The 72,089-nt window shown below is 37.1% G+C and overlaps 1 long non-coding RNA gene across 1 annotated transcript; it reads right to left on the bottom strand.

Annotated features, from left to right (window-relative positions):
- Positions 1–20,239: 20,239 nt before the first annotated feature.
- Positions 20,240–69,771, bottom strand: LOC146545099 (uncharacterized). The gene is made up of 3 exons (XR_014881776.1): positions 69,641–69,771; positions 22,040–22,103; positions 20,240–20,364 (listed from the first exon to the last, which is right to left on the bottom strand). It is a non-coding gene; the product is annotated as an uncharacterized LOC146545099 (long non-coding RNA).
- Positions 69,772–72,089: the final 2,318 nt, after the last annotated feature.

The following is a 72,089-nucleotide window of genomic DNA, read 5'->3' as shown; positions in this document are numbered from 1 at the left end:
TAGTATAAGTTAAACATTGGCAGGTGGGATTCTGGATACTGAAATGTGTCCTATAATTTTAGAGTTTAAGTGCAATGAAAGATTTTGTCTGGGCAAATTAGTAGTCTCCTGAAAAGTTTGGGATTTAGAATATGCCCAAAGACTATATCCAGTGAGTATTTTGAATGTGACAACAGAATTTTAAAAGGAAAGAGATTGTAATCCTATGGATGCAAACCATTCTGTGTCATTTGGTCTCAGGAACAGAGAATGGTACGAGGAACATCCATTTCACTTGTCTAGATGTATCTTTAGCCCCTTTGAAGGCTGAACACTTGCATTGTTCTAGCAGATTCTGAAATTCATAGACCTACTCAAGTGAACAACTATTCCTTAGCAATTGCTAAATGTATGCAATTGCCAATGTTATGTCAGGAATGCATTTAAACATCTGAGACCGCCTGTGCTTTGGTCCCAGTAACGCAGCCTAAGTATACATTAGAGTATCCTTTTAACAAAAATGCCTCTCAGATTACATTTCTGACTTTTACAGTGTCAACTATGCACTTAGAGAAATTGACTGCTGAATTCTGTAAACTTTATTTCTGAAAAAACTAGATGGGAGTGATGAACAAGCTGCTCCAGGAAGAATTCTGTGCCTTTTTGAATAATCTATTGAACCTTCAAGTGCTCTTAAGTAGCAGTAGCTGACAGTTCCAACTGCACTTTCTAGACCTGAACCAGATGACTTATTAAAGTGGTATTTTGTTACAAAAATACGTCCCAGTGAATTAGGAAAACATTTAGTTTGTGTATGTGAAGATTTCAAAGCTAAACACTGCAGCTGGTCTTTAATTTCATGCATTCATATGCTAGCATAATTTGAGGGCAATTTAAAATGCAATACTTTGGGAAAGGAAAATAACATTTTTATTTATATTGAATTGAGATAGGCTGGCTTAGGGAAGACAGGTTGTTTCCTTAGTTACTTTATGCAATAACATGGGTTGATCTAATGAGGAATGAGGACGCCATAGACAGACAAAGCAACTTCTCAGGTTTCCGTGCTCAAAGGGAAGGGAGAATGAACTTAAGAAAATGAACAAGATCTTTTCCAGAGTGGGTGATAACGTTCTGTGTTACCAGTAATACCTTTCAAAGGGTCTGCCTTTGTCTATAGTAAGGCAGTGTGAATTTCATAAAACCTCTCGTGCAGTGTCTGTTGAAGCTGTGACTGATAAAGGACCACCTTCACTAACTGCAGGAAAAGCTTTATTAGGTGCTCTCACATTGTTACATTCCTGAGGAAAGAAATCTCAACTGCAGAATGATAATTTTGATGTATAATAAGGTACAGACACCAAACTGAACTTGTCTTAGAGTTAAAGCTTTCACCATCGTATCAATTCCTTTCCCTTGGGAAGAAATTAACATGAAATCTATCCAGCTACATATTTTCATCATTTGTACAGGAAGTTCATATTTTTTAGCTATCTTCGCAGGTAATAGATTTGATTCAAATCCACACAAAAGTTTAAATGCTTGGGGTGATAATGGTCACGTGGCCTAAGGTATTATCTGGCTCTTATTTACATATGTAAACAGATTCCAAACTCTTGATCTGAAAGGGAGGGAACCTGTTCAACTGACTGACTTTCTCTAACTAATTTAAGAGAAAAATACTCTGTTATATATCTCAAAACTAAAGCAGTAACACAACAAAAAGGAATATATCTGGTGTTTGTTTATATTTCAGCACTGCACCATACATTCTTAAATTCTACATAAATTCTTGACTTTTCAGAACAACTCCATGTCTGGACTTTGCTATTGGTTCCTTTTGCCAAGGACAGATAAACCCAAACTCCAGGCTCAAATGTTTGGGATTTCAGTGCAAGTTTCTATGTGCATCTACTTCTTCTCTAAAAATTTTACAGCTATGGGACTTCTTTTATGATTATATTAAAAACAGACGGCTCTGTTACGAAGTATACGTCATTTCATACAAGGCTTCTGCAAGCTAGGTTTTGTCATTGAGATTATTGTGAATGAAGTTACGGCATTTCAATTTGCTCTGGAATTGAGAGAAGGTTCTCTTGTTTTCCATATTTTCTGTTTTCTTCCTACAAAAGCACAAGACAACGTAGTCAAGTGAACCCTAAAAACGGTAACGAGTATTGCTTTCTTCTAGAAACAATGAAATCTTCAATCTTTAACTAAATCAAGTAGTTTCAATGCAACCTTTCTTTATGTTTCATACCAGAATCCTGCTCCAGTTCACCGGACTGTGGCTGCTGACAGCAGCAGGAAGATTTAAACAAATCTTTCTTAATTTTCAAAGCAATTAATAGAAGTATGAATGCTGTGGTGAGTAGGTTTGACAAATTAGTGCTCACTAAACTAATTATACTGTCCTATTACAGAATCACAGAATCACAGAATGGCCAGGGTTGGAACGGACCTCAAGGATCATCTCCAATCCCCCTGCCACATGCAGGGCCACCAATCTCCCCATTTAATACCAGACCAGGCTGCCCAGGACCTCCAGGGACGGGGCATCCACAACCTCTCTGGGCAGCCTGTTCCAGCACCTCACCACTCTCTCTGTAAAGAACTTAGAGCTTGGTAATCGTTCAGTCATTAAAATAATAATTGATTAGATAATCAGAATTTTTAAAATCCAGATACTATGATACAAACATCAGAAGGAATGCAGAACAGGTAATATTGGAGAGGAAGAAGCATAAGAAATATTTGGATAAAACCTTATGACCACTGAAGATATGCAAAGAACAGAATAAACTATGTCCCTTTCCTTCCAGCTGACCAAGAGAATCTTCTTGTAGATGTCTCATTTCTTCTGTGTACTCCAGCCTTCCCTTTGCTTATTGTGCTTCACCTGATCGTGTATTCCAGTGAAGCTAAATACAGGAAGATGTTTCTACTTAGGTATTATAATCCTATCCTTCTTTATTGCAATGGCATTATAAATAAATAAAAATACTTTGGAATCAGATGACTATTTTCACTATAAAACAGGAAAATAAAATCAAAATCTGGAGCTTTATCAAAATAATTGTCATGAGACTGCTCTAGAAGGTAACTTTTTAATCACACTGATCAGTGCACTGAGCACATGCTGCACTTCTCATATGCTCGTTATGCTCACGAGCATAACGCAGTTCCATGGAACCACCAGAAGTCTGACGTGATTTGGTTCCCCTGTGTATATTCCATCCAAATCTTGACAGACAACTGAGCAACCACCAACACTCCTGGTGATTCTCATTAGTGTGCACAATTCATTTCACAGCAGTTAGGCTACAGAATTGTCAGGAAGATATGTTTTGTAAGGTAAGGCTTTGTTTTGCAATCTTATCCAGATGTTTTCTGTAGATTGCAGCCTGTGAGCTTAGGGCTGAATCAACAGGATGTCCAGCTCCCTCAACTTATTCTCTCATTCTGTAAGAATAGGTGTTCATCCGACTAAAGAGATAAATATGGACTAAGTGGTATGAGAAAAACAAAAGGTAGAAGAGACATTTCCTCTCTCATTAAAAAAAATAATAAATCGCATAACACTCAGAAAATGCTTGGGAGGATTTGAACCATGTGTGGCAGCAGGAAAGACAGGAATGAAATTAAATATTGCAACAGTCTCATTTTCTCCTGTTTGAATCTCTACATGAGTACTTTAAGGTCATCATTCTCACACTGGTTAAATTAGGCACCTATAAGGTGTCGTTAATGGAAATATTACCTTTAATTTAGCTTGGAAGAAAGTGATTTATTATAGCATGCTAAAAGATAGCACTTTATTAATTGCCAACATGGTTTATAGTACAAAGGAATGAGACTCTTGAGCTTTAAATGAGAGTCTAGTTTCTTTTCCAGGAGGCATTAAATCCCTTTTAGCAATGATCATATTTAACAGTCTGCCATTTATCTGCTAAGTGGAGTCGTACGTATCATTCCTGGTTATCTCTGATGTGCCAGCTAGACACATTTAGGCACAATCTGAGTCAGTGTTTACAAACTTAGAAACAGAGAAACAGGCTTATTTTTGAATATATGACTTCATTAGTGGTTTCCTAAGATAAATACTGCTTCACCATTCTGAAAGGCTTGGCTTGGATGAAGTCAGATAAAGCGCAGACACAAAAAAGGAGGATTCTACTGTACACAGACCCGATATTTAATTGTTGTGATGCTTTTCTTTCTCTTAAGAAATTTGTGTTATTCTTCGCATGTTTTCCACCAAAACAAATGTTTCAGAGCTTCCTTTTTCTTCAAAACAAAAATAAACACTGTCAGCTCCCAGCCCAGCATGTGAGCTGCCCAACAACAAACAGCCGATGGGTGCATGGGATGGAGCAAAACCGCCGATAAGAAAAATATTTTCAGGAACTGCTCTGAAATTAACAGCCCAATCCCGTTCCCATTGAAAGCAGTATTAACACACCCATTAGGAAAAAAGAAAAAAGGAAAAAAAAAAAAAAAAGCAGGCTAAGTGGTGATTTGATAACAATGGAGAGACAAAACCGCTCAGCTTAGAGGGCTCTTTGTTTCTAAGGGAGAAGCCACAATGGCCTTCCTGGAAGTGAACAGCTGGAAGCTGGATCCTGGCAAATTCAAAGGAAGGGCGCTTTCCTCGCAGTGAGGGCGGTTAGAAATGGGAACAGACTTGCAGGGGAAGAATTGCATTCTTTAACTTCTGACGACTTTAAATTGAGCTCAGATAGTCTTCTCAGTGCTGTGCTTTAGCCACGAATGTATGGTTGAAAGGATCTTAAACTTGTTACATGATCTTGAGGATTTTTGGTGTTTAGGAGAGGCAGGAAATAGAAGGCTCTTCTGATTCCTGCATCAATGAAAAGAAGTGAATGGTCCATCCTGCCTTCTGTTTCTCAGTGCTAGAGTCTATTTTATGCACGAGAATGGGAAAGGTAAATGTCCTTTTTGGCATTCATGCCTATTTTTCAGTCAAGAGCAGATAAGGACCGCCTATATTAATTACTACAGTAATACTAAAATAATTCTCTTTTAACTATGTTATCTATTTCCATCACACTTGTAACACTACTGAGTACATGGTACAACGTTGTCTTCATTGGTCCAACAAGTGCATGGCACAGCTAAGGAAGGATGTTGATGTTTAGCCATTCAATGACTTGTTATGTAGCTGTTAAATGAGGCATCTGGAAATCAGCAAGGTTCACCCAGAGGGCAACACATCCCATATAGGTTGCATACCTCTTTTTAAGATGCACAGCACCAATCTGAAAGTGAATATTCTTCACTTTTGATTGTAAGAGAAGATATAAATATGAATAGCTGCCTAAATATCAGATTGCTAGTGGGAAGTATCACAGAATCACAGAATCACAGAATTGTAGGGGTTAGAAGGGGCCTCTAGAGATCATCGAGACCAACCCCCCTGCCAAAGCAGGTTCCCTAGACCAGGTCGCACAGGTAGGCGTCCAGGCGAGACTTGAATATCTCCAGAGAAGGAGACTCCACAACCTCCCTGGGCAGCCTGTTCCAGTGCTCCGTCACCATCACCGTGAAGAAGTTCTTGTGCACATTCGTGCAAAACTTCCTATGCTGCAGCTTATGTCCGTTTCCCCTCGTCCTGTCTCCATGTACCACTGAAAAGAGACTGGCCTCACCACTATGGCCGCTACACCTCAGATATTTATAAACCTGGATCAGGTCCCCTCTCAGTCGTCTTTTCTCAAGGCTAAACAGACCCAGTTCACTTAGCCTTTCTTCATAGGGGAGATGCTCCAGGCCCTTCACCATCTTTGTGGCCCTCCGCTGGACTCTTTCCAAGAGATCCCTGTCTTTTTTGTACTGGGGAGCCCAGAACTGGACACAGTACTCCAGATGAGGCCTTACCAGGGCAGAGTAGAGGGGGAGGATCACCTCCCTCGACCTGCTGGACACGCTCTTCTTAATTCACCCCAGAATGCCATTGGCCTTTTTGGCCACGAGGGCACACTGCTGGCTCATGGCCAACCTGTCATCCACCAGGACGCCCAGGTCCCTCTCTGCAGAGCTCCTCTCCAGCAGCTCATCCCCCAGCCTGTATTGGTGCATGCAATTATTCCTCCCTAGGTGTAAGACTCTACACTTGCTTTTGTTAGACCTCATCCGGTTTCTTACTGCCCTGCTCTCCAGCCTGTCCAGGTCTCGCTGAATGGCAGCACAGCCTTCAGGCGTGTCAGCCAATCCTCCCAACTTCGTATCATCAGCAAACTTGCTGAGGGTGGCCACTATCCCCTCATCAAGGTCATTGATGAAGATGTTGAACAAGACCGGACCCAGCACAGACCCCTGGGGGACACCACTGGTCACAGGTCTCCAGCCAGACTCTGCACCACCAACGACGACCCTCTGCGCTCTGCCAGTCAGCCAGTCCTCAACCCACCTCACTGTCCACTCGTCTATCCCACACTTCCTCAGCTTTGTTATAAGGATGTCGTGGGAGACAGTATCAAACGCCTTTCTAAAATCAAGGTAGACTACATCTACCGCTCTTCCCCCATCCACCCAGCATGTGACAGCATCATAGAAGGCCACCAAGTTGGTTGAGCACGACCTCCCCTTGGTGAACCCATGCTGACTACTCGTGACATCCTCCTTTTCTCCCAGCTGTCTGGAGATGGTATCCAGCACAAGCTGTTCCATCACCTTTCCAGGGACAGAGGTGAGGCTGACAGGCCTATAATTACCCGGATCTTCCTTCTTGCCTTTTTTGAAAACCGGAGTGACATTGGCTATCCTCCAGTCTTCAGGGACCTCCCCTGAAGACTCTGGCAAATCTCTCCTGGCAAATCTTGCAGTGGATATAAGTTCTCAGTGCAGATAACCCAATGCTGGCAGTTCCATCAAAGTCTTAAGAAGAACCTAAGTCCCCAGTAAATAGTTTGAGATCTAGGATTCTAGGCTGTGTTTGAACAAATTGTATGGAAGCAAGCAACATCTTTTCCCTTACATTAGTAGCAGCTCACTTCAAATCTCTCAGAAGAATAAAAGAAATATACCTAAGTAATTATATGATACATATCACTAGTAAAATGTTCCTTCTTCAGTCTGTTAATAATCAGTATAAGCCACAAGCACAATATTCCTTTATCTTCATTATTATCTCAAAGTGCATATTAAAATACAAATAATAGTATGGATAATAAAATTATCAAGATTTTTCTTTAAAAAAGTAGTACTATTTGCTTTTATGATATCCTGGTGCAAACAACACACTATTTGGCTAAGTGATCCATTATAAAGTATTGCTTCTAATTTTTTTAACGCTCTTCAGTCTTTCAAGATTCTAAAATTGAGAAGTCTATCTGCTATACAGAGCCTTTCTCATCACACAAATCTCTTTTATACGGTCTCAGTAATGTAATTCCTACCATTGTCACCTATTTCTTGAATACCACCATGCATCTGGTTCCTTCTTGGCCTTTTATTAATCTTTATAATCCATTACTTTTCTAGCAAGGAAAGTATTTGAAACCATTTCAGAAATCCCACTTATTCTTTCTGCATTATAGCACTCTGTATTTTGAAACAGATGTTTATTGATGTTTCTGAATCTTCTGATGTACTTCTGAGATACTTATTTCTGAATTCATATCCTAATTCAAGTGTCATGAATCCTTTGAAAGCTTGTCAGAGTAAAAAAAAATCATGTTTTAATTGTTGCAGTTATTCCAGACTGCAATAGATAAGTCTTTAACAATGGCACACTAATTAATGCTTGGTTGTTACATTAATTATTTCTGTCTGTAAGTTACACTATACAATTTTCTATTTATTTAAATATTATGTGCTAGCAAGCAGCTAAACTTCTTAGTTTCCTAACCAACAGAAATATCCCACATCTGCAAAAAGAGTTTTAGCCCAAATTAAATTCACCAGAAATGTGATCTCGGTGAACCTGAAACTTCTTGTGAAATTTGTCTGAATTTAACCAGTTCATTTTTGTTGATCTTCCCCTCCACTATGGGAACCAGCCAGAATAAGAGCAGAGATTCAACTTTGACTTTTCAGAAAATGATTTGGTCCCTTATCTTCCATCTTACTGACAACTGGTGGTTAGAAGGGTATGTTTCTTTCATTCATTCTTAGAATTCTTGTTTACGTAGCATAGCCAAATATTTTTTGGATAAGATAAACATTGATTCTTGGCAGAAATTTGAACAACAGGTGCCAATCTATCTTGTAGGAAGCCAACGAGGCTATGGAGTCATTATTGCCTCTTTGATGCCTGGTGCAGTGAAATTTTACTGTTCCATGCAAAAAGTAGCTTCTCCAACAAAGAGCTGGAGCTGTAAGGCTTGCAGTTAACACTCTTCACTGGAAAACTGAAGGAAGAAGGATGTGGCATACCACAGTGAATTCTCTATCTGCTTATCAATGAGGTAAGAGGGACCAACAGACTCTTTCATTAATCTCATTCATTTTCTTGATTTTTCTCCACAAGCATTTCACCAAGCATGAATAAAGCATTCTAAATGACATGATGTGGTTCTAAATGAAATGTGGTTTTAGCGTTCCCCTTTTATAATAAGAAATTTTAAATTCTCTTTGTTTTAATCCAAATCATTTGCTTTTATTGATTAACTGAGAATGTATGTGAATTGTTTGTTTGTTTCACACAATCAGATAGAATGATAGAATGTCTTAGTTTGGAAGGGTCCTTAAAAATCATAATTGGTTTCCAACTTCAGTGCTGTGGGCAGGATTACCACCACCAGATCAGACTGCCTAGGGCTCCATCCACAGTTCTTAGAATATACCTCTGAGGTACTTGACCATCTAGCCGCCTAATTTCTCTTTCACAGGCTGACAGTTGGATTAAACTCAGTTGGATCATACTCTGAATTTTTAAGTTATTTTGTCTTTGCTCTTGAAAACAACCACTATTTATTTTCTTCAAGTTCAATTTTATTACAACTTTCTTGTCGAAAGTTTTTTACTCTGCAGTCACTCATGCCAACACACTCTCTTGGAGAATCTTTTCAGGGGAGCAGGAAGACATCCTTAAATATGCAAGTGTAGTATGTCTTTGAATTATATAAGACCACCAGCTAACTAACAGGATTAACTGTGATAAAGGCTTATCTGTTCACAGTGTTTCAGATCAAGATAATAAAATAAAAATGCGGATGGGATCCAAATGGCTGAGCACAGCTTCAGCCTAAACTGTGATCAAGAAATAAATATAGTAATTTTTTAAACCTTTGGAGAGAGAGGCTCCATCCACACAAATGGAGCAGAGTAGTGTCCAACCTGCTTGTATGTCCATCCTGATGGTGAGGATAATGATATGAAACCAATAATAGAGCTCTTTATTTGATCTCACAGTTTTTTTCTTGCTGCAGAAGAGAATTAAGAAATACCCTTAAGGTAGTTTGGTGAGGCAAAGTATTATTTCTTTGGGTTTAGCTGTCTTTAGTTACAGAGGTCTAGAAGTGCTTGATTAATAAGCAAAAGGAAAGGTTTTTCGATCTGCTCAATACAGAACGGATCAAATAAATTATCCGCTTGATTTTCTTAGCTGTTTTGGAAAATACTAATTTTCAAAACCTCAGCTGGAAATCTCGTGAGAAGGTAATTTCAGCCTAAAGGATCTGTTCTAAATTGCACTTATACCTTGAGTTTTAGCATCTTGCTGACTTACTCTGTTAGTAACAAGCAGAGGTTTTGGACAGGAGCTTTCAAAAATCAGTACACAAGGAAAATGAAAGCATATTTATAACATTTTCATGAGTGCTGAACATATGCAAATATTATAACTATTTACAATGCTTATATTTAGATGATGAATGATTAGGTATTGAACAAAATGGCAAAACTCCCTTCAATTTTAGTTGAGTCTAGTGAGCAAGATGCAAAGGAAAAGTAGGCTAAGAGGAGGGAAGAAATGTTGCACTGGTTAGTTATTATTATTTTAATTTGAAAACACAGTATCTCTTTCCCACCCATCTTGTTTTCCATTCTTTCTAACCATAGCAGCTGTGTATGCATACTAAATACTTTTGGAACTGTGAATAATGCATGCAGTATGTCACAAGTCCATAGAAGTCACCAAAAGTATTATGTTGACCTCCAAGATCATTGAATTAGACCCAAAATCCTTAAGAGAAAGTATTGTTATAACAATGAAGTAGAATCAGTCTGTCTGGAATAAGAGGAAAGGAGAGGAAAGGAGAGGAAAGGAAAGGAAAAGAAGGGAAAAGAAAAGAAGGGAAAATAAGGGAAAGAGAAGGGAAGGAAAAAGTAGAAAAAGTGTTTGTTGTCTAAAACTGTTGATACTGTTTTTCTTTTACAAATAGTGCCAAACAATAGAAATACTTCATTCAGCACTAAGGGACATCAGCATCTGGTGGCAAACAAAGTAGAACAGAGGAAGCTTTCCACATGTATTATTTGTGCTGACCATTCAAAGCTTCAGCCTACAGGAAGATATAAATGCTTCAGCAAATGAGAGGGTAAGACTAAAGAGAATCAACAAATCTAAGAGACACCATATGTGCAAAGACACTCTTTTGTGTAAGGTTGTGTCATGGAGAGATATTTTAATGTGAGGGGAGGTGTTGAATGCGGTGCTTTAGGCAATAATGTGATACAGAAACTGTTTCTATTTATATGGAACTATTTCAGTGCCTCCAGGACTAGAATAGTCATCCTGGGTTACTAAGGGCTGCCGACCCGGAAACTTATGAAAGACATTTCTGTTTGGAGAGCCCTTTGGAGAGGTTGCTCAAATTAGTCGACATCTTTCTGAAACAAGCAGCAGTTGTGTGTGTAAGTTGGGAGAAAATACTGTGTTTCAATCAGTGCTTACTTTCTCATGGGAAGAAAGTGTGTGAACAGATCAGAAAGGCACAGAGCCTTTGCATCTGTGTCAGGGCAAACGAAAGCTGGCAGTCAGGTGGTTCCCCTTCTCACAAAAGGACAAGTTGAGGAAGGTAATTACTGTTTAATATTTCCAACAGGATGTTTGAAGGGAGCATTTAATTATCCTGCCAACATCTATTCAAATAAACATGAGGGATTTAGAACATTTTTGGAGCTGTAGGCTTAAAAGAAATACCAAGCATTCTGGGGCTCTAAACTCTTAAGATCTCCTGTGCGATGTGGCATAGTAACATGTTTCTATTGACATTTTGCCTTATACATAAAATAATGCCTGCCCTAGAGAATACAGCAGTGATATGCCTTCCTAAATTAGTCTGCTTTCTCCTCTACCCACTGACTAGTGCCTTAATCCTGTCTTCAACCTTTACTGATGAAGTACTGTTTCCAATAGAGCAAACTACAGCAATAGGTGAATGCACCTTTTTTTGTTTTAATTCCCATTCAAAGGAAATCACTGGTACATTTTGAAAATGCTGAGAGAAATAGTCTGATCATCCTTCTTATGGATTTAATCATAGTGCAAAGTCTTATTTATGTTTCTTGAAATTGCCAATAGAAAATGGCTATATAAATATAAATACCTATTTGAAAAAAATTTAATTCTTGTCTCCTTTACATATATAGTCATACATACTCAAAATATATACATATGTAAAGATTATCTTTTTTTAATAAATTAACTTTTAAATTTAAAAAAGAAAAAATGAATTCATTTCTAGCATTGGTTTATTTGTCCCGCTCACAATATCTCTTTTTTCTTTCTTTCTTTCTTTCTTTTTTTTTTTTTTTTAAATAAAGCTTTGTTCTGTTCCCACATCGTCCCCAAAGTCTGTACAGAATGAGATGAGTGAAGCTTCCAGTGCAGGTCGGTTCTGCAGTTACTTCCAGGGTGTTAGTGATGTCTAACAAGAGAAGTGTTACACAGTGCAGTCAATCTTTCCTACTGAAATCTGCTGAAAGTGTCTCATGAAACGGTATCACTTTTGACATAAAATGCAGACAGCAGTCATCATCCAGTAAGCACACTGTGAGTGAACAAGCTTTGCAAGATGACTTTGTTGAGAACAGAGCTGTGAGTCTGACAGAAAAACAAAAGAAGGCAATGCAGAGAAAGGGCATAAAGTCAGACGCAGTGAGTAGATGCTCAGCAAATCTGGCAGGGAACACTTGGGGAAGAGTAATAACTGAAAGACGAGGGAAAGAGTGAATAAGGATGTGATTTGTTGGGGGTGGATTTTCTTTCATAACTGCAACAACTAACAGACCTCAGGTTCTTTTATCCTAACTACTCAGAGCAAATAACATTATTTTAATTGCCATTAAGAAGAGTTAAGAAGAGCACTAATGTAGGCCTTAATGTTAAAATCAATATATCAAAATTCAGTGTGATTCTCCTATGTCCCTGGTAGTTTAAGCATGACATTATTAGGGTTAAATCCTTTCTAACTGGTAGTTTAGATAAAAATGCTAACACATCATAGTGTCTACATTTTAAAAACCTACCAACTGATAGGATTAATGTGTCACATCTTAGACATCACTTTGGACTCAGATTTGCCAGGTCTTATGATCGCTGAGAAATGACTTTATAGCTTAGGCACATCCAAACAGATCTTGTCTAATAGTTAAGGGAAATCTAATTCCATCTCTTCCAGAAATTAAGCAAATATAAAATTTGAAAGGAAAAGTGGTACATGGAGCAGAAGAGCAAAGGTAAGATGACGATCTGGAAATTAGGCAATTCTACTGTTTTTTGCTATTGTTGTGCCTCCGCAGGTTGTAAGGAAGTAGAACATGGAGCCATATAGGAGGTGGCTGAATATCCCCATTCTCTGCAGGTCAGGTAAGTACTGATGATCTTTTTTTTTTTTCTAATAATTGAGTAACTCCAAGGTACTTTACAGTTGTGAGAGTTCCATAAGCAACAGATAAGAAAAATGAAGGAAAACCAGAGAAAAAAAAGATCAAGGCAACTGCAAAACAGTGAAGACCTCTGTAAAACTAAGTGGTTTAGACATAAGTTCAAATCTGGTCACTCATTTAAATGTTCCTCTGAGTTTTCTGCTGCATATGTGTGCTTGTGCCCATATATATCAGTGTTCTCTCATGAGTTCTCTGTATGGGTTGCAACAAGGAAAGTTCAATTGATGGATCCTGCATGCCCCTCCTAATATAGCCAGTTTTACTTATATGTGTCACACTTTAAAATCAGTTTTATGTCTATATACTACCTATTTACATAGGTAGGATGAATGATGTCTGGTTTTGTTTATTGCAGTCATTCTAATATTTATATTTCATTTCAAGATTACAAGTATAAAAGTCTGATTATGAAGGAAATGGTGTGGAAGTCCTTGTAAGGGAAGAATTCGCTTGTGCAGTATCCTTGAAAATTCATTATGTATGGGTTAATAGGAGCCACAGCCTTGAAGTCATATACATTTTCCCATTTGTAAAGGATATTTCTGGCACTTTTTAACTCTTATGTTAGTGAGATACCATCCAGTGTTGTGAGAATCCAGTCTCTGTGATTTTGTTGTTGTTGTTGTATTCTCTGTGGCATGTGGTTTGAGTTTTAAGGCTTATTTCCTTTTGGTCTAATGAGCTTCTGAAAGTGATTAAATAGAAGAAAGGCAGGTTAAACCAATGACATTTTATTGGAGGAAAGAGTATCAAATCTAGTGCCTAAAGAACTTATTGTAGGTTCCTGAGATTTCTCCCAATAATCTTACAATTAGGCTTAGTAAGCAGAAACTTCAGGCATTAAATGTTTATCAGACAGAGTTCAGAAAAATGCAAGCAATGATCAGAAAAAATTACTTTTACATACTCTACCCAATTATGTTTTGTGTGTCTGGCTCTCTGTTATAGCTGCCTGCTTCTGTTTTTATTCTGTAATATGTTTTTATGCTGAACTGCCTTCAAGTATGTAAGAACCCTAGCCAAATCTAAACCTCAGTTATGATTTTGAAGAACTTGTAAAAGAAATGGCTTAATCTTACTCTGAATAATTTGCCATTAGCTTTCCCAGATTAAAATGAATTCAAAATCAACTCAAGTTTTATGAAGATGTAGAGATATGATGAACGGACAGCAACTGTTTGAACAACTTGCTTTCAAAGAAATGCCTGTGTCACATACACCTTGGTGGGATGTATGATGGCTGCTGGATTTGAATGGGATGTTACTAAGATGATGGATAAGAATACCTTTGTTGTTGTTTTGTGCGATGGCTTTGATCCATCATTAGTAACTCACCATGCAACGAATTGCACATGCAATTGCTGGTAGAAGAACCTGGCTCCAAAGATAGGCTGTAGAAGCCAAATAGCAGTGCAGTGGTGTTGACCAGGATAACAAGTAGTTCTGACAACCATCTGTTTACCCCTTGGTTGTCTTGAACTCATGCACGTGTCCTCACTGTGTTATTTGTTTTTATTTATTAGGTTTATAGTAAAAACTATTGTGCCTTAACATAAAGTGTCAGTTGAAATACTGAGAAAAATAAGCAATAAATAAAACAGATTGAAAAATGGCTGACATTTTAAACAAACATCTTTTTGTTTCTTTTTCTTCCATCATCTTTAAAATGAACTTCTTGGAATTAAAGCATGATTTTCAAACACTACATTTGCTAGAGTATTTTTTATAACTCTTACTGAGCTGGATAGCTAAGTAAGGGAATTGAGGAGCTCTGTATTATTCTTCCCTCTCCCTACAGGCACTCCTGTACTCTCCTTGGACTTGCTGGATACTATACTCTTGCTGAGATACTAAGCATAAACATATTCTCATTTATAACTGACATCTGAAAAATAGACTCTTTATTTTAGAGGTTATTTGGAAGTTTTCAGTAGAGAGAGACATAACTCTGGTGGAAGAAGATGCATCCAATCCTAAGATAGCAGTCTACAACTCAAGGCCTAAATTACCATTCATAAGTTACTGTCTCCCCAATGCCATCAGAGACAACATTTCAACAATTCATGCTTTGCTTTACATGCCAAAAGTTAAGCAAGATGAATCTCACTTTTGCTTTTATTTTTAATGATAAATCTGAAATGTTATTATAAGAGTTTCAATTTGAATTAGGACTTCAATGTTTCTTATTTTGGACCACTTATACACAGTGATGTAGCTTTCACAAATTTATGCTCAAATTATCCTTTATTAACAAAGTTCTGGCATCACAAGTGCTATTAAAAGTTGCTTATACCTTCTAGTGCAAATACATATGTATTTTAAAAACCAGTCTAGCACAGTAGCTAGCCCCACAGACAGAAAAGCACCTAATTGCGTTGGATACATTCTTTTCTCTATAGAAATAGAATTCCCTCTAGGTGGTTTCATTCATCTTTTCCTCTCCTTCCCACTTGTAATCGAAGACAAATAGCCAAAATATCTACTGATCACATTCCGCACACTTCTGTCAGCAGGAAAAGTAGAATTTAGGATAGAGCCCGGATACTGAGGGTGGTCAAAACCTCCACTTCCAGGATTCAGGGATGATGGAAAAGAACCCCCTGCTTGTCCTCCAGGGTGACCTTCCATTTGAGCTGTCGGGTTATCACAGATCCATCTGTAAACAAAGGATAGCAGGTTCCCTGGGCAGTGTCAGGATCACACTCAGTGTGACACTGTGTTTGGATGTTCAAAGAATCCCTCTCTCCTTGCTTTCTTTTTCAGGCTTAATAAAGGAACTGCTAAAACCTATGTAGCCTGATAAGATGACAAGACAGTCTTTTAGTGTTATTGATTGTATACAAGAGGTGGAATGATTAATTATTTCCTATAATGTACCCTGAGTGGGTTTCATCTTTTTGAGAGATGTTCTTAAAATTCCTTGTATGAATTCAGTTCTTAAACTTCTTGCAGGAAAGAAGGGGTCTTCATTAGGCCAAAGGGCTGGAGTAGGGCAAATATCTTTTGCCTGATAACAGAAGGGAGAGAACATTCAGAGTGCACGATCTGAGAGGAATAAAGATGTATAGCATGTAAAACAAACTGTGGATTGCTATCATGAGAACGCTGTCAAAATGAACCAAAGGGACAAATTGTGTGCCTCTGAAGGCACTCCACGTATAATAAACTTCAACCTTTCACCACGGTACTTCATGTGTGGTGGCACAGCTGACTGAATGAAGCTTTTTTTCCCTCACTAAAGAGAAAAACAATTTTATGACTCAGAAAAAGTAGTACTGCTAGCAGACCATAAACATTAGTATCAGTTATATGCAACGATGTGAAATACAGAAGATATTGTGCGTAGCTACCTTTTTCAACAGCTCCTACACCTGCCATGTCTTAGCAAAATGTCTTAGAAACTTAATCGAGAATGAGCCATAAAGGATTTGCCCAATAAAGTCACTGAGAAATATTTTCTTCTGTATTTATTCTGTGTGAAATAATGCAAGTTTAAGGTTAGAACTTGAAGCACTTTTTGCAATAAATATATTTTAGGAAGAAGCCCATAATTGTCTTTTTTTTGTGGAATCATTCTGTAGGCTTTGGCTGTGACCCAAATAAGCTACCATAGGTACCCAAAGAGAAGTGAGGAAGTCAGGCAATAGAGAGGATTGAAGGTAGGTCCAACCTGAGCTGTATACTGAATAGATGTTCAATGAAGAATTTCAGAAATAAATTTGGGAGTGCAAATATAATATGTAGATTTTTTTTTCCAGAAACAAACATCAGAGGGGCAAATCTCATTGTCACTGTCACTAAGGGACAGTACTGGGGAAAGTTTGGTGTAACTGTAAATTAAGCCGGAAATTTTTATACATGTGGAAGGAAAGATTACAAGATTTCTGTTAAATGCAGACAAAGATACTTTAGGAAAGTTTTTGATGGGTTCTGTTCACTAACATATAAAAGTTGTTTTACCTACTGCTTATTCTTATTTAACTACATGATAAAAGTTTAATTTACATATTGTTCCTGTAGCTCAGATGTCAAGGAGGTTATCTGGGGCCTTCAGACACTTGATCAGAGTTTGCTGATGAAAGCGTGACCTTGTTGTCTAAATCTGTCACCCCTGTGACTCTACCACCATCATTGAAACTGCCAGCAATGGTTTTTCTGTAATGAGATTCCTCAGTGGTTTCTTTGTCAAGCTTGTTTTTGTTGACCTCCCCAATGTGAGGCATTGTCTCTCTCTAGCAAGTCAGTAAAGTATTGTATACAAGTAAATATATAATGACAGAATAAAATAAACACCAGGGAAGTTCTGATAACTTTCAGAGCCCATCAGAAAACCAGCTTCTTTATACTCACATTGAATGTGCAACGTGAGTGTGCATTGGGGATGAGAGCATTGAGCTGTGGGGAGAGCTGTAATCAACCCTTTCCAGGAGTACTTTCTCATTGTAGACATTGTAGAATTAAATAGCTCATGCTGATGTACCTGTAGACACAGTTCTGTCTGAAATGGATCTTGGCATAACAAATCATCAAAAACTGCAATGTTTTGTAATGTTTCTACTGCTTTTAAATTTCTAAATTACTTCTACATTTATCTTTTTAGTCTAGGGTTTCATATATTCATGGAATTTATTTTTCCTTGTCATCTCAGAAAGAGTCATCAGGCACTGGAATGGGATACCCAGGGAACTGGAAGAGTGACTGTACCTGGAGGCGTTTAAGGAAAGGACAGAAGAGGTTCTGAGGGACATGGTTTAACGATCAACACTGGAGGTAGGTGGATGGTTGGACTTGATGACCTTAGAGGTCTTTTCCAACCTTAATAATTCTATTATTCTATAAAAAGCTGATTAAAACAGTATCTATGTATGGGATTCTGCTTGAAGAAGCAGAAAACTACAAGTTTTTTGGCTAGCTGATTCACAACACAAGCTGTATTGAATCCTACATTTTTTCACAGTGCTAAATTAAAGAAATTAAAAGTTTTCCAGATGTTGATCCTCGGCAGTGAATGAAATCACAATTATGGGAGCACTGGGCTGAAAAACACACTGGGTCACTATAAGCCTCTGTTTAATGGAAAAGTAAATCTCAAATGTCTTGATAATCCTGTAGACATAGTTTACATTTATTTACATACCTGAAGGGAAAGATCTATGTAAATGAATCATAGGGATGATCTATGCAATCAGGTAGGACTAGAATTAAAGGAACCTAAAAGTAGAAAAGTCCTGTCCATCTTCCCCTAGTACTTTCCTAGAGACTTACTCAATGAAGTGGAATCAAAAAAGCATACTGCTATTTCTTAATCAATTGTTTTGATATCTGTGTGCCAGGTGAAGTAGTCACAATTCCCTGCATAACTATGTATATAATTATATATAACTTTACAAAATTAACTTGCTTATCCCTTCTCCTTTCTGAAGAAGTTCCATGTCACTGTGGCTGTGTGCACACACTCACTGACTAAGCACAATGATATACACTCTCCAGAAAAGTCCATTAACATTATTGCCATAGAGCACATTTCAATCATAGTGAAAATATTAAATTAAAATTTGAAACTACTTTAAACTTGAAACTTATTATTTTTTTATTTTGTTACTGAAGACCAATCCAAGCAGCTGACTTTTTTTCAGTGCTATATATTAAGAATAAATTATTACTCTACAGGTGATTTGCCTAAGTCATACTTGCCATAGAGTGAAGGCATTAATAACATATCAGCCACAGACTAGTATCCATTCTTACCTATAAAGTGTCCTGGTAAAATCTGTTTAGAGTTTTTTGTTTGTTTGTTTGTTGGCTGGTTGGTTGGTTTTTTGTTTTATCCAGAAATGTGTCTGCTTGTTTTTAACTAAATGGTTCACAACTCAAATGAAGCAGAACAGATCATCTGAATTTCACATGACTAATAAATATTATAAGCCAATCAGTGACAAAGCCTTTTTGAAACACATTTAAAAAGGTGTCCCTTACATCTTTCTCTGACAGCACATAGAGTTTTGCATTAGATACTCCACAAACTCCTCACACAGTAAAAAAAAAATTAGATTGAATCAGGATAATTTCTTTTACAAGCCACAGGGTGTCTAAGCTTTCAAGATCAGTGCATGTACTTCCAAGAATTTTTTTACCTGCTTTTTTTAACACAGGTAAGGGATGAAATAATCCAAATCACATGTATATGCAAACTGGAATTGTTACAATCACATATCCTTTTTTCCCTTTCATAAGCTATATAACTTCCTAGCTCCAAACAATATCACATTTGAGCACTTAGATGCAACACTTAATTATTTTTTAGCCATTGCCAGATCTCCCAATAGAATTCATACTTGTTAACGGAAAAGTGGAAATCTTTTTTCATTAATGATAGAAATCTCCATTCCATGGGTAAATGCTAAAACAAAATCTTTTTTTCAGGAAGGTGTTTCTGAAAAAAGTGTAGTGTTTTAAATGGTAGAAATACTAAGGAATGTAACGGTTTTAATAAAATATGGAGTCAGTACTTGAACTATCAAAGTGTTTTTGAAGTTGAGGTTGGTGATGCATGGTAGCAGCCTGGAAGTGGAAGTACGGAGTCAGCTGCTGGCTGGGAGCACTGATGTTGACCAGAAAGACAGGATTTCTCCCTTTACTGCCAAATCTGAAGTGTTTAGACACCCCCTGAAACCCTACAGGCAACTGATCAGATTCAGTGACAAATTTCCTTTCTGAATAGTGAATAATTAACAGAATTCTTCATGAAAATGATCAGAGGAAGATGAGTGAAGTTATGAGAGCGCAAGGAAAATAAAACAGGTAGATGTTGTTCCCTGTGCTCAGATTGTTGCAGTGGAGTCACAACTCATATGGAGGAGTATGCTTAGCCAGCAAGGATGGCAATGATATATGCATGTTCACATAGAAATGAGATCCATATGGCCAAAAACATGAACATTGATCCCTGGTCTGAGCTGTGCAAAGGCTGAGCTTGCCTTTGGTACCAATGGCAAAAGTAAGACAAAGGACTATACCAGCACACAAAAAACACTGAGAGGTGTTTGGTCCCAGAGAGGATTTTCAAATCTCTCAATCAGAGAGGAATATTCAAAGCCAATCTTAGCCTTGATCTTTACTGGACACTTCTCTGTTTGCTTTTAGGGTGTGTGCCATAATCTGTGAATTTGATGTATGAGCTTGTGCATCCTGTCACGCATCTTTGCCCACATGTTGTTTCTTCTCTCTTTCAGTATGGAGCTAGTAACTAGCTTCTAGCCCATACATGACAGGCCTACTGTGTGCTGAAATAGAAATTAATTAACAAATTGTATGTATAATTAACTCCCTGTCATGTAAAATTTCTCTTCAAAAAATAAATGGATAGGAAGGATCCTAATTGAGAAAGTTACTTCAAATCTGAAGATGAAAACTATAATGAAATTTTATTTATCATATGTGAACATTTCTATATTAGTAAGTTTCACTGATACTTCAAATTCGAATGTCATGTCCATGTTCACAACCTTGGCCAGAAGCAGGCTGATTTCTCTGTGGAAGAAAGAAACAATGAAGTTCAATTAAGAAAAAGTCTGTTTTTATTTCCATATGTATTAACAATCTTTTCTTCTCCTATCTCTAACAGCAGCAGAAATACTGAAAACGATAAATAAACACTTGGGTGGTATATTCAGTAGTTGTTGACAGGTGGTGGGAAATATAGCACACCATAGTTCAACAGGTGCAGAAAAGTTGTAATGCTGAAAGACAGAAAAATAATCAGAATCTTGGTATTAACTCTGTATCTTGCATGTCCTGTATGTAGCTTTTCTTTTCTGCTAGTATTAATCTTCATGCGCAGAATGAAATACCAGAAAGTGACTGTCTGATTTATATATACTCTCTCTTATGCACAACTGTTATGTGTATGGGACTTCTTGGAAGTGAGTATTTTGATCAGTGGACCACTCAAATTCTCTTTGGTTTCTTGTCTAAACCTGTGGAATAAAACCACACCCAATAGCAAAACCACACATGGAAAAAATGTCTGCATGCCACATACATTTACCCAACTACTCCGAAACTACTAATAAAAATATCACAGAAATGTCTTGAGAAATGTTATATATATTCAAAAATTTATTACTTGCATTACAGTTACATACAGTTCCTGAAGCTATGGAGTTGGCTTCTATACTTTCAAAATTTGGTGACTAAATTAGTTATTCCTGAAAGAAGATGACATTTGTAACATACAGCATAGTTGAAGAAAATATTTTAAACGATAATAAATAAATAGATATTTATTTATTATGTCTGTAAATGTCTGTCAGCTTCCAAGACAAAGTGGAGTGGCTTTACAACTGCATGATTTGAAAATGTGTGCATCATCTTTGTATTTGTTCTCCCAATAAAAATATTCACTTCCCATATGCATATGTTTTATATATGGAATTCTTAGAACCAATAAACCAAATATCTGCATTTACAAATCCTAAGCAAGAAGTGTTTATTCGAGACCGTGTCTAAATCAGCAGAGTTTCAGGCAAGAACAGTTACCTTTGTAAACAGAGACCCTGACTTGCTCAAACATTTTTGTACTTCTTTGCTGGAGATCAGACAAGTGGGTAACCAGAAAGTCAGAACATAGGCAAGAACAGTTTCCTTTGCTTCAAAAGTAATGCCTCCTATTTTATGATGTTGGGCCACATTGCCAGATGTAGATGTTAGTGGTATGGCAGTAGAACATTCCCACTATTATCCCATTACATTTTGATGCCATGTGACAGATGGCAGCAGAGGGGCAGTCTGACAAAATGGCGTCTGAAATAGAAGTGCGTATGATGCAAAGGTGTGTCATTGAATTCTTCCATGCAGTAAAAATGGCACCCATTAACATTCGTTGATGCTTGCTGAACATTTATGGATATCAAACAGTGAATGTGAGTGCAGTGAGGCAGTGGTGGTGCATTCCAGCAGTGGTGATAGTGACATGAAAGACACGCTGTGTTCCAGACAGCCATGCACAGCTGTCACACCATGCAGTGTAGACTGTCTCCATCAATTCATCCATGTGAGTCAGTTAATGGCGGTGTCTGTGTTGAAAAATAATGTTTTGTAGCTGAGAATTTGCTCTATCAAATAGTGTTATTGTGTATCTGTTGTAGTTTGCACGGAAATTAATAGGAGGCATTACTAGGAGTGACCTGCATATTTTTCTTGGTACCTTTATGTTATACTTTGTGATTCATATCAGTCCACTGAAGCTCTCCCACAGTCGATTTCATCATCTGTGAAATAAAGGAGAAAATAACTCATTTTCTATGTAATTGTTTCTGTCTCTAGGATGGAGAATCAAGAAGCAGTTATTTCATAGCATACTATTTGTTTAACTTTATGAAACCACAAGGTGGCTGAGCACCTGAAACTGGAACAGATTCTTCCTTAAACGTTTATTCTGCATACAACTTTTTGGTAGCAACTCAAGCATTACACAGTCATTCAGGCTTTCTAAATCCTTGTTACTATTATAGAGAACCCAATCAAATTTAAATTAAAAAAAAAAATCAGTAAAGAAATCTCCTATTTTTTTCTACTATTCATTGTGAGTTCTCCCATACATTATATTTTGTATAAAAAAAAATCAATGGAAACGTGGCCCTGACCATAGAAAATTTCTGGTACCTGAAAGGAAACTTCAAAATGTCATGCAGAAGTGGCAAGAGTAGATGCATTTACCCTTGTAAAACATGAATTCTGATGTCATATTTACACATTTCTGTTTTCTGGAGTACTGACAGTCTGTTTGGTTCCAGAAGCAATAAGAGTTTTTAAAAAATTATTATCTCAAATTTGTGACTGGTGTAGATTCTGAATATGCCCTACAATAATGGCTCATCCCTTTTCTTCTCCCTCTGCAAATATTTTGGAGTGGGAATTCACTGATTTGACCCTGCTGATTTATGTGCTACTTTGTTCTTTATCTGTTTGCACCTTGCCAGTAAAATAACATCATGCTATCATTTCCAGGGTTCACAGGACCCTGTCAGCACTTTGCAGTCAAAGGTCAACCAACTTCACAACTCACGGTTAAATAGGTTGAATAATCTCACCTAGTATTAACCTCCAATACATCAAATGAAGAAAAATGGTACTGGCATCACTAGCAAAATAACAATGCCATACAGCAGACTGTTCTCACTGTACTAAACTGGTCATACATGAATGTCTTTGAGATACTCAGTTCTAGAAGTGGATAATGAAACTTGTGTTCCTGTTTGTAATAGATTTATGTTTTTCTTTGTTCTTTATTTGTTTATAAGTATCCAGAAGAGCCATCTACATGTTGTTATCTTTCTTTCATCTTCTGAGCTGTCTGAGACTAGTTCATCTTTCCCTGACATTATCTCTCTGTCCTGCAAGCTTTTCAGAGTATATTTCCTACTCTCATTTGCAAGTTCACAGGACCCTGGCAATACTTAACAGCCAAGTAGCAACAAGCTTGCCTTAAGCAGTATAAATAAATCCACCTGATGTCCCCTAGTGAACATTCTTATTTTTCTACAGTAGACTTACAGAGAACTGGATGCACTGAAGACAGCTACCTCACCAAGAATTTATTTTCTGTATATCCCTGCCATTGCTATTCCAAAACTTCATGGCTCCTCCAGTCAGATACTGTTATCCTGAAAAAATTACTTCAAATATAAATAATTTATAGGGTAAACACTTCTGGAAATTTCTTTATTCTGCTGTCTGGAACATCTTTTCCTCCCATTCTTATCACTACAAAATTTTTGAAGTTTTTAATCCAGCTGGTACCTGTCTTTCAGATTTTAGCTTTTATAACTGTCTTTCCCATCTGTCTTTTAAACTGAAAAAAAGTTGGGAAGAGAGAGAAAAAAAGAAAAGAGTGGGAAATAAAGCAAAATAGCAAGTTCATCTATTTAAATTTTTTAAAATTTTCAATTAGTTTATAAAAAAAAAGTAATGGTATCAGAAAACAGATCATAGAGAAAAAAAAGATATACAAGACATTTTCAATGAAAGAACATTTTGATGCAAACTTATTAAACAATCAGGTCAGAATATTGAGACCCTGTTCAGCTGTTTCAAGAAATACTTTTTACATCCACTATTGATCAAATCTTGTCTGTTCCACATGTAGGCATTTTTCACAAGAAGCCCAAAGAACAGGTTTCAGGCTGTTTCTGAATAACACAGGAACAGAAAGTCCCAATGGGCTGCCCAAAAGCCTTCCAGCCAACAACTGGTTTAAAGAGTGCTCTGATATCATTAATATTCAGATGACTGACAACATGTGTCTCAGTAGACTGCTCTGCCCAGTTGCAAGACTATTGGCTCAAGACTCCTCATGCACACATGCTATGGTATTATTCCAGAGGGCAGGTCATCATAACTAGAGTATTTTTCATTAAAAAAAAAAGAAAAATATTTGAAAAATTGCTTACCAACACCAAAATCTCTCAGCAGCCCAAGATTAAACATGGTAAAGAAAACAGCTTTAGATATTCTTTCTGGTAGGTCTCTCTACTTCTTAAAAATTACCAAATGAAAATCCCACTCAATAAATTTGCAGTTATAAAATCATACTTGATCCTTTTAAATGTCTTACTTTCTAGAATAAAGCACTTGCTTCTGAATGCTTTATTTTTTCTGTCATTCACTGTAATGTGCTGGACTACAATGACGTTTCTTGTAAGTTCTGTATTGAACGTGCCTCCAGTCCTACTTCTCCCTTTTGTATTCTTACCAACCTGTGAACAGCAATATTTGAACTCTGATGCTTCAGAACATTAAGAATATGAAAAAATGTAGTGAATCTGTCTCTTTGATATTCATACACGGATTGAGAAGGCCAATAAGCCAAACAAGTCATTTTTAAAAACTCCCACAGTGTGGGAAATTTATTGGTGACAAACACCAGCATGATATTTGAGACACATTCAGACTCTATTATGAAACTGCTGCTCCTCTAAGGACTGTTTGAGACTTCTTAGCATTGCTAATGATCTACAGCCTTTATCATCTGACCAGTCATCCCCTCTTTGAAAATCTTTCTGTTCTGCTCTCTTTTCTTATACAAAATGAAACACAAGTACTATAAAATATAAGTTTCAGTACTTAGATTGAGACAGCAGAGTTTATCTGTAAGGGACAGCAATAGGTACTGGAATAATTTACTCTGTGTTGCTCTTTCATTGGGTTTTCATTACATTTTCAATGAGCCAACAGAGTTATTCTGCCGGTTTGATGGCTATATGCATATAAGTACTTCTGAACACCTAAATCAGCACATCATTTAAAGAAAAAAAACAATGGCTTGACACTGCTATTTTGGCCCTGATTTAAGCAGCAAATGACTAGCACTTGCTAAAGCAGAGTTATGAGAATTTCATGTAGAAACGGACAATATTTATATTATCTGTGCTCGGTATCTCCTCCCCACCTAGGTTTACGTTTTGACTCTCATCATCTGTCCTAGACTTTTGGCTCTTAATGCTCATGTTTTCTTGGACTAATAGGCAAAGTTTTGTATTGATACAGTTATGAATCTGGTTGCTAGCTTTTGCAATCAGTAAAAATATGGAAAATTAACTAGACCTAAACAACAACAACAATAATAACCAAACAAAAACAAAAACAAAAACAAAAAACAGAAAACCAACCAACCAACCAAAAAAAAAAAAAAAAAAACAAAAACAAGGCCAAAAGTTAGCATTGGGAACTCTGAGATATGGCTAAATATGTCTGGTGAGGCAGGTTAGTAACTGGACTGACTGCAAATACATACATAGAATCCTCATTAAAAGAAATCTGAAACATTAATGTCTTAAAAAACAGAATTTTATTTATATTTGGAATAAACTCTTAAAGCAGTAAGTCTGCAATTTGTATGCATTTTAATGAATGTGTACAGCTTGTTGCAGTGATTTGCTTTTATAAAGGTTTCACTTTTTGTGACATCCTAGCAAAAGCGCTTTCTACATCCTAAATCAACCAACCAGGGAACAAAGCTATGCCACGTGCTTTCCATAGGAAGGCATGTAGGTTGAAGTTTCAGTGCTTAAACTAATAGCTTGCAGACAATGTGTATAGCAGATTTGTTTGCATAACAGAATCATTAAGCAATTCTCAGCTTTTAGTGAATTTACATGAATCAATCTATTCATAAACAAGATCATAGTCTTTAGATATTTTCTTTTTCTCAAACTGACCTACTCCATCTGCCCTGTTTATGCAACTATGCCATTATACAACTATGCCATTAGTTGGTGGCCAAGGGCACATATAGTGTGCTTGTTTATGCGCTTAGTTCTCTGTAAAACTGAGGTCATTTTTTGTAGTGGGAGGAGACTAATGTCAGAAATAATAATTAAAAAATAATAGGACAGTTTTCCATAATGTGGGAGACAGAAACATAATACACAAGATTCTGCATCCAGACAGCACTGTAATGTTGGAACAAAGGGCCCTTTGTTGCCTTTTGAACTGGAACACTTAACCCTGCAGAGGTTCTGAATTTGAGAATGACTCAACATATGGAATAAGGTGACATTCAGGATCTTATGCATTGCAGCTTAGAGGCCAGTTACACGATTATGTTTGTGTGTGCATTTTCTGTTCACTATTTTTATCAAGGGACCAGTTTATAATTAACTTCTCTGGCATCTCTATATGACTTTTTGGCATGTCGTGGCTTTATGATTTTTCGCATCCTAAGGCTGTTCTGACCACAATTATTTTCTATTATTTCACAATATTTAGCTGCAGATCATCTTTAGACAAGTGCACAGATGAAGTTTTCATGTATTTCTAGATCCAGAGAAAGGATCTAGGCTTTAAGAATTTATGCAAATCTGAGTGTTGCCAGACCTATGTATGTCTGCTAAGACTTTTTGAAAATACTGTTGATGACTTCATAAGTTTTCTGAGAACAAAATACCTTAATACAAATGTATACCTCAACCTGACAACTAGAATCCATTACTCTTAGTATTCGCTGAGAAAAGGCAATGCCCTACAGGGAATTTCCTTGCAGTGTTATTTAGGTGGTTTCCTGAAAGGCAATGTGTATTCCCGATAGCTCAAAATTACTGGAAAAGAGTTTGAACAAGGTCCATTGCACAGGTAAGATAAAAATTATCATGATTTAGTAAGTGATGAAGATTACATCTGGAGAAAATGGTGGCAAGTGTTAAGTAACTGTAGTAGATTTAACAGCAAAGTTACAAAACATTAGTGAATGCTGGGGCCCATGATATGGACATTATGGTATGCAGCATTCTTCAAAGCATAACCTGAACAGAGAGAGAGAAATTGCAGCTCTGTTGGTGCAACAAAATTTGGTGGACAGCAAGGGCTGAGGACAAAACTCTGATGGAATCATTAACAAGACAGTTCTTAAGTCAGGGGGAAAAACATTAGATATGGAAGTTGGTGGCCCTGCCTCCAGCGGGGGATTGGATCTTGATGATCAATGAAGTCCCTTCCAACCCAAGCCATTCTGTGATTCTATGATCCTATTCTATGAACATGGGAAGGTGTAAGGAACATTTGTTTCTCTTTCAGGTATACTTAGAATTTGATCTTCCACACTGCAGTTAAAACAGTCTTTTTGCATATTTCAAGATTTTAAATGATAAGATCTTAAGACAGGCAGTCCAGGCAGAAGAATATGCTTTGATTCCTAAGAAAACCCTTTCTGTTTTTACCACCTGAAGGAATGCAAATAACAAAGTGAACTTTCCTTGAATGAATGCCTATTTAGTGGCCTAACACAACAAAAATATTCTGCTGCCTCCAGGGAATTGAACTACACAGCAAAAATCAAAATATATAGCCTGATAGTTCAATAAGGAAAGAAAATGAAAATGAAATTTTCAATAGTTCAAGTCTATTTATTTGATTGTAGAAAGCTAAGAAAGTTCTTGGTGTAACACGAAATGTAATAAAAATATCTTAATTTCCAGGAAAAATCTCAACTGGCACCAGTACACCATATGTACAGCATATTCAACATTGATATTTTAAAAAATAATTTATTTCAAAATCAAGACCATTGATTTTACAGTGCCCAGCTACAAATTATTATATGAGTAGAAAGGCCAGAAAATTATTCCCACAGAGAAAACTTCTGTTATATTTCCTAGCAGAAATATTACACGCGGTTTGGGTGTACAGTATCCGTTTCATCCATGATCAGCCGAATACACAGCTTCTACTGTTACAAACACATTGTCAGCTCATTGACGTCAGATCAGGAATACTGTGGCTCATTTTTGCCAAAAGAAATGTCAGCTGTTTGCTGTAGCAAGGAAGTTGATAAAAATTATTTTGATGGCATTAAGAGTGAGGCTGTAAGTGAGCATAGCTTCAGCATCTTACATTTTTGCAAAACATGGCTTTCATCCACAATAGGACAATCAAGACTGAACTGGGGTATGATTTGACATATACACAAGGAAAAAACAGATGCCTAACAGCTCACATATGGTGCAGAATTCTTTTAAGAAAATCAGAGCAGAGGATGTTGTTTGCAACTTTTTGGATTTAGGACAGTGTCTTAAATCAATTAGAAAAAAATAATGTTTTTGTAATATTTTCTGAGTGTGATTTATTTTTCCACTTTGAAAAAAAGACAAGTGAAGTAGGCATTTGTTCATTTGATATTGCCACCACTCATGTTTTGTAAAATAGGGAACTAAAATCCTGATAAATTCTCCATGTTTTAGTCTTATGTCCTCTCCCCTACAGTAAAAGTTGCTTATGTAGTATAAAAATTGTACATTTCAGTAATGAATTTATTTTTATGAAGTCTCATAATATTGGGAAGTTACATCTCTATTTTGCATCTGGAAAATACTGGCATAACATAAGACTAACAATAACACAGTGATGCCCACAAATGGAAGAGCAACTGAATGACATTTTCCTGAATCCCAGTTCTGCTCGCTCTCCGCAAGACCAAAGCTATTTGTCAGTCCTTGGTCTTTATATATCTTTTTCTTCAAAATTTTACTGACGCACAAAAATATTTGCTGAGCTGCACTATGTAATATAGCAGTCTGACTGAAGTATGCATGCTGATTTCAGATTTGTTGTAGCAGTCTCTTCTCTTGTGTGGTGGCTGTGGTGGTCCCCTTGCCTGCAGACAGAGGAGCAACAAGACCATCTCTTCCATCTATAGAGCCCACATATATAAAACGTTTAAATGGTCAAAAACACATTTTTTTCTAAGACCACAGATACTCATTTGAGTTCTGTACGGAATCATCCTTCTTGTAGTAAAATCCATTTCTATTTGTTCTTTTCCTTTCTTAAGGGGTAATAATTTCAACGCTGTTTTACAGCCTGGTTCTATTAAATTGATTGGTCGTGTTCAGTCCTGAAAATCACAGTAAAAAGGTAACAGATAGAACAGTCTATACGAATTTAAAATAAAAGTGAAACAAAGTCGCGCATTGAGATTCAGTGCTCAAGAAGAGAAAATCAGGAACGATAACAGTGAATGAATAATAACTTGACTAACAGAAAACAGGCATGCTAGGACTGATTTCAATTTGGCATTATCAAGCCACAGTTACCAGGGATAATCCCTTTTCCTAAACAATCTTTACAATATACCAACAAATCACTTATTTGTCAATATTGAAAGCCATTTCCTTAGATGTAATATGATTTGTGTACGTACATTGCACACACACTTTTGTTTGTTTAACTAAATCATATGTTGAGGATTGTCAGCATATGATTTACCTCTTCAGTGTTCACTGGTTTATTATAATGCAGAGCTAGCTAAAGATAGATTTATGTGGAACAGCCCTGGTAGACCTCTATTCTGCACATGGCATGGTAGGCTGAGATTATTCCCATTGCTACAGCCATGCGAATGGCCTTTCTGAAGGCACACATCACATTGATGTACATCCCAGTCAATTACAGTGAGAAGTTAATTTATTACTTATTGAGAAAATAACTGCAGTTCTGGAACATCAGATAATGTTTGTTGGTTTACATGTGGGGCTTGGGCTTTATTTATGAGAAGTTAGAAGGTTTTTCATAAACATAGCTACATAACCCTAATATGCCATGATCGCAGAACGTGTCAAAATAGGAATGAGAGAGATAGATGAGCTGGGTAGGCAAGAAAATACTTCTAGGTTGGATGTACATTATGGTTAAAGTCACAATCACATTTAAGTCACAGCTATTGATACTATGCATTATTTATCACTGATCCCTTTGAAATAGGCCCCTCAGAGTATTAGGCCATGTTAACTAATCTCCATTTTTCAGAGTCATCTAATAAGACATTAAAGATATCTGTCAGGAATCAAGAGCATAAAAAAGAGAATGGCACATTTCATATGTGTTTTATGCAAAGATGAAGGATCACATCTCAGTACTTATTAGAAGCACAAAGCACACCTATTTACCCTAATTTTGCTCTTAAGGACAATTTACCTTATAAATTAATGTTTTCTACATTAAATGCATATGGGAACACTTCTTACTGTTCCCTACTGCATATAAGTCTTCTGTCATTTACTTTATTAAGCTATTCCTCTAGGAAGATCTCATTTTGTACTATGCAATCCATGAAGGAATGAGGACAAGCCAACACAAATCTAGGGAAGTCGATGATAGCATTCCTTTTATTCTAAGTGAAGGAAAAAAAATCAAATCATTTGGATTTGGCTGGATCACCCACATCAACTTATAGTTTACTGACATATTTACCTATTGTCTTCCTAACTCATTTTTAGTGACATTTCCACAGCTTTCAGGCTTCACCACTGCTCTGTTCACTTGCATTTAATTTTTAAGAAATGTTCTTTCTTTTTTTGAACTTTTTAATTTGATGCCTGTTGTTTAGATTAATAGATCTTAAGATCAGTAATCACTGGAACCTTTACTAATTGGCTATTCCAGTTAGGTAGGAATGTTAACTTATTTCTCATGAAATTTCGAGATCACTAATTATTCTCTGAGGTGATTTTTTTCTGGCTTGAATCTACTGTGTTTTGCTTTTATCTGAATCCTGTCAGATTTTATCAGATGCTGTTAACTGCACAGTGTTATTGTCACTACTAGCTCTAGCTTCCATTTCCTTTTTTCTATTATACAAGACAGGTAACTGTTGAATAAAACGTGCAGCCACAAGAAGTATAGGTGTCAGTGTGTGACCTACAAACTGTAGAATTCTACATGTATATATAAATTTGTACATGAGAATGGACACTCACATCTGTAAGGAAAATTGCATGTATTTACACAAAATTATTACTGAAGGAAAGAGGTAATAATTGCTGAAGTATGGTGACTACATAAGTATTACATTTTTTCATGATATAGCCATGGAATATGGTATATTCTTGGGAGTGTTTAATATGAACACTTACCTATATGCATTGATTACTTGTTGGTGGAGCTTTCAACATTATTTCTTTATTCTCAAGAGAACATAATGAAAGTTCAGTAATGTGGAAAATGCAGAATATATTGTCCTAAACCTCCCCTCATTATTAAAGCTACAGGGAGAAATATAGGAAATCAGTCTCAAAATGCAGCTGAAAGAACTGAGAGTTGAATTCAACCACCAGTGAATTGCACTCCCACACGCATACAGCTTCAGACAATAGGCTGATTCAAGACAATGAATGCACAAGAAAAAAGTCACTATTCTTCCTTTTCTCTCTGCAATGCTAATTCTTTTCCTCAACTTGAAAAATAGATCCAGTGTTGAAATCCTTTTTCTCTTAGTTGATAACATCAAATGTACTATGATATCACTTTGACTTCATCTTGACTCTGAACATAAAGTTTTTCCAAAGAAAGATGTATATTATCACAATTCATCTGCTCTGTGAATTGTTTTTCTGAATTTTTCCACATATCCAGACAAAACTTGCTAAGAGAAGAAAAATGGAACTTCATAATGATACCACTATCTTAAACTGATATCTGAAAGCTGGATTATAAAAAATGAATGCTATTAAGAGAAGCCAGTGCAGTCTGATATTCACCTGGCATCCTTTGGCACATTGCATTCTGTGCAGTAGTGACAACTGAGCCACATATATGCTCTCATTATTGATTATCTCATTACTGATTATCGGCCCCCCACTGCAAGAAAGACATTGAGGCCCTGGAGTGTGTTCAAAGAAGGGCAACAAAGCTGGTGAGGGGTCTGGAGCACAAGTCTTATGAGGAGCGGCTGAAGGACCTGGGATTGTTCAGTCTGGAGAAGAGGAGGCTCAGGGGAGACCTTATTGCTCTTTATATCTACTTGAAGGGAGGTTGTAGTGAGCTGGGGGTTGGCCTCTTCTCTTGTGTAACTGGTGATAGGACTAGAGGGAATGTCTTCAAGCTGCACCAGGGGAGATTCAGGCTGGATGTTAGGAAATACTGCTTCTCTGAAAGAGTGGTCAAGCACTGGAATGGGCTGCCCAGGGAGGTGGTGGAGTCACCGACCCTGGAGGTGTTCAAGGAACGTTTGGATATTGTATAGAGGAATATGGTTTAGTGAGAACTATTGGTGATTGGTGAATGGTTGAACTGGGTGATCTTGTGGGTCTTTTCCAACCTCGGTGATACTATGATTCTGATTCTATGATTATACCCACCATGCTATCTTTCCCCTTGTTTCTGAGCTGTTGCTCAGAAATGGACTTGGACTGATTCCTTCAACAAGCTAAGAGTATATCCAAGCCAATCACTGGGGTTCCTTCTCGAGGCAATGGGCTAAGATGGTCACCTTTAGAAGACAGCTCATCTCAGGGCACCATCACATTAGATATGTAAAATATGTGGAAGTTTGCCTTTGGAGTTATCTCTTCTCATTGAGTAGAAAATAAGATTTGCTTTGATGAAGTAGCATTTTTACCTGACAGAAGTTAGATGAAAGGAATCCCAGACATATGGACCTAATTGGCCTGTATGTATTATAATGTGTCAGACTGGCCCGGATCTTGCAGGTCTCAGTCAATGGCTCACTGTGTGAAGATACCACAGAAGTAAGTCCTTGTCCTGTGAAGCTTGCAGTAGAAGATCCCGTTATGCATGTACAATCTTGATATACATAAACTAACATTTCTCTAACTAGGAAGAATCTTCCTAATTCCCCCTTTTGGAAGGTTAATTATTAACTTATTTTTCTTGTCTGTCTGACATAAAAGGGGGATTTAGAAAGATGGCAACACCAATCCAGTAATTAAGCAGGAATTGGCTGCAATCTGATAAACTGACAGGCTATTTTTCAATTCAGTTTCTCAGTTTAGGGATAAAACATGGGTACAATTTATCAGTTAGGATGCAAACAGCTGTAGATTTGAGAAGTGAAAGGTAAATATACAAAAATATAAGTATTTTTTACATGCTTATGTGAATGTTTACTTACTAATTATTTCTTGTGATTTCCAATATGATTCAGTACTTGCTTAAAATAATAACGCAGATATATCATTTCAAACTTGGAAGTGAACGTTCCTGTAGTTCTTAGTAGAAAGTTAATATTGGTTGAATGAAAAAAAGCAAATGAAAATCAGCAAAAAACTGATGCATTGTTCGCCCCCACCAATTCAAAGAACAGATTCACCATATGGTCTTTTTATAAATATTTCGGAAGTAAAGTGACTTCTGGAAGGGATTGGAGTCTGAGATATGCACAGTTATCAGCATTTAGAAGATCCAATTTGAAACATCTGCTAACTCTTGAAAGAGTTATGTTGAAACAAAAAACAGTCGTTTCTTTAGGAGGATGTATGTTCAGAATTTTATATCCTCTGTTTTCTGCAAAGATAGTGGGAAAAGAAGAGAGTTACATGAGCATTTTGCTTCCATCTTTTCCAGGTCCAAGATTTAAAGCTTTATAGTGAGGAAAATCAAGATGACAGATGCAAAGAGACAGTAAATTACTGACACACTCCTTTTCAATCATGCTTTGAAGTGCTAAAGAATTCAGACCAAATCTCAACCATGAAAGCTTTGTAAGAGTCAAGATGCAATTTACCAGGCCTGTTGAATGTAACTCATGTATTTTTAAAGAATGTATTTTTTTCAAATCTTCAGGTTTGGGACGAGACAAAAATTATGAAAACAGTACATGTTTTTGACCTCTGCAATGTTTATGTGTTTGGTTATACTGTTGTTATCAGTATGCAGTTACAATCCCTACAACTTGCACTTCTTCTAACCTTCCAGACAGACTATAAATATTTAACAATTTTTGCAAGTTCATTTACATAGTTCTTACTGGGTAAATAATACCTCACTTCTGAGAATAGTGCAATGTAAATAATTAATCAAATATAATAACTGCAAAATAATAACAAAGGAAGCATCAGTTTATAAGCAGTTAACAACAGTTATATTTAGATTTCAAATTTTTCAGAACACTTGCTTTCTCTCTCTGTTATTATTTGTTTCTTCCTTCCTTTAGTTCAGCGAGTTCATTATTGATACTATTGTGACATAAATCTCAATCAGAATAATTTCTTTTTTGAATTATTTTTCATGCTATAGGTAGAAGAGACATTCAGTATATTTTCTTAGCTTTAATGTATCACTCTGAATGACTAATTTTCTTTTGGACTTGGATCTTGCAATACAATCCCAGATGGAAGTAACTGTTACTCTTTTGGAGTGTCACTGAAGTCAACATACATCTATGCCAGATTATGTATTTGAGCAATTTGATCCACTTAGTGGAATCAACAGCAAATTCTCTAACAGAGTGATGTACCTCTGAATCAAGCATAGATATGCAAAATTATTTGCAACACACTACTAATGTGTACATAGATCTTTGGGAATGTTTGAGTCAGTTCGTGTTCCAGAAATTGTCATATCCCTCTGTCTCCCCATGTAGAGGTGGCTGAGATTATCATCTGATCTGAGGAAGGATCATCATCCACATTTTAACAGATAGGAAGAGGAAAGGCTAGCCATGAAAGAATTCTCTGAGTGGATAATCAGAGAAAGGAGAGTCAGTAGAGGTCTGATTTGCCTAAGTCAATAATCATCCATGTTACCCGACAAGAGAAGGCACATTTTAAATATGTTGTACAGTTGTTGCTGAAGAAGAGGAAACAGAAGTCTAAGTCAAATATAAATCCAAAGAGGAATTGCACATGGTTTTTGCTATATTCAGCTTGCCCATTACATGGATGAAGAAAAATGTTTTAAAAAATAATAAAGTAACCTACACAACTTAAAAGCTACTAAAGAATTCTATATCTATTCTTTAAAGAATATCTTCTAATACTTCACAACAAGATATGCGCAAATGGCATAAAGCTGTATCAAAGGAGGTTTAGACTGAATATTAGGAAATTTTGGATGGTCAAACACTGAGAGGCTTCCTAGAGAAGTGGTTTATACCCCATGCCTGTCAGCGTTCAAGAGGCATTTGGATAATGCTCTCATTAACACACTTCAACATTCAGTTAGCCTCAAAGAGATCAGCTGGACTAGATAAATAATTTTTTATAGGTCCCTTCCAACTGAGCTATTCTATTCAGTTCCATTCCATTCTATTCCATGCCATTCCACTCTGTCCTACACTACTTTACACTACCCTATTCTAGTCATGTTTATAAAAGTGTGGAAATGTGGTGGATCTACAATAGGCAAAGAAAATTTGTGGAAACAGAAAATTTTCTGTGGAGTGATGTTGGACAGCAGAGATCTTAGAAACTAGTGCTCTACTGGTAAATTAAATAGTGGCAGGTAACATTCCCAGGCACTAATATTCAGTAATCTCAATGAGGAAATTGTTAGAACAATCACTATTTAGATCTGGGCCAGTTAGCAATCTCTTCAAAACTTCCTGGGCATGCTTAAGGACTAAGCATGAAGGCATTTGCAGAAGAGGTTAGAAGTGTGGGTAAGTACCATTGTTGCCAACTGGCTTCAGAATTAGAGGATAAACCCTCTGTATTTAATATACAGATACAAGCAGTAAGGACACCCTAGGAATGCATGAAGCTATTTCCAAGATTTTCTGGAGATTACAGAAATGTCTACATCAATGCACTTTCAAGAGTATTTGAAAATCTGAAAAGATTTTTTTTTAAAGACTGACATAATTGCATGCTTCCTGATGAGGTGGGAATACATTTATGCTTTAACCTCATTTTTACTATCCAGTCAAGAAAAAAACAAATGAAAAACAGACAGCCACAACCACATTTTGTATTTTTCTTTATGATGCATCTTGCCGTTTGGGTTTGAATTAACTACAAAGACCATGTTTATTATTTATAATATAAGTAAAGTAAAAGGGAAGAAAATATGTTTATAGCTAAGAATTAAAATGTTTCAGATGTCATTGCATTATGATGTCTTAGAACAATAGAAACATTTCACTAGAACATGCTAGAAGCCAAGCCTGAACAATGTCATTATTTGGATAACAAATGAATCAAGAGTTTTCCTGCAATAAAGAAGGAAACCATAGGGGTGCATATACAGCCTGAAGTCACCCAGTTCATATTTATTTTTTAAAAATTAGAAATAATTTCTTTATTTTTCTTATTATTTTTCTCTACATTGTTGCTATATAAAAGATCTAAACAAAGCAATATTTGTAACTATCTATGTACATAATACCGTAGTGTGAACAATGTGATGACAGCTGGAAAAATGTTTTCCCATTGTTTTGATTTTCATTTCTAGTAACATGGTGCTTTTACCCCTTAAAAAGAAGCATAGAAATCTGACACAGACAACAGTTTTGGGGGGTACCTCTCTCCTAACCATTAATTTAAAATGTGCATATTACTTTATTTCTGTTTTATTGAAAGATTTTCCAAAACGTTACCTCTTCTGCTATGCTTTATGTGTTTGTTTAATTGCATATGATTACAGACAAGGTGAAGTGGTCCCACAGTGCTAAAAGCTAGATGCACCAAGTCCTTGAAGACTCAAGATTCAAAAATCCCACATCAACCTTTCAAAAAGAAATGCTTCAAGTCCACAGACATACTGACTTTCAGTTGGCTTTATACATGTAATGTCATTATCAAACAAAAGATGTTCATCTCAAATGTATCCTGAATTTAACTCTTCAGAGAAACATAAGCTTCATCCTTATGGTTCCTGTGTGAAATCCTAACATTTTGCTTTTAGATAAGAATTTTGTCCTTGTTTTCAGTAGATTTTGGAGTTGATTCATCCTTTTTATCCTTTCTGTAAATATAATAAAATAAAAAGTTAAAAAAGGAGGAAAAAGCATGTTCCTTAGCAGTGTATGAGAACTTCTTCCCACACTGGAAAACACTAATGCACAGCAGTGAACAAAGCCAGTGTAAAAGGCTCAAGTACCGTTTTGTAAGTGACCACATAAGAATGATAATGCAGTCCTGAAATGATTTTCATAAAATTTCAGATGAGCGGTGCTGCAGCTTCCAATGGGAGGAACCTCAATAAAAGGTCACGCTGCAATGCTGAGCCACCAAAACCAGTGCCAAACATTGCTCTCTGCCAATGTTTTGAAATCAGAAAGGAAGCAAAATTGTATTTGTTTGATGCTCTAAAGATGGTAATCTGGTATGTAATCTGGTGAAGTTAGCACTTTAAAATGTTCTTATTGAGCTGCTTCAATTCAGTGGGTATATTCCATTTGAGTACTGGAGTTTTAAAAAATATGATTTACTATCAGGAGAACAAAGACATCTGAAGAGACATACAAATGTTACCCTGGTACATAAACAAACTACTGGGCTTTAAGTCACTAACCAGTTTAACTGCACTTTTCTACTTCATTTGGCTGGTTTAGCTCTGGGGAATTATCAAACAAAGACAAGAAAATGTTATTTCACAGAGAGCTTCTAATAAATCTTATTCTGGAGCTTGATTGTTCACTGATGACAACAGACCATGCCTTCGATGTCATGACCCCTGGCAGGCTAAGGAGCATGACTCTTAAAGGGTTAATCTTTTCCACCTGGTCTTGAGCAAGCTTCCTTGGCAGGTCTCCTACCAGGAGAATGTAGCCCCCTGACCTTCCAGGGAGTGGGATGATACAGCAAAGCTTCTCCCTGCTAACAAACACTGTAGTCTGGAGCTCTTGTGCCAACCTTCTAATAGTTGAATTCAGTACTAAAGCAGCCTGTGGATAACCAGCAAATAATGAGTCTGAAAGGCAAAGGGAAGGATGGCGTACACGCCTGAGAGTGCTCAGTTGACTGCAAACGTTACCATGGGCTACATATACCATGTTGCTGCCTTTGACTTTTCTTTATGAAAATGTAGTAATAGAATCAGTGCAAGCTGAAACAACAACAAAAAAATTACTGGAAAACTCAAGAATGTTGAAATTGAGACACAATTTCAGCCAAAACCAAGCTGTTTAAAGCCAAAGCTGTTGCTTTTCTGAGTCAATACAGTTGTTGTGTTCTGTCCAATACAAGAACTTATAAAATGCAATGGCATGAGACAATTCTCCATAAAGCCAGCCTCTATAAATATGGAAAACGTCTAAAGATTCACAATTTCTTCATGAAACGAAAACTCTTTTTATTCTGTGCTTAGTCACATCCACCTGGGAAAGGTGTTCCTGAGACATCAAAGTGTTTTATCCATAGATTATCCAATGCAGGAGTGTCTCTGACATCGAAATTTTCTGCTGGTGTCCTGTGCTATCTAAGATTTATCTGCTTGAGCTTTACTCTACTTACGGAGAAGCCCTTGGTAAATTTTACTGTTGATCATAAAGAAGATCAAAAGAAATGGAAAAAAAAGAGAGAGAGAGAGAAAGAGAGATGCTTTCGTCACACTGCCAAGCAGAGAAAGGTTGAACCAATACTTAAGCACAAGCCTTGAACTTCATAAGTCCCTGGACCACTGTCCTACATAACTTGCGAGTGTCCTTGATCAAAACCTTGGAGCTTTAAAATATTTAGGTGTTCTAATATCTCTTTTATGCTCTGTCATGTGGTAGAAGTCTCAGCCCTGAGACAGAAATTTATCTATAGGTATTCTTGTATTAAAGGCAAGAGAACTGGGGAGTTAAGGGAGATGTTAGGAGTAATGAAGGTATGAAATGTGTATGAAAGGATGTGGGCTCTGGTGTCCAAAGAAACCCTGTCTGATCAGATACATGCCATCATCTCTAAGTTGAGAGGGCTCCAGATGTTGGAATGTGGCCCCTATATTTGCCTTCAAAGACATTGATTTCCACCTGAAGAAAACAACAGTAGTATCACAAAACAGTATATATTCCAGTCAATCTGGCTCTGAGTTCACAATGTTTTAATGAAATGGAGCTATATCACTATTAAGTAATGCATATTTGAAAATGAATATTTTCAGTGCAAATGTTCACATGTTCAAACATCACAAGTGTTTTAAAAGCTCATCTGTTGCTTCTCATCATACTGATTAATCCTTGCACAGAAGCACAGAAGCTCTCTTCCTTTGAAGGTTAACCGTAAGAAGACACTTAAATTTGCTGAATGCCGAATAGCCCAATCTTTGCTCTGTGCTGACAGTGTAAAAAAGAGGCAGAGATGAACACAATTCTTATCCCACAACTTCGTTCATCTCCCTCTGTCTTCTCCCTCAATAATTGTTTCTATGCTTCTATCCTGAAACTGCTATAGGAAATATAAGAAATCTGAAATCACTGAGAATTAGATGGAAAGATGCAGGTACCAGTCTGTGAACCACTGAAGTTTTGCCATTCACTGTCAAGTTGTTCTCCTTATGCCATAGTCCCGCATGCACAGAACTGCTTGACTCTGGCAGCCTGGCTGCTTCTGCAGGCAGCCCAGGTGTTCCCCAGTGGAATTTTACCAGGGAACACAATGGAAGCAAGATAAGGATCAGGAATAGGAAAGCATGGACACTGAGATTCAAGTGAGGGATTTAATCAGTAACATTCAGTTAACATGTTAATATGGTAACAATTATTTGTGAAAGTGTGCTTTGTTCATAATAGCACTTCGTTTCACACAGCCTCTCAAAGAGAGAATTAGATCTACTTCCTTTTTTATGCTTCGGATTTTTTTAGTATCTGTATCTGACTCAAATTCCGAAGCTGATCAGTCAGAAGTGACACACTAGAAATAAGTCTTTCTTGGAGAATATTAGTTACTATTTATTTTATGAAAGAAAGAGGAATTTACTATGCATTCCTTTGGAAACCATCAAAATGTTTCCAAATGCAGACAGCATGTTACACCAGTTCAATATCCTATAAATCTTGCTTCCATACACGTACTTGTAGAAATCACAGCCATGTTTTCCATATGTCTAGGCCCCCAAGATACAGTGAAAGCTTTCATTCTGATGAGCACTGTCAGGTTGGGCTTTTCTTCATTATGTTGTTGGTCCAATATGTCAGCCTCTGTAAGCAAAGCTGTTGTTAAATAGGAGACGGGTCACCTACAATTATCTGGAGCCCTGGGGGACTTCCTGAAAGGCACATGAAGAAGCAGTTGGGTCTTATTGTTCTCCTGTGTGACTTCTTGGTGTTCAGCACCAATGGACCATGCAAGTGAGTAGAGGCTGTAGTTTACTTAAAAACACATCAGAACAAACACTGGAGAGTGAATGAGAGAATCTGAGAGAGAAAAAAGGCAGAATAATGCAGAGGGGATTTATTTCAGTTCTATTAAAGCCTGAATACACTGAAAGCTATCTATTCTGCAGAGAAAGATGAAGAGTGGAATTGCACAATAGTGGATGTAGGGATAAGAAACTCAAGTTTTCAAATGAAAAACATTGTGATCTTTGCTATGGTGGTTATAGTCTAACAGAAAGCATTAATGTGATGGAGCAGGAGAGAAATTTGCTTCCTCTAAAGAGGAGAAATTTTAATTTTACTTGCACTTTAACAGCTAACATTTTCAACTCTTCACATTCATATTTATTTATTAATGTATTTAAACTTGCAAATCTACAATTCTGTCATTAATGCTATAATCACTTCAAAAAGACATTGGGCATTGAATGTTATTGCCGATTTCCAAGGCAACATAAATACAAGTTAGGAAGGCACATATTAACTATATGTACCTGCTCAGTTTTAAAAGCAGTATAGTCATATACCTGCAACAGTTCCTAACTTTGTCTAAGTATCATTTAATACGAATTTATATTCATAGCACAGATATATACTTTTTAGGTATTAGATGCTTCATAGAAGGCAGGACGATTCACCTATAAATCACATTTATGACCTAAAAAGCGTAATTTGAGGGCTGCCTTCTTAGAGTCTTCTAACAATCTCTGAATGCACAATCCACTTCTGTCAACAAAATATCTCAAAAGTAGCTGACAACAATGATTTTTAACATTGTTCTGACAAGAGCCATTCTAAACCAAGTTTCTGTGACAAGGCTTAAACCCCACTATAGCATATGGTGACCAGTGATGGCCAATTCATACTATACACAGATGTTTCTAGATCTCCCTAAGATGAGGCATTTAGTTCATTAAAATAAGGCTTTTCTTTGCTATTTGCAGAATGTCATTTTCTTGAATGGCTCTGAAATATAAAAATTCTTTTACATACAGAAAGAAAATAATGGAAAAAATTCTACACTCCCTCCAACGTGTTACCAAATTTCACATTCTAAGGAGAAAAAAACAGAAAAAAAGAGCTTTGAACGAACTTCTCAAATGAAACATTTATTCTGAAGTATGTTTAGAATATTTATCTATAAATGTTGCTCTTGGATGAATTCTCAGCATGTAATTTGACAAAATGTAAGTTAGCTTGGGACAGAGAAGTGTGAAATCAGGACACACATAATAGCAAATAGAAGATGAGGATCAATTATTAGCTTCAGATTCAAGTTCATGGTTAACTAGCAGTTTGGTATGAAAGGGTGAAACCTCTCTCTGGCCTGTTCTATATCAGTTAGATTTATGACATATGGATGCCCTTTCATTCCAATGGTTTTGAAATGTTCTGTGTGAAGAAAGTACTTGTGATGTGAAAAAGTGTTATATAAAATGACTGTGGTTTCATCCTAAAAATCTGATGTAAAGACAAATGTGCATTTTATTATAATTTAATTATATCCACTTTCCATATTGCATTACAATCTTCAAAAATTATCTACATTCTAATTGTTTCCTTTAAAAAAGAAATAGACAACTTACTGTAATTGAGACTAATTTGAATTTGTGTCATTTCACACACTGCAGAGAATAAACAGAGTTCACTGCAAATTTCCTCAGTGATAGTGTCTCTATTCTGATAGTAAGATTTTATACAGCACATTTTATATATTCTTGTGGCTGATTCGAAGAACATTATTGTTTGTTATTGTTGCTGTATCTTTCAGATTGTGTTGTCTAAGATATATTAAAGAAGGTTGTGATGACAAATACCTAGTTCCCTGTGCTGTGATTATACCATTTTAATAATCTTCCAGTTCTAAGTCCAGATAGAGCTCATTTTGTTCCCTAACAACCAGCTCAGAGATACTCAAATACTAGTGAATTCACATATGTCTATAGGTATGTTGTATCTTGTAGGCTACTGTGTTTGCTTTCCTTTTTTCTTATTCTTTCTGCAACCAGCAGCCAAAATCCATACAGGAAGACAAGGACACAAGATTACTTTTTTTTTTATCTTTTTAATCTTGTGTTCTGTTTTCTTGTCTTTTTGCTCTGGATAACAACGTCATATCAACAACTGCTCATATAATTTTTCTGCTCTGAATTGTCAGTTAATCTCATAAAAGCAGAATGTGCCTAGATGCTGTCACCTTTTCTCCACATAGTCACTGATCTTTGTCAGACAGAGTGTACTTTGAAGAGAAAGACACATCAAAAGCTGACATAAAAAGAATGCTTCAAAACACTATGGACAATAGAAAACTGTAAGACATTTGGCTGTGTAGAGTATAGCAACTTGGGCTGTATCACATGTCTAAGAGCTATGCACTCCGAATGGCCTTGTGGTATACCTAATGATATCCATTATCTATCAAAATTATAGGTAAACCAGTTGACTTTTTCAATACCTAATATAATGATACTCTTATCTTCCTTGTCTCAACATCTATTGCACTAATAATCAATGATAAAAATAGAGCAAGAAAAATGGCAATATTAAATACTAAGACAAGGCAACCAAAAACTTGAAAAATCTATCAGATAAGTTTCCTCAGTGAAAAGCTGTGCTTGATTTTCTTAGTTTAACATCACAGGATAGCACTTTTTCTATTACCTGCTTAAATCCTTTCAACCCCGGAGCCACGTCCATGTAATTATAGTAGCGTCAGGCTCAACAGTTTCTCTGTTCCACCGCTATTATCAGTGCTCTGTCATCAGTAATTTTACTCAGGGAGACGTTAAGGTTGTATCCAGGACATCAGTCTGGGGATTTTGCAACATGTTCTTGTTTCATTTTTGTGAAGTCCATTTTTGGCTACTAGTGCCTTTGTTAAACGATCCATTTTCAAATGGAAGCTCACTTCAGCAATCCTGCTCCACTTGGTGACTGAATGCAGGAAATGCCCTTCTGCATGCTAATTAATTAGCTATCTTGTCCTTAAAAAAATGAAAGCTACACAATGTACAGCTCAGATTAATATTACTTCTAGAATATATACTCCTCATATCATTCTTACTTCGTGGTTTTTCTCTAGAGCCTCTTTTCTTACTCAAGTTCTAATCAGTGGAGATCTAGAAACCATTTGGTTTCTATGTGCATATGTATGTGCATATCTGCTACATTAATTATTGAAATAGAGAGAGATTTCCATGAAGACTCTGCGGCGTAAATATATGAAAATAATTTGTATGTTTGAAGGCATAGCCTTGAAAAAACTACTCCAATATTTGATGATAGATGTAATGTGAACACACGATTCTCTTAATCTCCAAAATAGTGGCCAGATTCAAAGCATAGTCTTTGCCTTCTAGAATGCAACTATGCTTGGTGAGATACCTTTTGTATTTACTATTACATTAGAAAGTTTTCATTATAAAAAACCTTTATTTCAGAATAGATTTTATTCTCACATTCAGTGTAATAACTAAAGAAGTGTTTTCACTCTCTATAACATTGGTTTCAAGGTACATCTGGTATACACCACTGTCACTGATAGAGCAAAAGATCTATAAAGAACATCCACAAATAGTCTGAGATCTTCAGTAAATTTTCTCTCTGTCAAAGACAAGATCACAGACTTCACCATCTTTGTGGAATATCTTAATGTTCCCTTCGTTTTGCTTATCAGTTTTTGCAGGAAAGCCTACTGAAGAATGAAGCCAAGTTTGCAAGAGAAAAAGAGAGAGAAAAGTCAAGTCTATTCAAATTTTGGTGACAGAAAAAGAAACACTCCTCACCTTGGGCAATGAAATAGTGTCAGAGTAGTAGTAAGGCTGGTGAAGAGAATGTAAATATTGAACATACTCTCAAGTTAAAAAAAAAACAAACAAATGAATAAAAAGACTAAATATAACCCAAAAGCCTTAGAAATCAATAAATTGATTGAAGGAAAATTAGGATAGTCATGGTAAAATTATTTCTTTTTAGTAGTTCAAAGCACTTATCAGCTATAGAATGACCAATGTAATAGGATCTACTTGAAAATAAACTAACATATACCTGGGAATTTCTACAACAAAGCTGCAGGTAGTTCAAAGAAATGTAGTCAGTCTTTGTAAAGTATTCACTTGTGCTTCCTAGGTATGAAATACCACAGCTACCTGTGGTAGTTGAAAGGTTTCTGGTAGAAAGATACAAGTCCTGCTGACATCTATCAGTTTCACAGATTATGTTAGATTTAGTCAATAACATTTGTAAAATCTGATTCTACATCTAGCAATTCAATATTTGTTAAAGCTGTAGGCTAGGTCTGATCCTATCCTCCCAATTGGGGTGGATAATCCTAATTCCTCTAAGAACTTTTATCAATATCTTGCAAATAGGATTTGTACGATAAAACCTAGAGCTCGGTAAAAATGCAGATAACATGATTGCTTAGGAAAGAAGAATTAAAAACATTATCAACAGTAAGCCTTGTTTGCTTCACAATGTGAGGAACACTGTTTACAGAACCAACCTGGAAAATCAGCAAGACACAGACTTAAAAGAGCAGAACCAAACTTTGTGGGTCACTCTGAAAATGATGCCTCCTATTTATCTCCATGGAAACTACAACTAAGTCCACAATAACATTATTTGATGGAGAACATTCTCAGCTACAAAACGCTGCTTTTCAACATAGTCACCACTATTAACTATGCATTTCACCAGAGATGAACAAGAGCATCCATGCTGCTCTCATAAAAATCTGCACTAGCGGAGGTGACCCACTGTTTCTCAGCTTCTATGACAGCACTGTTGCTAGAAAAATGTTGCCCACATAGTCCATCTTTCATGGGCCTAAACAGAAGTAAAAACCACACCAAATCCAGACTATACAGTGGATGTGATAGGACAGTCCAGCCAAGATTGGCAATATGGTTCATGGTCTTCAAACTGGTAGAGGGCCTGGCGTTACTGTGTTGCAAGAGAAGGGTTGTCCTCTGGCTTGACTCTGGAAGTTCAAGCCTTCAGCTTAGACAGCACTATGATGTAGTGCTCAGAGTTGATAGTTTGTCTAAGTTGCAGGAAATCCAGAAGGATCATAGAATCTTAGAATCATAGAATCATCAAGGTTAGAAAAGACCTCTAAAATCATCTAGTCCAACCATTCACTTATCACCAATATTTCCCACTAAATCGTGTCCCTCAGTACCACATCTACACGTTTCTTGAACACCTCTAGGATCAGTGACTTCACACTGAGTGACCACTCTTTCTGAGACAAAATTTTTCCTAACGTCCAAACTGAATCTGCCCAATGCAATGAGGCCATTCCCTCTAGTCCTATCACTAGATACATGAGAGAAGAGGCTGACCCCCACCTCACCACAACCTCCCTTCAGATAGTTCCAGTCTTCATAGGCTTTTGTACTAGTGGATAATTTTATTTAAAATAAATACAGATTTCTTTTATTGAAATATGATATGGGAATTTTTAACAATTCCAAACAGAAAGAAAAAAATAATTAAATTTTGTTTCTTAAGTAACTTCCATATCTACTCCATATCTAATGGATGAAGTACCTATTGCATACTAATAGATCAGTTTTCAAAAAAGTGGTAGACATACCCTATTGTAAATATCCCCACCATGTTGAATTTAGATCCCAAAGATGTCTGTTTGTGATGCATTGGAATTCAAAAGAATTTAGAATGTCAGTCGCTTAAAATTAGAAGTAATTATTTCCAATCATCCTCCTGAATCCAGTTCTCAATATCTCCCCTCTTTCTTTCACCATTAAAAAAAAAAAAAGCTAATACTATCCCTATATTCACATACAAATCTTCAAAAGAGGAATATCTTTTGCACCTTCCAGTTCATGTAGACATCTTGGTGTGATTTAAACATTAATATTTTGGGGCAAGTTTTAAACAATGTCTTTTTATCCTTACAAAATCAATTCTATTTTCTTATTGCTCTTTCAGCACTAAAATATATAAATTGATATTTTATTTTAATGATATTATATTAAAATTATATTAAAACTATATTTTAATTGATAAAGAGACATTAGTCAGCTAAACAACTCAATACTACTCAATACTAGCATTTAAACAAAGTACTAAAAGAAGAGAAATCATACCTATCACTTGCTCTTAATGTTGATTTTCTTTTAAAGGGAAGAAAAAATGAAAACAACCACTTTGCATGCTTTCCCATCTACAAAAAATCTTTGTAAAAGTATTACTATCTTCTGTAAACAAGGTGAATGAAATATATTAGCACTGTAATTTAGACAAAATAAGAGTGTATAACAGCTTTCTAATTTCAGGAAACATGAAACTCTAGAGCATTAGCAGCTGATCCAGTTACAAAATATTAGCTGCTCTGAAAGGGAATCAAGAACAGCAAGGTCATGGCACAAACCTCCTTGCAGATGTTGGATTGGTTGACACCTGCAGTTCATTTGGAATCAAGTATTTATTTAAGTATCTTATTGTGCTACCAGGTTTTCTCTGTTTTCATGCTAAAACTTTGCTCCAAAGGAACCAAAAGAACTAGAGGAAAGTCAGTGTGACTCTGCTATGTACAGTTCTTTTTAGCATAATCACGGTATATTTTATTTTCATTTTATTTTTTGTGCCTCAGCAGACAGGTCTGTAAACAGTTCCCAGAATATTAGCAGTAGATTTTTTCCCCGCCTGATTTTCATTTCCTCAGTAAAAAAGCTATCAGAGACTATCACATTTCAATTCTATATGGGATGTAAAAATATTGATAAGCACTTGAAAATTTGATTATTGTTTGCCCACATTTGTGTCAACCTCATGTCCATGTATTTGTCTCCATGTTGATGCAGTTTCATGGAGATTTTCCTTCTCAGAGGCAGAAGCATTGAAACACACATGACAGGGTGTTAGCAGAAAAATGGCATCACAGAAAACCTCAGTTTCATGATTTCTTGGTAGGATTTGAGCACCCTTTGCAACATAATATTCACAACATTCACAGCACAAATGTTGAGGAGCGTGCTTATAGGTTTCATTAATATATCAGTGGAATAGCTGGTGACTAACAGTCAGAAGGTGTTCCCAAGAAACAAAACATCATTAATTCTTTGTACACTTAGAGATTGCCTAGAACTCTGGTTTTGCAAGAAGGAGATATATCATTTAAGATACTTAAGATTAAGAAACAGAGGCAATAAAATCCACAAATCAGTTTTAAAATTGTGAGTTCAATGCTGTTATAATGTGCAAAATTAACCTTCTGTATATAAATTCCACAGATGAAAAGAACATCCTACAATCTTAAAAAAATCATAATAAATATGAATTCTTGCCTACCATAAAGGAGAAGCTTCAGCATCAATATTTGCACAGGAATGCAGATTTTCACAGCCTCACTTTAAACTACTGCATCTAGAAGCAGACATAATAAAAAACTAAAGAACAATGGTAGGACATAGGCAGTGAGGTCAGGCAGATTCTCTCCACAGTACTAGGACCTGGCAGATTACCACTCTGCTTGATTTTAATGGAGATTCTAATCACCTGACTGAGGAAACTCAGGACATAATCTAGACTGTATGGGGATTTCTGAATCAGTGCCCATAACTCAGCCATCCCAGAGGTTGCCCATCCAGCTGAACAACCTTGTCAAAGGCAATGATATGTGTAGGATAAAACCCCTTCATCTCTGAAGTATTTGTAGCCTGGGTCTGGCACTGCTCTGACACCATTCCTGGGTCTCTCGCAGTCATTTCCAGCTCCTTTCTGTGCCATGCTGTGCTATGCTTTCTTGTGTGAAATTGCAATGCTCAAGTGCTCAGCCTGCTTTCATCAGGCTCTTCCATTTGATCACTTATGACAACATCCAGGTTGGATGTGGCTCTGGAAAGCCTCGTCTAGTGGTTGGCAACCCTGCCCACAGCAGGAGGGTTGAAACTAGATGATCTTTGAGATCCTCTTCAACCCAGGGCATTCTATGGCAGGCTTTGGTACACAGGTTGAACTTCAGTTTTCCCACCTTTCTTTTACTGTCATAATCATTAAACCAAAATCAAGTCTTTTTTTTTTTTTTCCTACCCCCAGTATGTACCAGTCAATATCCCTTCTCTGTGGCTATAAAGTTAAGATTTTCAGTCCACTGGCAAGAAATCTGCCTGAAGATAAAATAAGCATGACCTGAAGTACTTCCTGCCATCAGCCCAGTTTCCTCTCACTGTGACAGCTGGACTACTCCGAACTGTCACTATATACATACAGGAGGCAAAAGCAACACTATCAGTTGATGTAGCTAACCAAGGGAGGCCTTAAGCTCTGAAAGAGAATCTATAGCTCACTGCAGTAACCTGCTAAGGCATTAATTGAAAATATTGTTCTACCTAAGCTGATCAGTGATGGTGGCTGCTGCATGTGTTTTTTTTTTATCCTGCAAGGATAAGTAAATAACAGTAAGTGGAAATCAAAATCCCTCAAGTTCATAAAGACTATTCTATCTTGTTTGGGAATACTAATACTGATAGTAATCATGACTGTGTTGGATACAATTTTACTTTTCCAGGATTTACAGGGAAATTGAAAACTTGTTCAGAGCCAGACTATACCCAAATGAAAAAGGCTTAATTTTCAGTGTGTGCTCAGCTTATCTGATATGATATCTTCTTTTCCTAGTTAAAATATTGTGTGCTAACATTTGCAAATTTTGAAATGTGTGTTACCATGACTGCAGCAAACATTCTATTTTTGGATTCTGTTAATCTCATCTTAAAATACAGAATAGCATCTAATAACAGCAGTTAGCATTCTTCTTTCTTGCAACAATTCCGCTATATTATTAAAGAATTAGAGTCCACTCAGATGCACAAAAGTGGTTTCAGACACTTCTTGATTAAATTTTATGTGAACAAAAGCCTTTTAACACGAAACTAATTTTCTGCGCAATTTACTAACAAGGCACAGATCTTCAAGCTAAAATTAATAGGTGCTATTAACATTCCATTTGTAAATATCTAATTATGCAATGATAGATATTCTAATCTGTTACCTAGGCAATAGGATAGGATTTTAGTAATCATTCTAAAAAGTGTACATTTATCAAAGAATAAAGATTTTAATATTCCTCTTCACATTAAACATACAGACACGAATGCCTGGATGCACATAAACACTCTGTAACAGATATTACAGAGAACAACCATCATCATTCTCTTCATCAAGATGAATAGAAATGTTCAGAAAGAGACAGCTTTGATATCCATTGAAATATTCTACTGTAATCCTTAGTAATCTCCTCAAAGCACAATGATATACAAAACACAAAAACAACCACAGAATTTAAATACTGAATGCAATTGGGATTTCCCATTGTCCTCTGATGAAAAGTCAGTTCGCAGAGCATGAGTATTTCACCATCACTGCTTTTGTGATGGTGAAGAACGACCCTTCAAAAGCATAAAAGCATAATTTTCTATACCGTAATATTCTTTGTGCTGACTCAGAAAATGACAGATACAAGATACAGAATTGCTCTGTACAGATTTGTTTTTTTTTTTTTCAGATTAGTTTTAAACTAAGCATATAAGCAAAAGTCTATTTCCAGATGAACCTGTAGTACCTTTTTAAGTTGAGTAAAGAGTACACATTATATAAATCCTTTGTTGTATGATCATGTGATTACTTCTGTTCACTTCGTGGAACAGTTACAGAGCACATGAACAGGAAATGTTTCAGAAAATGCATTGCAGAAATGCAATTCCACTTAGTAAAGAAATAATGTTAGGTCCACAGGACCAGACTAGAGCAAATCCAAGATACTCTTCTTTGTAATACATACACTGGGTCCTTAACATTAACTTTTTGGCTATAATATCTTTCTCCTATTGATCTAAAATATTTGAGAAGGTAGATGTATAGAACTATGTACATGTGAAACTTGCACAAAATAAGATAGAAAATTATGTGAAGTCTCACTATTCAGGTGGAAAATAAACTACACAAGTTGGAATTATGTGCCTAAGACACCTCAGTTCCTTTACTTTGTGATGATTATGATGTTATCTTGAATTATATGTTTACATTCTTTTTCCACAGAACCCCTACCTCATTAAACATGATAGATAACGATTGCTTGAGAGAAGGCATACTCAATATTTCATTTCATTCTCTGTCTTCGGTATGTATGCACATTTATTTCCTGCACACTATTCAAATCCTTCTGTGATGACAGATATATTCATTATTTATTAAGCTTTCTTTAAGCACCCATCACAATGGACTATATCTTGTGGACTATATCTATATCTTGTGGATGCCCCATCCCAGGATGCATTCAAGGCCAGGCTGGATATGGCTCTGGGCAGCCTGGTCTGGTGGTTGGTGACCCTGCACATAGCAAGAGGGAAACTAGATGGTCATTATGGTCCTTTTCAACCCAGGCCATTCTATGATTCTATGATATCTAGTCTAAATAAATGGGTGAGGACCTCTTTCTTTTGATTCTGGAAGCAAGCAAAGTAGGACAATTTGCATCCAAGGAACAAAACTTCTTCACAAGGATCACCTCATCCATGTTGCCTCTTGGAAAACGTCTCTTGCCTCCACTAAGTTACAATCACATGCAGCTTTTGCTATCCTGCAAGCATCTCCTGGGGGAGGAGAACTGTGCATCTCAGCCACAAGTTTGAAAAGGAGCAACTAACAATAAAATGAGAGGGATGCTGATGTGCTACTGTGTAAATCTGTGTTTTGGTCTTCCTTAATTTGCTTGTATAAATGGAAGCACAGTTAGACTCTGGCTTATGTTCCCAGTTCCAGATGAGATGAAGGAAGGCTCATGTTGATTTTACTGATGTGAGCAGTAGACACAAAAATGTGGATGTCCTCATTTTCCAGTAATTTTGAATTCCCAGTCTGATATATAAAATATCAGAGTTTTCAGAGATTTGTCATAAAAGCTTAAGAAATGTGTGTATTGTGTCAGACTAAAAATCCTACTGGAGGAATATCTAGTTCAGTGCAGTAATTTGTAAAAAGGTCAGTGGATATTGGGAGAATGAATTAAAAAAAAAAAAAAAAAAAAAAAAAAGGGTAAATATTGAGCAAATTCTCTACTGAGAAAAACAATATTCAAAATATAGGTGCCCTCTCAAACATAGTCTATGATATAACAGGTTTCTTTAATTTATTATTTTTATCCCATTTCTTATGTCTTTTAACGATTAGAGGCAATTAAACTGATGCTACCCTCCAGATTTGTTTCCTAAACAGTGAGGATTAATTTAGAATCCTTTATCTTACATGTGTAATTAGAATAACTGTTTGATTGTGGCATTTTATTTTCTGTTTTTGGTGTTTTTCCTTTGTTTCTATTTGCATCACTTCACATACATTAACAGGGTAATTTCACCTGCAGCTTTACTGTCTTGTCATTCCATGTCATCTCTGTAAATTTTTCCAGTAGCTTCAGTTTAGGCTGTTTTGTATTATTTTGCATTAACACTCATTTTATATGCCCAGAACACAATGGATTGAGTAACAGCTGTGAGCACTCAGCAGTTATGCAAACAAGGCATAAAAGTCTAAAAATGTGCATTCTAAACATGAGGACTGTGTAAAAAATGAACAAAAATGAAAAGTTCAGTTTAGGTAACTCGCTAGTCAAACTCTGTAGCAGGGATAAAAATTGGTAGGCGTTCTTTAAGTGAAGCAACTGTATTGAAAACTACCATTTCTTTCCGACATCTTTTGCTCAATGGACACAATCAAGCCAAGAGCAGAGTTCTGAGAAAATCTTACTTATATGCCTGACATTTGTGAAAGATGAAGGACAGTGTTTGTTCTAAACCTAGACAATCTCATCAGCCATAAATAAAACAGTTCAATTTTTTTCAAGCTCTAATTTCCATAAGTTCTCCCTCACTTCCACATGAAGTTCTTTTAGATATCTGTTATTGTACCAACCACACTTACATTCTAGCATCCCACACTTGAATCCCAGCAACAAGCCTGATGAGGTTCAACAAAGCCAAGTGCAAGGTTGGGTTGGGGCAATCCTGGATATGCATACAGACTTGAGAAGAACTCACTGAGGGCAGCCGTGCAGAAAAGGACATTACTGACAATACCACATATTCTCTATTCAATCATGCATAATGTTAAAGATAATAAAGTCTGTCTCCTGATAACAGCATCTTACAAAGGAATTGTTCAAAAACAGAAAGAAAGGAAGATAGAAAGTGAGGATGAAAGAAAGAAAGAAAGAAAGAACTAAGAAAGGAGGAAAAAAAATAAAAGCATGCAACATAAAGAAAAAGATTTATAATGTGTCTTTCTGCTTTATACTTTAATTTAATCTCACTAGGTAGGTCACCTGCTCATGCCAAGAACTCTCAGTTTCTTGCTTCCCATTTATCTTTTCTGGAACATCAAGATTTCTGTTCCACAAACATCAGTAACCTAAGAGCTTTCCTTTATTTTTCCAAATACATTTAAGATTATAGAAATATGCAGGAGTATTTTGGTGTGTGGCATTGCATGGAATCTTCAGCAGTTGTCATAGGAAAGAAGGCATGAATCCTTTCTATAATTTATCAGAGAACTCCAATAAACTATTAGAGACACAGAACAGGAGACATTTCTAACGAATTTTCCAAGAACTGAAGAAAGCAATACTTATCACAAAGGAGCCAGAGTTATAAACACCTATTAATTTGTCTAAGTACCAGTGGGGCCTGAATAGAGGGGAGGAAATAAAGTACTATCAAACATTAGAGCTTTACAAAAGCTTTCATTGAAAATTCCTGATGGGATACTGGCAAAGAGGGAAATTGGTTTAATAAAACTGTCATACAGTATTGGAGGCTTAAGTGGTGATATTTTTTTCTTTAAAGAGATCAAATACTTGAGGAATCCAGAAATAATGCTATATCTTCGTGTGTAAGGTTTTTGTCCTGTACATTTCCAAAGTATGCAAGGAATAAGTGCTATTATTCTCCGTTAAATAAAAGTCAGCTCTAGGCTTTCATGTGGGTAGAATGCTAAGCAAAGCAGTCAGGCTTTCTCCAGGAAATATTACATAGGAAAGGAAGAAGACTTCTCTTAATCACAGTATTTCTAGGAAATCTTTATGTTCTTAAGACGGTGTTTTAGGTGAGATTGTCCCATGCATATACTGGGACACAAAACTGAACTACAGACACTTTGACTGTTTTTTTATTGTAGCTTTTAGTCATGTTAAAGCAATTCTATGAGTTGCTTCATGACAGCACTTTGGATCAGAGTACTCAGTTTATTTCACATAAAGGGCAGCATGGCCTCATTCTACTCACTTAGCACATCTATATCTGGCTCAGTACTTCTGACACTCACAGCTAACTCACCTATGCCATATCAACATCAAGGTCTCCCTAACATCAATATCGGGAAGCTCTACTTGCTGTAATTCAATCTGATCATGCAGGCTGGGCATGGTCCGAAACACTAGTCCAACCTGATGGAGAGAAACTGTAGAAAGAGATACAATTGAGACTATCAGCAAGGGAAACACTTAGACTCTGTATTCAGGGCTGGAGTGCTACTACAGCACCCATGATGGCTAAGTCCTTGGGAATTATTCATATTGACTCATCAGTTACCGTGACATAACAGCTGCCTACAGAACCTTGAGGAATGGCTCATTCCATAATAACTGAGAAAGGAAATTCTGTCATCTAATGCTGGCTATGTTCCTTAGGATGTGTTTCAGTCAACAGTGGCTGGTTCTTTTCATGTACAGAGTGAAGTTTGTGTAATGACCTGAACCTATCTTTAAGATATTTAACAGTCTCCTTTATGGTCAGTGTCATAGATCTTCAGGAGCTGTGAAGATCCAGTGGGATGTCTTCCAGTTTTGGCTCACTCTTCACCCTCCAAGTAAGTGGCACTAGAAAGACTCCATAATCAACCTTCAGGCAGATTCTTTCTTCTGGAAAAGTGACAGTCATTAATAATCACTAACTGCCCCTCTGAATGCAGGTTGATCTCCCAGTATGCAGCCACACCTGAAGTACACACATCTGAAGTAGGAGATCCCATCTCAGTTCACGGAAAGATCCCATCTGGCAGTTCAGTCTGTATTTGGGAGTTGCCTTTTCAAGGACTGAGAGAAATACAGCAGAAGACAGGCTGGACTATGATAAACCTGAGCTAACTGGACTAAATTCAGGGTGCAAGTGTCCTGTTCTGAGAGTCATAAATCCAGTAAATCCAGTATTCTGTATACCAAGGTGTTATATATGTGAATATTGATATATGTTTTATACTACCCATATGCTAATAAATAAAGGAGTTCTTCAGTACTAGCACTGATTCTTGCTCATTTGAGCCATTAAAATGTTAGAGTGCCTTTAAGTGTTTTGGCCCAAGACAGGCAGCTCTCACACCTGGTGTATGCAAGTTAGTGCATATTCATTAGCATAGGTGAGGAATGACTCCCAACGGGAAGTCTGGATATAACCACCTGGTTTCAAAGGCCAGGAGAACTAAGTTATATGGACATTGCCATACTGTAGTTGTTGGCCACAGGTCCAGAGAATAGCCCAGTAATTATAATTTATTAGCATGAATGTAGTCCAACTGTTTCCGGGGTCATGTAGCACTGTAGAGAGCATTGAAAACCGTATGTTTTCACTTCCTAGAGAATTCTGTCAGTCAAAGTCACGGCTGAAAAGGACAAGGAAGGAAGGAAATGAAATAAAGACAATAAGAGGAATAGAGAATGATGGTGCTATAATATAGTGCAGAGAACAGTTTACAGTCACAGTGCCTAAGGAAAGCTTTGTACTTAAACCTTGCTACCAGACTTTCTTCTGCTTGCATACCCCTCTTTTTTTACATATCATTTCCAGCAACAGAGTGTGCTGCAGGCAAGGGCACCAAGCCAAATTGCTCACTGAGCTCTGCTCCCATGTCAGCTGTGGCTGTGGGGGGCCTTCACAGGGGCTGTTAGGTAAAAGTATATGCCTATATAACTAGTGCAATGAGGTAGTCTACAACAACATTTATGTGTACATGAGAAGGACTCCTGAAAGCAAATAAATAAATAAGTAAATAAATAAATCATTTCTCCCATATCTACACACCTGATCTCTTTCAAGACCCTGAAGCTGCAGTCATGGTGAGAAAGAGTTGAATTTGTGAAGAGGCAGTAGGTATGGCAGCATTTCCAGTCTGGAGTTTGACAAGAAGGTTGGAGTATGCAGAATGGACTTGTTTGCATGTACCAAGTCAAATGACATACTCAAGTTCTTTCACCTAGTTACTCACTGAACCTTAATTTTATACCTGAGAATATTATCAGCAGCAGTGGAAGATGATGAATCTAGTCTTACTATTTATTAGTTGCCTCTGCATGTCATACTGTCTCAATTTCTTTGCACCTTTTTCAGGATCACATTACTTTGATCAGGTTGCAAAGGGATCATCAGGCAACAGATCCTTCAGTAAGAAATTCCTTGCCAAAATAGATGTGAATTTTCCAGAAGTAGGTAAGGCAACTCCTATATGATATGAAGAAGCCAGCTCAGAGCTCAGTATGTCACTCTTGACTTCTAGACAACACCGCCACTTCTTAATGAAGTGCTCTGATAATGAATATTAGAAAGCATTATATCATGGTATAAGAAGGTACAGGCTCTCATACCCTTTCTTGCCATAACTTTTTTATATCATGTACGTTCTGCAGCCAAGGAAAGGAATCAATCTGGCAGTAAAATAGTAGCCATAGATGGAATCCAAGAGACTGATTTTGTAGTACATTTCCTTTTCTGTTATACAGTATAACAGTTACAAACCAGCAAGACAAAGAATTGATGCGATTACCAGTGTAACAGCACATTTCAGAGTGTCTGCATTTCCCTCACCTTGTCTCTCTGGGATTGTCTTGAGTGGTAAGCTCTGCTATTTATTATAAATCACCTAGGGATATTTCAGTCCCTGCTGTCTTTCTCAGTATAACTACCTATGAATAACTTCTTTTCTTCCAGACAGTGGTTCACTTTATAGGAACCGATTTTGGTTTTAAAAAGCTGTACAGATTTTCCAAACATACTTTTTCATAATGGACTTTACAACTGAATGCTTACTCTGAGTATTCTGATTGTGAAATGTTGCTTTTCTGTCTGACATCCTGTAACATATTTTGGTCTAGGAGTAATTAATAATTACTCTGTAGAACCAAATGGTGTAGTAGCTAGGGGATTTCATTCAGCTGTCTTATTTTAGACATCTAATTTATGTGCCTCGGGGTGTAATTTCAGGAGATGTTAGCTTCGGAGACAGACAGTCTAAGAAGCTGTGCTGCACTTCATTGCCTCCAGAGCTGTGGTGACCCAACACTTTGTGAAACCATAGTGTAAAACTCATCAGAGAATGATCTGCTAAAAAAGAGGAAGTTGTTATATGTAATCCACATCATGTCACCTGTTCAATTGCTCTCCAACCTTGTAAACTGGAGAAGTAAATGCTGGTACAGCTGGTGCAGGAACATGGTATGAAGAAGGTTAGAGACATTTCAATCCAGGCTTTCCCCAAAACATGTGCCTTATAAAGTATCCCAGAAGAGTGAAGCTTCATCCTTTTGGGTTCAAACATCTTTCACTGGGCAATGTTCAATATTACCAGATGATCTGAGACGTGGATCAAACTGGGCTCCTTTCAGAGAAAGCTATTTCTGTTCATTGATGATTTAGGAAGTGTGGGAAGAAAGGGAGACTATCAAGTTGCCTAGATGGAGGATCTTCAATATACCTGAATTTTAGGTCAATAGTGAATTCTTTTAAGGGAGATACATGTATTCCTAATACAGTCAATAGAGAAAGGCAAGCAGTAAGTGCTGTCTATATTTATGGAGACAAGGTCTCATTGTGAGGGCTGCAGAGACATCTGCCTTTCTCCATTAATTATTCAGAGAAATAATGTTTTCTTAAAGGTACTCCTGAGGCACCTAAAATTCTCATGTGAATTACAGACTGCATGTCACAGCTATGATCTTACTTCATCATGTAAATCAGGTGCTGGTGGTATATGAATATGTTCCCTGAAAGCTGCTAAGGACTTGAATAGGGAGATAAAAGGCAGCATCTTGAAATCCCTTGTGCTTCCTATTCTTTGTCACCTAAGTAACATCAGGGAATGCTGAGCTGTTCCTTTTGCTGCAACTCTCAGTTTTCTTTTCCCCAAAGGGATGGTGTAAAGGGATTTAGCATGGCAGAGTGCCTGGGCACAGAGAGCTTTACTTTGCACAACAGATGCGACAGCCATGCTGTTTAAGGGAATGGCCTGATCATCTTCCCTCTGGTCATGTGAAACATTCACTGAAAATATGAAGAAAAGATTGCAGAATTAAACCCTAATGTGTTCACACAATGCAACTAATCAGAATATTAGTACAACATACTTTTAAGCAGTCTCAGTAATGTTTTTTTCTCTCAAGTGGAACATGCTATTGAACTTTTCTGCAAAACCCCGCAAAGGACTCCATCAGCTCTGCTCACAGTCCTTCACAGAAATCTATGAAATGCAATAAAGCTCTTTTTGGGCAATTTCACTGTCAGGGAAGAATGCAGGAAGGGTGGAACACCAGCTCTCTGATGGAGTAATTTTAGATTTTATTGTAATGCCTGCCAGTGTATATTCCACATGCAGAGATTACTAAAGCAAACTGTGAAAGGCCACAGCCTGCCCTGTAACCCTAAAAGGATGTTGGGCTTGGCTGTCTTCCAGGGCAGCAGGATGTGTGGCCTGGATTAGAACAGGAATATTCCTAACATTCATTGCTTTTTAATGATGTCATGCTTACTAGCTGTTGCAAGTCCTTTATGCTTTCCTCTGTAAAAGCCCTTCTAATACTATCAAAACTTCCTAGTAAGAAAACATTTTAAAACAAGCCTGCATGCATCTTATCCATGCAATGATAAAATTACAGAACTACTAAAATGCATGATTTCTGGAAAATGTAACTAAGCCCTGATGACTGTAGTTATTACATATATGTGTCAAATATTTTGCAAATATTGTAAAATGAAGTCACCAACACCTACTAAGTGAGTATCTTAATGTTCTTGGGTTTCTTGTTAGAAAAGTCTATATTAAAAGGGTTTCATTTGCCTTATTTTATCTGAACATGTAACTCAGTGTTAAAAAAAGTGATCACTGTTTAATATTGTAAGTTTTTATCAAAGAGAATGCAATCACTAGATTACAAAATGAAACATGAATATTTTCAAATATTTTGTGGCTATAATATGGGTGCTGGTTACTTCTTAATATGATATATGAGTTCTGGAAATTAATGGCACAATTTTTGGTAGTGTTATTAATTATAATTGTGTTTATTACTTATAAATTCCTTTTACATTACAACCATCCAATTACAACCATCAGTTTCACAAGAGAAGAAGAGGTGGTAGCCCAAAAGATTCTTACTTCAGTGACAAGGGTTTTTAACAACATTACCACTCGGCCCATCAAAACGTAAGTTTAGAGTTAGAGTGACTCAGAGATCACTAGAATTGCTGTTACTTGATGAAAATTTAGAATCTCATGGATTTATTTCAGATCTTTCCAGGCACCAATGTAAAGACCCATCTGCAGAACTGCTGGGTTACTGGTAATTCTTTTCAAGAGACAATGTTCATTTGAACAATGAATGTTGAGGGGATGGTAGCTAAAATGCTCCATGATTTTATTTCACTCTTCAGTAATTCTAGGGTAGACTTAGACCTGGAAACTGGGAACACAGATGAATAGCCAAATGTGAGGCTACTCAGACTAGAGTGCTGAAGAACTTCACAGTTTAAAAGAAAAAGATGGTAACAAGGCATCACAGTGGAGCTCCAGAAACTGAACATAAGGAATTTTCTTCAGAGTATAACAACTCAAATTTTCAGATCATTGTTGAGTTGGATTTATTTTACACCTGCTTGTTCAAAAGGTAATGCTAGCTGCATCCTCATCAGTTCCAACACCATGCTTTCTTTTGGGACTATGTTTTTTAGGGGGTTGCCAAACATGAGGAAAGAGGGCTCTAGAGAAATGTGTTCCTCCACAAGCAGAATCAGTGTAGCAGGCACTGTCTTTCCAATTGTGGCTTTGCAAGCACAATTAGGCAAAAGAATGGTTGCACTGCACTCATCTCATAAGAATTTCTCTTGACTGGAGATAAAGTTCCTTAACACCACTTTCCATCTCCACAGTACTGGTAAAGTTAAAGATCTAAGTGGTGTGTATTTACCTTTTTGAATTTTATTGCTAAGAAGAGACAAAAGAACATTTGCAGAAGTTTCACTTCTGCAAATATGTCTTCATAATATGGATTTCAAATTTGAGGTGTTTTATTTTAATTAATTAATATATAATCCATTTATTTAGTTAATTATTTTGTAAGTTAACCTGGAATACTGCCAACTCTACAGTAGTTACACAACCTTTTTCCTTTCAGTATCTAAAGGGAAGCTACAAGAAAGAAGAGGATAGACTCTTTAGCAGGATCTGTGGTGACAAGACAAGGGAAAATGGTTTCCAATTTAAAGAGAGTAGATTTAGTTGAATATAAGGAAAAAGTCCTTTAGAATGAATGTGGCAAGGCACAAGCAAAGATTGCCCAGCAATGTGGTGGATGCCCAGTCCCTAGAGACATTTGAGGTCAGGCTTGATGGGGCTCCGAGCAATCTGATCTAGATGTGGATGTCTCTGTTCATTGCAGTGGAGTTCGAAGAGATGTCCTTTAAAGATCCCTTCCAACTCTAAGGATTCTATGCTTCTATAAGTACATACTAGCAGTTTGGCTTTATTGTTTCATTACATACTGCAGAACAAACTGAGCCCTGGCAATATGCACGTGTGCATATAAATGTAGTTACGCTTAAGATGTAACAAAGTAAATGAAATCTAACCAACTTGAGAAATGCTAGATTTAAATTCTGTCAAACTCAGTTCCAACTGAGCAAAATCAAGTCACTTTTTGAGAGGATAGGAGATTTTTATTAAATCAGTCAATCATTCAATACACTATTCTTTCTTTCTCTGAAGACTTACATAGATCCTAAATATATATATATATAAGCCTAATGTGATTGAAACATCACATTCTGCTGGCCACATTTACTCTCCTTAGGACAAATTTTCCTGGTTTTCCAATATCAGAAGATTTTTAAAAATGCAAAAATAATCCTACAAAAACAAATGCATGTTTTTAAGAAGATTGAAGGGAATTAATTACATAAATCTTATTCATATCATAGGAATCAATCATGACAATTGTCAAAGAGAAGTACAGAAATCTGTAACTTGGGCAGAACAACAACCTGTATCGTTACAGGAGAAAAGTATTGGATGAAAATGATCCAGGGGTTATGGTAAGTGGCAGCTGGATATAGCCAACAGCGTGCTCTTATCATAAATCAGGTATATTACATTTTTGGCAGAGTGTGGTCAGATGGTCAAGGAAAGCCAATATCCTCCTCTGCCTGGCAGTGGCAAGGATGCACGTGGAACACTGCTGGGTTTCAGGGCGCTTGGTTCAAGAAGGTTGTTGGTGGTCCAGCAGATAGCTACCACAATGATCAAGGGTCTGTGAGCAAAACTTGAAGGTGCCGGGCCCCTCAAGTCTGCCAAAAGTGTAAGCCCAGGAGTGATCCAAGCCTGCCATGTGGAGCTACAAAGATAATGGAGACAAAATTTTCTTGATAGCAGCATATGGTAAAACAAGGCACGAGAGCTACATGCTGTTTTAAGAAAAACTTTGCTTGAATAGTATGGCAGCATAGGAGCAGAGAAACTAAGAGGTAGTTTACTGTCTTCAGAAGTTTCCAAATCCTGGTGGGCAAGCCCAGGGCTAACCTGGCCCAGGCAGGTGATTCATTCTGCTGGAGCAGGCTCCCAGCTGCCCCTCCTAACCAGCTGGTCGGCAATCCTGTGAATTCGCATACGGGGTCAGACCTTCAGTCCTTAACGCCATCTCCTTGGCCAGCATCCAGTAACAGATGCTTTAGAGGACAACACAGAAAACCCTGATACAGGCTATTATGGAACAATTTGCTTCGAGGTAGAAGTTTATTGTAAGCGTAATGAATTTCAAAGAATTTGTTGTAAATGCAGTTTGTAACAGGAATGTTAAGATGTTGAAAACAGTTTTAGCAGCCTCCTTTCAGTTTAAATACACGAGCATTCCCAAGAAAGGGTTTCCAGGAAAAACCTGAAATCCTGGTCTTAAACCCTCCACCAGGAATAAAAGTTCTGATTCAGCTGATTCATGTTAAAGTAAAAACAAAGGCTTCCATTACAATTCAGCCCTTAAGGAGCAGTTAGTAGCAATTAGAAAATTATTGCCACATCACAGTCCTAGAAGTATGCCCTGAGGGAAAAGCTTTTGACAGAGGACCACCATTCCTCTGATCTTGATGCCAAAAGAGGGATAGTGCTACTCTCTTTTTCATATGGGAGAAAACTCTTCTGGCCCCTGAATGGTAAGCTTTTGTACTTAGTGTCTAAAACTTGCCTATCTGTCTAGCCAGATATTTTAAAATGTGTTCACGTAATACCACTCTGGAAGACAATAGCTTCAGGAAAGACATTGTAACTAATAAAACTTTCTTCAGTTTGTGTTTCTCATTGCTCCGTCCTGGAGTTTTAAGGAAACGGCTTTGTAAATATCACAGCCAAACTCCATCACCAGTTCAATGTGCATACAGTTCCAAAAAGCGTAGATGAAAGTAGACTTGGCCATAGACAAGGGTAACATAGTCACATGTTTCTAATTGTTGCTCAGAGAAACCCAGACAGAAAATGGTTTATTCACATTCTTATATTCTACATTTTCCCACAGACAGATATCTCAATTTTGTTTATGATTCTCTAATTTTTCTCATTTTATAATCATGTTGAAAACTGATACTGTTAAAAAAAGTACGTGCAGTCACCCTCTGGCGACTACTGGTTCTTACAAAACAGGCACCTGGAGACCACAATTAATGATTCACAATAACCCTCTGAAAATGTTATCTTGTTTAAATATATATATATAGGAAACAAAGTGTATGTGACCTCCCAGAATCAAACAGGAAATGCGTAATCGCTTATGGAACAGGGCACAAAAATGTCTCCTCACACAAAATCCCAAACTCCTCCATCCTCCTACTTGTATATCTGGAAAGATGTCTGCACTAAAAAGACTGCTTGGAAAGTAGATAGGGCTGCACTATTATCAGTTTGGTCTACTTTGCATTTTACTCTATTTGCAAGTCGTTCAAGGTCTCACAGCTCAGATTTATAGGGGAACTTGTGACAAGAACATTGACACTAATGTTGCAAACAGTAAAGCTGAACGTCAGAGTTTCTTTCCAAAATACTGTCTTGATGTATTTTCAGCTGTTGGCAGCCTAACAGAAAGAAATAGCTGTATTTCTCTTGAGCTGAACAATCATTTCAGAGAAAGGGCATGAGCAGTGCTGACTTTATATAATTAATGTACGTATGCTCACGCCAGGTAACTCCTGCTTTATGAGTTCATTTTACAGAAAAGTTGCCAAGTAAATCACCATTGCTGAAGTGGAATGATTTCTTTGGCCAAAGCCAACCATCCTTCTACAGAATATTCCCAGTAAAACATGAAGTAAGCGCATCACAGGCAGTTGCTTAGCAGGACAGAAGATATTATGGAAGCAAATTTTAACCTTTAGCACAAAATCTGGCTGTTTTTAGCAACAGTTACTGTACTTTGAATAGAAGAAGCAGGGCGGAGAAACCGATACAGGAAAAATATGCTTTACAGTGCAGCAGAAAAAATTCAAGGAAGCTGTTCTGCACTTCAGCTCATAAATACATTTTAAAATCTCAATTAGAAAATTGTGTTGATAAAAGGAAAACTTGCACACATGATGAGGAAAAGTGGCATTCATACATGTACTTCTGCTCTCTGGCTATTTACAAGGTCAGTAGGATGTACTGTCACACACTCTCTTCTATCTAGCATCCATTCAAATGAGAAAAGCAAGTATTTCAAATGGCAGTGGATTCTATTCCTGCAGTCTTCTGCCACTGTAGTCCCAATGACATGTTCTTAAAAGTATTCTCTCCTCTTGTTCTCACTACAAAACTGCTAAAAGTTCAACATTGTTGACTGTTTCCAGAGCCAGAATGGCTCAAGATTGGAGTAGAAGGGGTGGAAGATATCATTTTTAAATACTAGCAGACCTGCATGGTTGGGGCAGCGCCTGTCTGTATTATGTCTGGCACTAATACATGCTATTAATCATTCACCTTCATAATCACTGAATTCACGCCCTTAGTTTCCTCTCTGCACTTCTAATGGACTCTTTTTCTATTATGGTTCTTCTGTTTATACAGAGAGCACTGCAGCAGCCATCAATAGGACCAAATAGACTTTGAATTTAAATGCATGAGCTTCTTAAGGGAAATAGACTTTAATTCTGATACATGTCTTTTTATCAAAAAGCAGACTTCACTACAACTGGGATTAGTGGAGGCCAAATAGAGCTGGTTTTATGCATACCAAACAGCGTGAGAACAGCAAAGTCAGCTCCAGACTCAGCAGGATATTAAAGTTTTCTGCATCTCTTACACCAGATTCCAGGAGCATGGCTGTGTGGAAGAGTCTGTTTTAGGCAGTTGTGAGCAGGCTGTAACATTAATACTCCCATAGACTAATGCAGAACAATGTCTACTTCTTCATTTGCTCCCTCTCAGATCCTCTGCTTTCCCTTCATCCCAGCCTGGTCCACAACCTGGTGATGTGCTGCTGTGTACCCACTTCCTGTAGCTTGTGGCATTCGTGAAATCTTACACACTCCTGGGTATGTACTGAAGTATTTTGCACACTGGTGTATGTCATCTGTATGCTTTTGTATGTGAAGGTGGGAAGTACAAGCCTTGCATTTGGAAAGGAGAAGTTCGTTATGCTACTCCAGAAACAGGAATGTAGCCACCTTTTCTACAGTCACACTCATACTGGATCCCTACAGCTGTCTCTTCTCATTTGCAGCTGCCACGATGGAATCAAATGATTCAGTCAGCCCCAGTATGCAAAGTCCTGGGGGAACAGCAAAACAGTATTGAAGGAAAAGACCAGTGTCATCTTCTACAGACATCCTCTTCTAGAAATCACTTTCTGTGTATGTCTACAGAGTAGTATAGCCATTGCCATCAGAGGAAAACTGCTGAGCCAGAGTGGGTCCTTGTGGCAGAAAAAAACTGTTTTGCCAAAGCTACTAAGAAATGTGACCTCGCTGTGAGACCCCAAAACCATTATCCATCATGATTCAGGGTCTGGCTGTGGCATTAATATCTGCATTCATATCATGAATCCACTTTTGTTTTGCAATTAAGCAGTGTTTAAAAAAAAAAAAGAAAAGAAAAAAGAGTAACCTTTAAACATAGCCTGGCAATGAACCCATGACCCACAAGTATCTGTAGTCCATTAGCAATCAGTGACCCATCAAGTTCTCTGCTTTACAATCTTCATTATCTCACAATTGATTGAACTGATGCAACATGACAATTATTAATTTACTTGGAAAAAATAAGACTTTAGGACATTTTAAATATAGGACTCTCAGTTATTTTAGGAAGTTCAATTTTCAAAGTCTGTCATTTAAAACTGAATGAAATCATTCTTTCTAATCTTCTTTGTAATTCTGTGTTCTCTAATGTAAATCTCATTGATTGCCTTATTCATGGCTTAAAATACTTTTTTCACTTGTTCTGACATTCTGACATTAGAAGACTTTCTCTGGACCCAGTACCTACCCGCAAAGATTCACTTACAAAAAAAATGGGCGGTATAGGGATCCATTCCATATCCACTCTGTTCTCCAGCTCCATCTTCTTCCTGAACATAAACACTGACCTTAAAGCAGCAGTGTAGCTCTTTGCCCTCTTCCCTTCCTGAAAAGGAAACTGTCACTTCCAACTATTTCAGAATGTTAATTCTGTAAAACAGCCGTGCTACAACCCTGCAACAATGCACAGTTTATTCTGGGTGGCTTTGGAATTGCCTCTGACTCCTGCTCATTTCCCAATAATTACTGATAATTACACCACTCAAAACAAAATGAAACACAACAGACTCTTTTAAAGCTGTGGAAACAAAGTTTGTCCAGAAGCTGACCTTCCCGTTTGGAGGTGAGAGGAAGTGTGCATGGAATTATATAGGCCTGATGAGTTGCTTTCTAACTCATTTTGATAGAAATCAACAAGCATAGGCAGGAAGAAAACCAAGGCAGTAGCTTTAAGGAGCCCCAGGCAGCAAGCTACGTGCAGGCTTAGGTTTATACAGTGGCTTTAGGAGCTGTCAATGCTCTGCCTCGCCTGTTATCTTAATATACTGCAACAATGGCAATGATAAACAACGTTCATTTAATATAAACCCTTCTTTGCTTGTTTATAGAAAGAGTTTCTTTGGTCAGCATATAAACGCCTTTGAGGTCTTTTTAAGGCTCACTGCCAGAGGAAAAAAGAAGAAAAAAAGTCTGCTGGGGGAGCTGGGGAAGACCTGCCAAGTGTCACTTATACAGGAAAAAAGTTTTTATGGCATTTCTCTTTTCTCTGCAGACGAATTTTACAGCATGTTTCAGCAAGACACTTAAAATTGCACTCATCCTGAGTTTCAGTCATCTGTGTTTAAATTGTCCTGGCAGAAGCAAGGGCCTTGTAACTGCTTTTGAACTGCAAGAGTTTTGGCAGAAAGACCTTGGACTTATGATGCTGCTTTTGCATCCATATAAGAGCTGATGCACAAAACAGCCTTGGAGCAATGCTGCTGCTTTTGTTGCAGGGCACATGTACAGACACCAGTGGGCCTTGGAGCGGTGACATTTGGGCAGGCACTCTGATGCTATATTTACTATATTTCTTTCAGCACAAAGAGTGACGGACAGAGGGGCCTTGGATATCAGACCGTACACACATAGCAGTGTTTATGCACATCATTCACACGCACAAGTGTTCCATGAGCCACTGGGGTCCTGCAGTTCCCTCAAACATTTAAAAAGCAAATAACAATCCATTTTTGTATGAAGGCTGTATTAATAACTTTGAGATATCACTATACCACCTTTAAAGGCAATAGAAAGCAACCAGCTGAATTCCTTAGCTTTTCAAAAATAGCTCCACAGCTGGTTATATTCATTTGTTTTCCTTTTGGCATTCCTTTGCTGGATTCAGCAAGCATGATCAGCTGCTATCCACTGGAAGCACTATAGAAACAGATCTATTATTATTATTATTATTATTTATCATTCGTAAATACTGACAATGTGCTGCATTGCACTTTGTCATACAGAGAGCAGATGGTTTATTATAAGGTTAACGTTCTGGAGCTCCAGCAATGCTGCATCTGATTTGCCAGCCCCATTACTCCTGCAGATGCTGTGGAATAACTGATTAAGATAGGATTTAGCACTGTCAATGCTTACAGTTTTATTGTGTCCAACAATGGCAGAGCAATATAGCCTCTGTAGAAACTATGCTGTTTGTTAAATAGAAGACATGGGCTTGATTCAGCAGTGATTAAATGGAGATCTTCAAGGAGAAGGATATGGAAATGCTGACCAATGAAAGACTCAACATAAGCCAGCAAAGTATGCTTACAGCCCAGAAGGCCAACCATATCCTGGGCTGCATCAGGAAAAGTTTGACCAGCAGGTCAAGGGAGGTGATTCTGCACCTCAACTCTGCTCTTGTGAGACCCCATCTGGAGTACTGCATCCATTTCTGGAGCACTGCATCCATTTCTGGAGCCCCCAGAACAAGAAAGACAGAGAGCTGTTGGAAAGAGTTCAGAGGAGAGCCACAAAGATGACCAGGGGACTGGAGCACCTCCTCTACAAGGATAGGCTGAGAGAGCTGAGCCTCTTCAGCCTGGAGAAGAGATGGCTCCAAGTAGACCTTATAGTGGCCCTCCAGTACTGAAGAGTACTGAAGGAAGGGTACAGGAAAACTGGGAAGGGACTTTTTAGAAGGGCATGTAGTGACAGGGTGAGGGGAAATGGTTTTAAAATGTAAGAGGGTAGATTTAGACTAGATATTAGGAAGAAATTCTTTACTGTGAGGGTGGTGAGACACTAGAAAAGGTTGCCCAGTGAGGCTGTGGATGCCCCCTCCCTGGAAGCATTCCAGGCCAGGCTGGATGGGGCTGTGAGCAACCTGGTCTAGAGGGAGGTGTCCCTGCCTATAACAGAGGGCTGGAATCAGGTGATCATAAAGGTCCCATCCAACCCAAAGCATTGTAAGATTCTATGATTTGCCTTATGCAGAAACTCAGAGAAGCCGATCAGAAAGTGATCATATTTCTGTTTCTAAATGCACTTTATCATTTTTCTGACTCTAATATTTCTAAAAATCTGAGAATGTTGAATGTTTATTACAGAAAAATCTAGTTCTTTGAGTTGTAGGTCAAATGTGGAAAATAAAAGCCTCAGGGCCACCAAAGGATGCTAACAAACCTGTGAATCCCACACAGCACATACAAAGTTAATTTTAATTACTAAAAAACTAAAAATTGGGGTGGAAGAAATCTCACACATAATTGTGTCTCCTCATATAATTGCGTATTAGATATTCTCATTCTTCTTAAAGCAAAATACTTAAATGTCCTTAAAGAAAGGACAACTCAGTCTCAATAGTCGTACTCAAGAGAGTCAAATGTAGTAATGAAAAAATTATCCTGTCAGTTAGCAGAGCAGTAATTTTAGACATGGTCCAAGTGATCTGCCAGCCCAGTAGACTTTAGATCAAATTTCCTATTTAATCAGTGGAAGAAAACAAGAGTAGCCTATAAACGGGTGCTAAGATGTAACGATTAACCATTCATTAGAGACACTGAAGTAGAGAAAAAACATCAACAGGAGCTACTTTTTATCTGGCAATACTGTCCTCCATAAAGAGCAATGAAACCACTGGAAATAAATCATAATGAGCAAAAACAAAAATGAGATGTCTTCTCCAGAAGGTTCAAAGGAATACTCACTGAGTGTTAAAAGTATAATATGGATTTCCAAAACATCAGCCATGATCCAGGACCTGGAAATCTCTCACCCAACTTGAATAAGTTAATGCTACTTTCTTAGTCACCAGCAAGAAATAATCATGTCAAGCCATCAGATGTGTGGATTGAATTTTGCAGTTTTATACTTTTGCCTGGTAGGCTATAGTCTGTAGCTAGTATAGTTCAAAATCCAAAACTAACTGACAAATCCTCCAGTATCCAGTCCTGATTTTAGGCCTTCATCTAATGCTTTCAAAGATTTGGAGGGAAATATCAGGGTTCATGCACTGCAGGAACACTGGAGAATAAACGCAGGACTGGCTCTCTCTATGAAAAGTTTATGGAAACTTGAGCTACTTGGAGGCAGATGTGACCAGAGATATCTGGGAACAAGAATAAAAGGATGAAATGAAGCAGGGCTAGACTGTAGCCTGTTTGAGGTGACTCTGTTGCTGTGTCATTTTCTTCCTTTTCATTTTTACTATCATCACTTGGCATTAAGTTAAGACAATTTCCTGAGGGAAGGATGATTTGGGTAGCTACAGTCAAGACATTCTAAAGACAAGGAGAAATAGATAACCAGCATCTAAAGAAATATACACTGTTACGTGTAAAATATTAGCCATAATTAATGTTAATGAGAATTAATGATTTTGACATCTATGTGAAAAAACTTTGTGTTTATGCTATGATTTTAAATAATAACAATAATTAAAAAGAATAAAAATAACAAAGTAATAAAAAGCAAACAAACAAGCAAACAAACAAACCCAAAACTTGATTGTTTTAACTAGAAAAAGATATTTTCCTAAAGGTTGAGATGTATGATATGGAGACAGCAAATACACCAAAACATCCCACAGATGCAGAAGGGAAATGTCCAAACTCATTGTGTGTCTATGATGAGGCAGACAGGTAGGACATATCTAGAGGATGGAATGGGGGAGGTGTTCTTAGCACTGAGAATCACGTAATAAGGAAATGCATGCATGCATGAAAGGGGGAGACTTTTGAACAGTTTTCTACAGAAGGTACTTTTGACGTAGAAAAAAGTGCATTTACAAATACCTTGGAGAGCACAGGCAAAAAGGTACTCCAGTTTCATTCCAGAAAGAAGAGAATCTCAAATCAGAAGTTTGAAATGCTCTCAGGAGAAACTGACAGATAAGTAAAATAACTTCAGCACTCCCTGCTATGATTTGCTTCCCAAAGAATCACTTGGAAGGAGGAAGAGACTAAAGAGGATTTTGTACGTATCCCTTTACCTCGTATCAGAGGTGTCCTTAGGTACCACCGAAGTATCAGGACGGGCTGAAGTGCTCTCCAGTCTCTAGCAGAATCTGCTGCCAGAGGAGTACTGTGTCCAGATCTGGAGCCCCCAGTACAAGAAAGACAGGGAGCTGTTGGGGAGGGTCCGGAGGAGAGCCACGAAGATGATCAAGGGACTGGAGCACCTCCCCTATGAAGACAGTTTGAGGGAGCTGGGCTTGTTCAGCCTGAAGAAAAGAAGGCTGCGGGGTGACCTTTCATTGCAGAAAAGCAGAGAAACAAGGGAAGGACAAGAAGAGGAAAAAGCAGATGGGTGAAGAGATGAAATAGGGAAACAACAGTATTTGCTATTATGATGTCTGCTTTATTAGCGGTTTAATAAGTGTTTTGTTGTTGTTGTTTTTGCTGTTGTTGTTTGTTTTGTTTTTTAATTACAGTTCCATTTAAATCACTGCTAAATTTACCACGGGAATGTAAAAATGGGAGTTTCCCAAGACAGTTTCCCAGTTAATTATTAATTGAATTTAAGAAACTACTATGAAACTCTGGTATTCAGCATTCTGAGGACTTCTAAAGTAATTTGAGATAAATAAGGTAGGTCTATACTTGTGCATACCAGTGCATATTTCTCCCTGAAATTATAGTTAATGCACATGTAGAGACCCACAGCTTTCTGAGACTGTCAGATTTTCTGGATGGAATGATAGGTTGAAAGCTTAGGTTTTCAGAATTTGTCATCAAAGTCTTTACAAAATTGGACTATGACTCAAGTAACTGGCAACAATTTTAAATGTCAAAAACAGAACCAATAAGGTAAGATATCTTTCCTAAGGTAAGATATTATGTCTGTGGCATATGCACACAAAGCTGTGTCCTTTTGTTAAAAATTGGAAAAGTAACAGTTCTGACATCTCCCACCCATCCTGGGCACAACGCCCATCCTATCAGCTCTGAGTAGAGTGACTCAGACCATGAGGTCCTCCAGCTGAAATGCAATGGCTCAGATGTTGAGTCTATTTCACAGTCCTTTTGCCTCCTCCAGGGCATGTGTATACAAAAAACATACTAGGACAAAATATTACATGGTCATACTGAATTACTCCTGCTCTTTTCTTACACAGTTGAAAGTCCTGAAACCTTGTAAACTCAGCTGAATGTGTGCCAAGCCACAGCAATCTGCTTCTTCTATATCAACATTTTGCTGTGAATCATCACAGCAGAGACTGAAAAAGGTTTACCAAGCTGTTTCCTGAGGTTTTATTTTTTTTCCAATCACTTAGGATAACTTAACTTGATATTTCTATTAGCTATGATTTTCCAGAACAGAGTCATAGTGATGTAAGGGAGCACTGACTTATTTTTACCCTAGGCTTATAGTATAGTATGCTTGTTTATTCATGGCAAAACAGAAAATGGGACAAATTTGCTCTCAAATTTGTAATGGTATCACCCTATTGTTGCAAAGATATTGCCAAGGTCAAAAATATTACCCACAGTCTGAAATGGTTTTAATAGCCCCAGAACCAATGCAAAGGATGAAAATTTTACATGGTGTAAGTACTTGTCCTCTTTTTTTTTTTTTTTTTTTTTTTTCTTTTTGTGGCAATGCATCATAAAAATAGTTCTGAGTTGGAAATATCCGATTCCCTTTGGTTAATATAACCACTTTTTTCTTTAACCACTTAAGGTTAATGCAACTTCAAAGGTGGAACTTAGAGCAACTGAGACCAACTCTATGCAAAAAAGCTCTATTTTCTTGTTAGCAGTGGCCTTCCTCAAAAGTTCATCTTTCTGTTTAAATGCACAATTAGAAGAAATTTTTCACTGTATCTCCTCTATTACAGGCAAACATCACCTGCAGACTACTCATAAGCACTTCAGTCTTCATTTCAAACACTTCAAGTTTAGAAATTTTGTCCTGCGATTCCTCTCTTGAAAGGTACACCAGAATCTCATTCCCCTGCACACTCTTCAGTTGTCTGCTGTTATCCTGCCTTAACATACTTTGTGATCAACCTTGCTTGCTTCTTGTGGAAACAGCCCTTGACTTACTACTTCTTTCTTCATACAGCTTGTCATACAAAACTGTAAAAAATGTGGGAATGTTCATATTGGTCCAAAGAAAATAAAAGCATTGTTGACAAGATGAAAAAAAAGGTGCAGAGAAAGATTATGAGAGACAGGTCTAGCTTGATCCTGCTTCTCAAATATTTCTCAGCTTCTGGTAACCAAGCACTTTAATTTGGAACTGGGGGCAGCATATAGACCACTGTGATTAATAACTCCCCTGCTATGAATCCACCAAGTCCTTTGTGAATCTGGTGATAATTTTAGCTTCCACAGCATCCTGTGGCAATGAATTCCACAAAGCAATTACACACTGTAAAGAAAATTACTTCTTTTCTTTGTTTTAAAATTCTGGGTTATGCCTGGTTCTCTTAAAAA

This window comes from Meleagris gallopavo, chromosome 2, assembly GCF_905368555.1.
Source record: "Meleagris gallopavo chromosome 2, MGAL_WU_HG_1.1, whole genome shotgun sequence".
NCBI lineage: Eukaryota > Metazoa > Chordata > Aves > Galliformes > Phasianidae > Meleagris > Meleagris gallopavo.
This window is presented reverse-complemented; position numbering and strand designations above follow the sequence as displayed.